General features: G+C 59.5%; 1 protein-coding gene and 1 non-coding gene across 2 annotated transcripts; one reads left to right on the top strand and one right to left on the bottom strand.

Moving 5' to 3' along the window:
- Positions 1-16,852: 16,852 nt before the first annotated feature.
- On the bottom strand, positions 16,853-66,675 carry MYOM2 (myomesin 2). The gene is made up of 37 exons (XM_053916787.1): positions 66,547-66,675; positions 61,546-61,664; positions 60,163-60,339; positions 59,320-59,458; positions 59,015-59,178; positions 58,113-58,205; positions 53,775-53,863; positions 53,641-53,691; positions 52,580-52,744; positions 49,507-49,668; positions 49,111-49,252; positions 47,179-47,378; positions 46,656-46,709; positions 43,646-43,773; positions 41,808-41,991; positions 40,869-41,043; positions 39,391-39,512; positions 37,466-37,653; positions 36,069-36,195; positions 35,383-35,561; positions 34,194-34,308; positions 33,072-33,228; positions 32,880-32,986; positions 31,026-31,070; positions 30,431-30,567; positions 28,705-28,849; positions 28,533-28,592; positions 26,810-26,877; positions 24,496-24,609; positions 24,168-24,255; positions 23,634-23,672; positions 21,852-21,957; positions 20,617-20,780; positions 20,375-20,411; positions 19,011-19,033; positions 18,341-18,396; positions 16,853-17,269 (listed from the first exon to the last, which is right to left on the bottom strand). Exons 2-37 carry the CDS (start codon positions 61,650-61,652, stop codon positions 16,946-16,948), a joined length of 4,431 nt encoding a protein of 1,476 aa, XP_053772762.1. The 5' UTR covers positions 61,653-61,664; positions 66,547-66,675; the 3' UTR covers positions 16,853-16,945.
- LOC112321318 (U11 spliceosomal RNA) lies at positions 52,811-52,943 on the top strand. The gene has a single exon (XR_002976526.1). It is a non-coding gene; the product is annotated as a U11 spliceosomal RNA (small nuclear RNA).
- Positions 66,676-69,648: the final 2,973 nt, after the last annotated feature.

The raw sequence follows: 69,648 nt of genomic DNA, 5'->3' as shown, positions 1-69,648 counted from the left end.
TAGTTGAGATCTCCCAGTAGTGTTTATGGAAAAATGAAGGAACTATCGTAGCTGAAACAAGTCTGAAAGGAATAATAAAATGGGAGAGGAATCCAGCTCACATGGTTCCGGCGATAAGATGCAGCCACGGTGATCGGACGGCGGTGTCGGCGAAGGAGCCGGCCCTCGGGTCCGTGGGACGGAACCGGGAACACGCAGACGCATTTGACAGATGTGCCCAACCGGTTGACCTCTAAAGTGACAAGTCAGTTCCGGGGAGGAAAGATGCCGCCTTCAATAAGTGACACTGGGACCATGGGACATCTCTCGGGCATACATGTAGATATCAGCCTCCCTCTTAAACCTCGTACAAAATTAAACCCAAGAGAATCAGAAATGTACATGTAAAATGTCACACTCTACAATTTTTTTTTTTTTTAAAAAAACACCTTCAGGATCTAGGATTAGGCAAAATGTTCTCAGGCTCGACACCAAATCTCAGTCAACAAACGGAAAAAGTGATAACGGAACTTTACCAAAATGAGAAGCATCTTTCTCGACGAAGGGGCCTGTCGGGAGGACGGAAGGACAAGTTGCAGTGGGAGAAACCGTGTGTAAACCACGAAGCTGGCCAAGAACGAGTCCACACACCGCAGACAAAACTTCCCAGCAGGCGAAACTACTGCCGTCGGCCCAGAAGGACGTCAGGGTGCAGCACTCACTTCACACCACGCGTGGAAAAATAAGAGGAAAACAGAGGAAAAGTCCACGGAACGGAGAGTTATAAACAGCCTGCTAACGACTGTGTTTTTAAAAACCCACCCTAGATTTGCGCTTCTCACTCTGTGGACTTCACACCTCATAAAACGCCGACCGAAAACCCGCTGCCTCATTTCACTCTGGAAAGTCTGTTAAAACTCGCCCTGGCAGCTCACGCGCGCACCCTTACGGGATCCCGTCACTGCGATGGGCGACCCCAAGGGCCCGGCGGGGAGAGGGTGAAACCCCACGCCCGCAGCTCCAGGGGACGCCGATTCCGTGCAAAGGAGAAACGCATCTTCCGACCAGAGCGAGGAGAGTATTCCCTTCGTGGGAGGCGTGAGACGGCCTGTCTCAGAACCACGTAATACTCTCGCACTCGAGTTTTCCCTGAGGGCACACGCAAATAAATTGCTTGAGGACATTTCATTCGGAACATGCTCCCATCACATCATACGCTGTGCTGGAACAGGGGAAATAACTAAGGGACCTTCCTGGAAGGAAGGGTGTGGCCTTCCTGAGGCAGGAGCCTGTGTGTGCAGGGGTGGGGGTGGGGGGCCCCCAGAGCCACCCGCCCATCAGAGCAGACCAGCGGGCTCATCCCCTTCGTCCGTGTTGGGCTCGGTCCAGCCCACGCTGACCCCCACAGCCCCTGGGTGCCAGGCACCACGAAGATGCGGCTCCCTCAGCTGGGGGTGCTCGCCCCCCCCCCCCGCCACCCACTTGGCTGTCCGCTAACCTGTCATGGCTTTGTCACCGTGCACCACAGTACATCTTAAATTCACAGGGAGCATTACATTCAACAAACTGACAATGAAAGGTTGTAAGTTTTGTTTCATCGAGATAACATTGAACATCACCAAACTCGACGTAAAAGCCTCAAAAGAGACGTTACCTTGGGTGGGAGGGGGGACATTGTCCACGGGCCTTTGAAGACCCTGGGCTTTGGAACCTGCAGGAGCACTTGGTCGGGCGAAGCCTAGCTACACTGATGCGGTTACCCTTCAGCAAGACCACCTCTGAACTAACGTCGAGAGCTAGGTGTCTGCGGTGGGCAAGCCCGCTTGAGGGGGCCGCGTCAGGCGTTCATAACATGGGCCTGGTTTTCCGGGTGGTGCTTGGGAGAGAAGGCGGCACCGGTCTTGTCTACAGCCCTGCAGGAAGCACCTGGGATGGGGGGCTTGTAGGAGCCAGAGCCGAGCCTGTCAGGGACCCTCGGGTTTGCTGGACAATGGCCAGCGCTGGTCCCACCAACACAGGTTAACGAAAGGCCATGTCCCGATCGTGTCTGAGCTTGTGCTGTGTTTCGGCAACATCGTGAAAGCAAACTGTGTGGCCCATCACGTCTTTCAAAATGAGTGTTTTTTTAAATTACAGTTTTTAAAGTCATTCTTCATAAAATGTTCTTGTTAAAAAGTCCGTAGTTAAAAATTGAATCTTTTTCCCTTTAGTGGGTTTTTTTTTTGTTCTATGCCATTTTTAATTATTTCAAGTTCTGTTTTTAAAAGTGTTTCTCGTTAAATGAAGGGACAGCGCCTTTAATCTGTCTACCTCTAGTTTAATAAGCAGCCCACAAGGGCACAGGGTTTGGTTTTTTTTTTTCCCTGGGTTTTGAGGGTTGAGGACCCCATTCATGAAATATGCATGGTGGAGAGGTTTCAAAGCAGGTCCCGATCTGCATGCAAACTCCCATGCCGGAAATCTTAACTGTCTGAATCCGATACAAAGTAACTCAGAAAAAAAAAAATAGGACATTGAAAACCGCAGAGACCTTTCCCAGGTAGCCTTCTGGGGCCCATAAATCCATTCTAAAAATGAGCTTTCGGCTACAGCGAGGCACTCGGGGCGGAAGCCAGAGCATTCTTTCTTCCAAATGTGAAAAAGTACAACCCAGTTTTAAGTTAGAAGAAGGAAGAAAAAGAACTTATTGCCTTGAAATGCTTTTTGGTTCAGTTATAATTCAAAACCAGCCTCAACCGTCACATGTTTTTGTTGGTATAGCTTGTAGCTCCATCTTCAAATCCTCATTTTTTGGTACAAAAGTCAGGAAAGTGGCCATAACTTATCGCAAACTTGTGTCCCCGTGGATGCCGTCTGCCTGGCTTTCAAACCAAACCCTGTAGCAAATCCCCTCTCGTTAAGGTTAATGATTACCGGCTTTCTGGGCTGCAAAAGAAAAACGTTTTCCTGACCCGGTTAAAGCGAGGCCACCGCCACCCCAACCCCAACAAACTCCAGCACCACCCACGGTGGCTCCACGGCGGTTCCACGGCGGCTCCACGGGACCAATGGGAGCCAGGTTTCTGTGTGCAGTTTGAATGAAAGCAGAAGACAGATGCGTGGTTTGCTGAGAGATGGAAAGCCAGTGCATACATTACGCTGTAATAATACAGGGGAACTTCGCACTCACTCGTGTGTTGAAACCCTTCGGAAGTTCTGGCTCTTTTGTGTTGGTTGGCTGGTCGGTTGGTTGGTTGGGAAGAGCCTGCCCAGGGGCCTTCCCACACCCCAACCTTCTCTCCGGTGACCACACATACCCCCTGCCCACACTGAGCCCTCACCTCTTCCTCCCGGCTCTTCCCACACAAGCTGCACCCGCCTGTGCCGACCTCCATCGCAGCGGTAGGCTCCGCCCCCCCAGGGCACCACACACCCACCTGCCCTCTCTCCTCCCTTCCCAGTAGGTCAAGTCCAGCCCCTCTGCCAGGGCTTTTTGAGGGCTGTGTCCCCCCCGTCTCCGAGCTGTCCCAGCACTGGGTCCCCTGCCCCTCTGGCCACAAGCCTGGTCCCCAATGCTGTGACAGATAACAGAGAGATTCAACTCACTCTCCTTTTCCAAGTGCATTTCCACAGGTGCGGCTGGGCAGGCCCAGCCCGTATGACTTTCCCTCCCAGGGGGACGGACGGACAGAGGGAGAGACGCACAGCAAAGACGCACACAAACCGCCCGCTAGAGCAGCACTTGCTCAGCATTGCACCTGAGCGCAGGGCGCTTCCGGCGACAGAGACGAGATGCACCACCTCAGAATGAGCCCCTTTGACACCAAGTTTATTCTAAGCCACAGGTGCTTTACACAAGACCAGGTGCAGGAAAGGTGCCCTGACGATGTCCCGACTATTCCACACGGAAAGGGACACTTGTCCTCGCGGGCAGGAGGTCAGGACCCCGGGAATTCTGTGCAAACAGACCTGTCTTCCCCCAGCGTCCCTGCCGGGTTCGGCCCCGTCCCCACCACCACCTGCCCTGTTCAGTGTAACGTGGCAGCACCTAGGCTCTGCCACGTCGCGGGGTCCGGCGCTCTCCGTGTCACGTGAAACCATCCAGACCACAGAGAACTAGACTGAGGGCAGAGGGGGGGCCGGCCCCCACGGCAGGGCCGCAGAGGTTGCTTGAGGAAAGAAAATGAGAGGTTTGGGGACAATGGAAAGAAGGTCATTGTCAGCGACGTAGCGTGTGCTGGTGGTCAGGTGGCCCTGAAAGGCTGTGCAGGGCCCAAGGCTGCCTGACTGTGGCCCACGCATGTCCCAGGGGTCTCTGTGCTATCCTGGGCGATGTTCCCCTCGCTCCATCTCAGCGATCGGAGCCAGACATGTGGACCAAAACTCACCCCTGACAAGGCACCATACATTGCATGCTGGGGGCTCTTTTCTTTGTTATACTCAATAGCTTATGGGTCGATAGTCTACTTTCCTCGACACAAATTTAGCAGCCGGTTCTGCCCAGCTTGGGCGGAAGCCTGGCTCCCTCGGGCGCACGTCGGGTAGAGAAGAAGGTGTGAGAGCACGAGAGGGGGCTCATCGTGGGCAAAGCGGTACAGAGCCTTTCTCGTCAGGGACGAAAATCGTCCAAGTCACGATCAGACTGACTCTCAATTAATGTAATTCTTCTAGGAAAGCAGGCTTTCGCTGCATAATGAATCATGTGAACACATTCCTCCTACCCTAAATGAACCGCCCACAATGCAGTCACAGCTAAGGACAGTCAGATGATGTGCCTGGTTGCCCTAATACTCACGTCCGTTTCACACACCCTGTGCAGTGGGACATTCTTACTTCACTTACCCCGAGAACTTGTCTGAGCCCCCCAGGTGGGAGCCCCGGAGCCCCGTTTCCAGGGAAGGAAATCATCAGTCTGCTGTGCTAATGTACAATGGAGACACCTTAAGGCTACCTGCCGAGCTCCGCCTTCCCCACGTTCCCGCTTTCCGTGGATTCAGTTACCCATGTTCAACCGTGGTCTGAAAATATTTAGGTGGAAAATCCCAGAATTAAACCACTCGTAGGTGTTAAATGGCACTGCCTACCTAAGAGAAGGGAATGCTTTGCCCCATGTCCCCAAGGACAGCATGGTGTCCGGCACCCAGTGGAGTCCGTCACCCAGAGATCCGGGTGCTGGTCCCCTGCGGCCCACAGGGGAGGTGGGAGGGGGACAGAGCAGGCACTCTGGCTCCCGGGACCCTGACCTGCAGGCTGCGGGCAGAGACAGCGACCCACCACCCTCAAGAGGCAGGTGTGGGGTCGCCACTGATGCTGCTCTCCGCCGTGACGATGCTGATCCCAGAATGCCTGGCTTATCTCGCACCCACCTTTGAGGCCACCTGACCGCAGCCCTGGAGAGCTTCTCTCCCCTCCTGTGGTGCTGCTGTCTGCGCTCACTTCCCCACGCGAGGGACACTGTCCTGCACGGCTGCACGCTGTGTCTAGCAGACCATGGGCACGTGCTGGGCGTCCCCGACAAGGCTGTGTCTGCCAGCTCCCGCCCTGTACCCAGCCCAAGGCCAGGCCCCCGTGGGCACTCCACAAATCCTCGCTGTCACCGTTTCCCCTGCAAGGGACGGATCCCATGTTGAGACACCGCAGACTTGGCTACATTGGCAGATCTCCCCCGAGCCCTCTGTTGCTGGAACGAGGAAGGGATGTGGAGCTGGCACCCCGGAGCCCATTCCTCATGCTCGGTCCGGCCATTGTTACAGTTCCGCCTCTGTGCCAAGGAAAACGCACTGGGCCCCGGTTTCCGGCAGGCTCTCCGCTGTTCTCTTCTCTGCAGACACAGATGAAATGCATCCCCTGCCAGCGGCTGGCTGGCTCTGCCGCCTGGACCATCTTTTAAATAACAAAGGCGATGCCGTGGGAGCCTTCTTCACAGGGAGGACCCTCACTCTGTCACAGAAACAAGACTCCACTGCAGGGATGGGGGCCAGGCCAGCAGCGCCCCCCTGCTTGCTGCTCATTGTCACTCTGAATTCTTCCAGCAGCTGCGAGCTGGCCTTTGACCCCAGCACCCACTTGGCACAGGCTGTCAGCGGGAAGGGGCCGTTCTCTCCCCCCTTCTGGATCAGGGAGGGCAGGGGACACGGCGCGCCCCGTTGACGGATGTCCGAGTGTCGGAACTAACGGCTGGGGATGCCCTGCAGGGAAGTCCCCCCCACACACACACCGTTCCCAGATCCTGTACATCATCCCTGGACATCGCCGGCCAGCAGAGTGGCGTCTCCCCAACCCCAGGGCCTCAGACCCAGCCAGGGGCAGGCCATGTTGAAGGGCAGTGACTTATTCTGAGGCCGTATTTTAGGGTCCGGCTCGAGAAGCACTGACCTAAGAAACTAAAAATATACACAAAGGACCAAAGGGCATTTGCATTGCAATGGATGCCTCCAAAGCCCTTAGCCTGCAGCTGGAGAAAGAAGCTCTGAGACCACGGCAGAAGTGTGAACCCAACACGTCAGAGCTTTCCCGTCTGAGAACCTCGGTCTCAGGGACGTTCTTACAAGACGTGAGGCAGCCGGACCCCAAGGGCCATCACGCTGGGAGAGAAAGGTTCGCTCAGAACACAGGGGTTCGGGAAGGGAAGGGGGAATTCAGGACATGGCAGCTTCCTCATGCGGGTGACTCACAGTCGGTTCCGTGGAGAAGCGTCTGCCCCCCAGAGAGGTGAGCAAAAATAAAGGGGCGGGACCACCTGGTTCCTAATAAGGGTGCATACCAGGAACAAAAGCCCAGCAGTGGGGACAGAGGTTTTCCCCGGTGGCATGCCACTAGCAGCAGAATGCAGCCACCACAGAGGCATGGGGACCGTGGACCCGGAGAAAGCCACACACCCTGGCCTCACCAGGCTGCATCCAGGCCTTTATACGCCTGAATCCGGAGTTGCCTCCTAGGGGGCGTGTCCCAAGTGTGCAGGAGGTATTGTGGGGGGAGGGGAGATTCCTCGACCCTCTCAGGGTCCCAGGCCGGTCTGGGAGGTAAAGTGACAGAGAGGGTCCCACGGGAGAGACACACACCGTTGTCACTGAGCTGTGACTGCCTGGGCAGGGGCTTCAGGAGAGGGCGGGGCTTCAGGAGAGGGCGGGGCCTGGGCAGCAGACAGAGCAGAAAGTGCTGCCGCTTCCAGACGAAGGGCCCGGGTTTGAGACGCTAACCAGGCAGAGGGGGCCGAGGACCTCTCTCGCCGGGACATTTGTGGCCCGTCCAGGAGAAGAAGGGCAAGTTGGGGGGAGTCGGAATAGCCTTCCTGCTCCTGCCCTTTTCTCTGACTCCTTCAGCCCAAGACATTCGACAGGCCACTGTGCCGGGTCCGGGCCGGCGTGTCCTGAGCCCCAGCAAATACGTGCTAACAACCTGTTCCTTTTTCTCTTGCATTGTAGCCTGTCCTGGCCCAGAGCTCCCAAGGGTGGCAGGAAGAGCACCTTCCTCCTGATCCGGGAGGAGTGGTCAGCAGAGGCTGCTCGCTGGAGTCCCCGGCACTGCCGCCAACCTTCCCAACAATGCCCTGGGAAGGGAAGGGAAGGGAAAGGAAGGGAAGGGGAGGGGAGGGGAGGGGAGGGGTCTTCCTGCCACAAACGGGAGAACTGAGGTTGGCGGGTGTTGAAGACGCTGCTCACAGGACAGTTCGTAGCCGAGTCGGCAGCCAAGGCCCCGGCCTGTCCCTCTCTGACACTGTCCTGTGCTTCAGACCAGGGCCCCCTGGGACCAGCAGGGCACCAGGCCTCCCACCCCCTGCCCGCACCCCACCTGAGCCCCAGCCTGGCCGGTGGCCACAGCCGCCCTCTCCGAGCAAGACTTCCTTCCCCAGCTGAATGCCCTTCGGGTGACTGTGGCCACTCACAGCTCCTCCCGTGATATCTGAGAAACAGGACGTTTCACCAACCCCAGCGATGGGTCTGAAAACAGGACACACCACCCAAGTGGAAACCAAGGGTGTGAAGACTGAGGGGTGGAGCTCTGGCTGCTTGTGCCTGGTGATGGGGCTGCACCCTGAGCTGCTCCGAGAGCAGAGAGCGGGGGTCTCGGGGGTCCCCTCTGACCAGTCCCACCCCCCAGGTTTGGACAATGACGCCCAGTGCCTGGCCTGTGGGAGACAGAGACGACAAGGCCCAACAGCTTGGACGGAAGTGTTCCTTTCCTGTGGCTTCTGTGGTGGCTGTCCCCCGAGACCCTGTGGCGGGGGAGGCGGATACAGGCAGGTGTTGCCAAGCCTCCGGGCTGCTGGCCCCCTGGGGAGGCGTGTCCTGTTCTGAGATGACGTGTCCTGTGCACTGCACCAGCTGCCTTCCCCCTGGGGGAACCAGCTTCCTGCGTCTAAAATTGTCCAGGGGAAGAGAACTTCTGATGATGATTTGGACAATACTGATTAATAGGGGTATGTAAATATAGTTTATAACATCGCCCCACTGTCCTTGGCTTTTAATGCTATCTATCTATCCATCGATTTATTTTTATGTGAGACCAAATGTTACTTCACGCCACTGGGAAACAAGGTCACCAACCAGAATTTAGGAGAGGTGAGCTCCCGTCCCCTTCTGCTCGGCAACTAGCTGAGTGCTCTCAGGTGGAACTGTTTCCTATTTTTAAAACAATAGGTCGGACCGAAGCCTTCGTTAGTCCCAGAATCCAATCCTGAAGTCGCTCGGATACCCGGGTGCAGAGTGGGGGAGGAGGCAGGGCCAGAAAGGGTGGTGTGCTCTTCACTCATGGCCTTTGAATGAACGATGCATTGAAAATGTCTTCAAACAAGAGAGCCGATGATTCCATGGTAGTTCTCTGCGAACGTGTTACATCTGCCAGAATTCGTTTGCATGTGTTTCGTCTCCACGGTTTTAGACAGAGAGGCCTAGCGTGCCCACCGCTAACACCCAAACCAAGCTTGAGGGTCCGAGCCTTCCAAACATGCCCGGGCTCTGTTCCCCGCAGAGCGGATACTCACCTAGCCAGGGGTGTTCACGGGTGGCTTAAAGAAACACGGCAAACGCTGGTTTCTTGGAAATAGTGTGAGCTTCCCCCACCCCCATGACTGGACATCTGACGCCGGTCGGGGGCAACCAGAGGAGGAACAGGCCGTCACTTGCTCCCGACCGGGAGGCTGCTGGGGAGAAGCACGGCCCCTAGGGATGTACCAAATGTCAAAGTTTCTCAGGGGCCAGAAGGAGCTGAGGATCCTTCCCAGCCAGGGGTGGGGGGCGGGGCATGGGCAGCGCAGATGTCGCTCAGAGAAGAGCCCTGTTGTGTCCACACCCTGGTGGCAGGTGACACAGCACCATAGCTGCCGCCAGTCACCTGGTGGGGAACCCACGACCCCGGGGTCTGGGCGGACCTCAGCAGGAGGGAGGATCAAGCTTCCTGCGCAACACGGGGTCCCACGGACAGCCGGTCCACCCGGGCAGAGCCCAGCACGGCCGCCACCTGAGAGGAGAGCCGAGTCCGGGTGCACACTCGCAGGCCGGCGCTGGAGGGGACCGGGGACCACGTCCCAGGGCGCAGGGTTCCGGCCCACAGGGCGCTTGGTGACCAGGTGGTTCTCTGACTATCCGACGCTGACCCAGACTGTGTTTCTTTGAGGAGCCTGGCTGCTCAGAACACATCCTAGGAGCAACGAGGCCAAGCCACCACGGCCCCGTCCCATTTCGTCTGCGGACGATTCTGGGGAAGGTCCCCCGCGCGGAAGGCCGCGTGGTCAGTCTTGCTTTCGTTTTCACAGAAGGGAAAGAAAGAGCAGGCGTGGTGAGCACAGCCTGTTTGGACTGGGGACTTGTTAGCCACAGAATAGAGCCCCTGCCTTTCCCCACATCCTGACCACTGATCCCATAAAACACCACCGGGAGGCGCTGCGCTCCTTCAAGCCCAGCTCGGAAATCTCTCTTAAGCATCATTGCCCCTCAATCCCTTGGCATCCTCAACTTTGCTTAAACTTCATCAGAGAGCAAGTTCTCTCTCCGAAACTAGTTTAATAAATAAAGGAGAGAACGTTGTTATTCTTTAACAGGCAGAAAGTGAAAATTGACTGTGTGGGTCTCCTGCCCAAACACACGAGTGTGCTGCCACCCAGAACGAGGTAAGCATCTCACTGGCAGCCCCGGGAGGGAGGCGCACGGGGTACCATAAGGCGCAGGACTCCAGCAAGAGGCTCAAAGGACGGGAAGTCTCGGTCAAGCACAGAGTCCCCAACAGCCCCAGGCTGCTTGGCCTGAAACGTGGGCCCACAGCGCCATCTAGTGGCGATACTAGTTGTTGCCGCTGCTGCTGCTGAGCACGTTCTCCGTGCAGCGGGCAAGAGGTCTGCGCACCTGGAGCAAAGGACAGCCGGCGCAGTCCTTGGCGCTACAGAAGACCATCCATGCCAACGTGTCCCCCTGCGGTTACGTCTATTGCCTATTGCCTATTACTTATTTGTGAGTCCAAACAGCACGTCACAGATCGCAAAATCCTGCAGCTAGCAGGTCGAACGATAAAATGTTACAGAAGTAGGTGAAGGCACCGTCTGAGAATGTGAAAAGGGGGGTTTGTCTCATCTTAAAAACAAAGTGGAGAAATGCCAGCCTGAGGTTGCTCTGTAGACTGGGGGTGAAGCAGGGACCCGGGGCTGTTGGACACAGCGCTGCCCCCACACAGAGCTGTCCCATCTGCACATCCCACGGTGGGCCCTCCGTCTGCCCGTTTACTGAACGGCGATGACTCGCCCACTGTCTCCCCACTCGGCAGGCTGCGAGCGTCAGATGAGGGGCGTACAGCACGATCGCTGCTGTGACCCCCACGTGCAAACACTCGCCTGTGCTTCTCTGGACATTAGTAGCCACACTGCCCCACTCCCCCCCCTCCCTGGCCTGGGACCGAAGCCCACATTTCCAGGGGGCATCACCAGAGGTGCCTCCCCCAGAGGACAGAGAGTCACACTTGTCCAGCCAGGGACACCAGCAGTTTTTGGGCGCCGCACAGACGACAAGGGGACACACCGAGTACAGGAAGCACCTCGATCCCAGCGTGATGGGGATGCAGAGATGCGACCCAGCTGTGTCCTGTGCGTCTAACGAGTGTCTGACGTCGCGGGTTCTTTCAACGCTGAGTTACATTTTCCTGGACGGTAGCACCACCCTCCACTCGGGAAGGCTCTCGCACAAGCACTGCTGGTTACTGGTGAGGAAATGCACCCAACACCCACTTCCGGCCGTCTGACGCCCTGTTACTGGTTGGTTGGAATTATTAAAATATTTCCTACCGAGCCAACCTTTTAAATTCACGAGGGGAGTAAGGGCCTCAATGCGCGTTTATCTGGAGAACTTTCCATTTCAACGTGTGATGCTAGTTGCTAATGAGCACAATAAAACCATAAGCTACACAGGCGCACAAATGTTCAGAATCAGAGCCGCAAGCTGTGTTTCATGGTGTTTTTGCATTTCCCTTGTCTACCAAAACACCAACGGTGTATCTCACAGAACTGCAACAAATAATCCGAACCTTTACGCGAATCCACAGTAGACCCTGAATGGCCACAGGATCTTGAGAAAAAAGAACAAAGTTGGAGGCATCACAATACCTGGTATCAAACTATACTCCAAGGCCTCAGTAACCCAACAGCACGGTCCTGGCATAAAAACAGACACGTACGTCAATGGAACAGAATCAGCAGCCCGGAAATAAACCCATGTCTGTGTGGTCAATTAGTATTTGACAGCAGAGGCAAGAACAGACAGTGGGGCAAAGACAGTCTATTGAATGAAGGTGTTGGGAAAACCGAGAAGATGCATGCAAAAAACTGAAACTAGACTGCCTTCTTGTAAGAATACACTCAGTAAATTAGAGACGTAAGTGTAAGATTCAAGGTCACGTACCTCCTAGATGAAAACGTAGGCAACAAAAGCTGACATTTCTCTCAGCACCGTTTGTTCTGATACATCTCCTCAGGCAAGGGGAACAAAAGAAAAAATTAACAAATGGGACTGTATCAGACTAAAAACTTTTTACACAGCACAGGAATCCATCAACAAAATGAAAAGACAACCCACTGAGTGGGAGAACATATTTTCCAATGATACATCTGATAAGGGGTTAATTTCCAAAATATGTAGAGAACTCATACAACTCAACACCAAGAAGACAAAAAACCCAATTAAAAAATGGACAAAAGACCTGAATTAATACTTCTCCAAAGAGGACATACATACAGATGGCCAAAGTGCATATAAAAATGCTCGGTATCACTAATCATCAGAGATTCAAATCAAACCCACAGTGAGATACCACTTCGCAGCTGGCTGTCATCAGTAGTTCAACAAACAACAGGTGCTGGAGAGGCTGTGGAGAAAGGGGAGCCCTCCCGCACTGTTGGTGGGAACGCAGGCTGGTGCAGCCCCGTGGAAAGCAGGGCGGAGACACCTCAGAAAGTTAAAAATGGATCTGCCTTTGACCCAGCGGTTCCACTTCTGAGAATACATCCGAAGGACCCGAAACAGTAGTTCGAAAGAACATAAGCACCCCTATGTTCATTGCAGCGCTATTTGCCATCCCCAAGGCACGGAAGCGGCCCAGCCCATCGGGGGAGGAGCGGATGAAAACCTGAGGTGCACGGACGCAGAGGAATTCCACTTGGGTTTAAAGAAGAAGAAAACCTCGCCTGCTGTGACAGCACGGATGGGCCCGGGGGCACCACGCTGAGTGAAATAAGTCAGACACAGACAAGTACCGTGTGGTCTCGCTCACGCGAGCAAGCAGATCCGAAACACACTCGTAGACACCACATGACCGGACAGACTGGGGGCGGCCAGAGGGGAGGGGGTGGGGGCCGGGTGGAAAGGGGCCCAGACTAGAAGCACAGATCGGCAGTCCCAGCACAGTCTCGGGGACATGAAGAGCGGCACAGGGAACAGAGTCGGTGACATTGTGGTAGCTGCCGCCAGGTGGGTGCTGGACACGCCAGGGGGACCACTTTGTAAAGTATCGGTTGCCTGACCACTGGCTGCACATTTGAAACTAATACCAAATAATACTGAATGGAAACGATAATTTAAAAATATACTTTTTAAAAACAGAGGCACTCAGGAGGACCGCCGCCCCGGGTCGCGCAGGCTGCAGAGGCCTGGAGGACTCACCAGGGCCCCTCCGGTGAGGGCCGCTGCACACACCATGTGGACTGGGCACCGACTGGGAGGCAGCCCGCCGCTCGGCCCCTCAGCCCACCCAGGGGCAGCGCCGGCCTGGTCTGTGCGTCTCCAAACTCGCGCTAGCTGCCCCCTGGAGACACTTGGGGCCTGTAGTCAGGAAAGCGTGAGAGGGGCACCAGGCTGCGCGTATCCCAGGCCTAAATGAAAAGGCCCTTACTCAGCAGGTGCTGGCAAGCCCAGGTGAGCTGGGCAGGGGCCAGGCGAAGGATCCTGAGCGGGAGGGCGCTGGTCTTCCGTGCTCAGAGGACCCAGCTCCTAACCTCCGCCCACAGCCACAGGGCCCGGGGCAGCCAGGAGGCACGGGGAGGAGAGGCGGCCCCCCGGCTCTGGGCCGTGCCCCCAGGGAGCTCCCCTTGGGTTTTCTGAGCAACCCCCGTGGCCCTTCTCCCCTGTGATACCTTCGCTCGGGCCTGTCCCTTCCCCTGGGCTGCTCAAACAGATACAGATTTATTTGGTGCTTAGCAGGTGCCACATACCCCAGCCCCGTGGCTTCACCGCAGAAATAGCACCCGTTGCCCTTTTTACTAACAGACAAAATACCGTGTCCAGGGCCCAGAGACACGAGCAGCCCACAGGCAGCACAGAGAGGGTGGCAGCCCCACACGCCCGGCCCAGGGCCAGGCCAGGGCAGGCAGCGGTTCGTGAGCCCCGCGGCCTCCAAATGGAGGATTCTGGTGGAGAAGCGAGAGGTGGCAGCGACTGCAGTCTCTGTGGAGGGGTCCCCCTGCTCTCTGTTGCCACGAGGTCAGGGGGTCAAGATGCGTGGGAGCCGCTGACACAGGCGTGGTGACGGGCAGCATCGAAGAGACGAGGCGGGAAGGGATGGGATGGGATGGATTGGCTTAGCGTTTCCTGTGCCGTCCGTCCGCATGGGGACCGGCCTGCTTTCTGGGTCTGAGCAGACGAGCAAGTGTCTACAGCCGCCCTGTGTCCGGCCCCAGGGCCCCACCGTTGAACCAAGAGGACGGTGAGCATGTCCTGTGGCCCATGGCCTGAGTCTCTGCACAGACTCCATCCATTTCTGCTTAATTGGATTCGGAGGAAAAAAAATGATCATTTTCTCCATCAACCTCGCTTCCCAGCACGCTGCGTCAACCTCTCGGGGGCAAAAATAGCCCATAAATACGAAGACCAGTGGTACTTTGGAGAATGCTAAAAAGAATGTTGGGGGATAATTCACGGATGTTTCTGTAAATAACAGATGTGACGCTGTTCGAATTTGGCTGAAATTAACGGCTCCCGGATCAGGGCTGTGATTTGTGCGGCTGTAATGCCTCCCGCCTGTGAGTCCCATCCCCAAGCTTCCCCTCAGGGGCCGCTGCCATGCCTGAATCTCCGCGGGGCAGCTCCTCGTCATCCCCGAGGGTGGCCGAGGGGAGCAGTGCGTATTCACGGGAGAAGTCCACGCTGGAAGGGGGGAGGTGGATGAAAGGCACGACATGGTGATCGCTGAGCCTGCATCGAGGTGCCGGGAGCTGGTGGCGCGGAGCTGCTCCCGAAACGCTGTTCGGTTTCTTCCCGGCTCCTTCTCTGCCTTGTCCTCTGAGTCACCGCAGTGCTGAGCCGTTCCTGGAGGGAGGGCCAGGATGCGGAATCGCAACTACTGACCCTCGCGACCACTAACAGCATCTTCCCGGGTGGAGGCAGGCAGATGGGATCTCTTCCTTTGTTTATTCTCAACAGCAGCCCGTCAGGTGAGATGCGGCGTTTACCAAGTTGGCTTTCACTCCAACATTGTATCGCGGACAATCCCATCTTTTTATCCCCAGAACCCCCGTGCACACCCACAACTTTGTATCGATGGGTTCATACTGCACGGGCCGCGTTTTTCCTACATTTTTCACTCTCCTCCTTTCCCCCCTCGGGCCCCACGTCCACTGCACTCACAGCCCCCCCATCGCCACGAACACACACCCAGCTCGGCCAGTAAACGCGTAGCGACCTGGTAGGTGTTCACTCATCCGTGATGTTCTCCACCCTCCCAGGGTTGCGTCCAATCATATTTCCACCTGTCACGCAATGCTTCTGCGTAACCCTCGTTTAAAGCATTTTTGGTCTCTATTCTCTTTACAAAAACGGGATTTTCCTGCCCACATGTACCCTCACCCTACCACGCAATCGTATCTGTGGCTCCCCCGCTAAACCCACTGGCAGAGGTCGAGGGCGCATGTGACGGCTGTGTGACTTCACAAGGTGTGTCCGCCCTTCCCACGTCACCGGTCAAGGCCACAATGTCCTGCTGGGGACAGGGGCGCCCCTGTGCCCGACACGCCCCGTTGAAACGGGGGTATTGAGAGCTCACACCCGAATGCCGTGTCTCGGTAGACGGCCTGTTTTTGTAGCTTTGCTGACCTAGTAGCATCCTTGTCGAGTATCACCAGGTCGCTCCCTCCTTCTCCGGGGTGTCACTAAGGCCAGCGCGACGCCCCCGGTCACCTTCCACTCGCTAAGTCAGTGGTGACACTGGTCCCGTCTGGTGGGGGTGGGGTGGGGGTCGGCATGCGGGAGGGAACTCTTCTCCGTACTGTCCCCCAGTTCCGCTGTGAGCCTGAACCCGCGGGAAAAAATGCGATGCACTACAAAAATCGCGTGACTTGAATAACCGCAGAGCCATTTACCTCTTTCCCACGAGCCGCCGCTGCCGCTCAAAGTGACTGTCTGAACGGGAAAGGGAGTGAGCGCTGCGCAGCTGGCCAAGGGGCAGATGGTGGAAACCCGTCCAGACGCCCTGAGCCGCCTCACGGAGACAGACTCGGCTCGCCTTCGCCTGCGCAGCAGACGAGGTGGCGTCACCTTAGGGTCCTCGCCACTGCCCCCCACCCGACAGCAGAGCCTGCTCGGTGGGCTGCGTGACTGGGGCGTGTCTGAGTTCTGGGGTCTCTTTATTGCCACAGGGATTGTGAGCCATCTCCGATCGAAAGACACACAGAGGCCACAAGTAAAGGGATGGAATACTAGAGGGTCTTCCCCAAGAAGAAGGAGGAAAAAGATCAAAATAGGAACAGTAAAATGGCAACAAATACGTATCAACAAATGAATCTAAAAACAAACAAAGAGGCAGACTCACAGACACGAGAAAGGCTGAGGGTGGCCGGGGGGCGGGGCTGGGGGCTGGTAACAAAGGGGAGGGGCCTGAGCCGTCCGGACAGACGGGCAGTCACCGCACGGTGGCGGTAGTCACCCCGGCCAGAGGGAACAGAGTCAGCGTTGTTGGAAGAACTCTGTGGCGTCAGGCGGGACGAGACTTCTGGGGACGACACTTCTGGGGACAACCGCGCAGCAAGCTGCACAGTGTCTGATCTCGGACGTGCCCCTAGGCTAGTGCACTGAGTGTGTTGCCCGCGACTGAGAACACAAACGGCTGTGAAGGGAATGCGGCCAGCGGTGTGCTTCGCTTTCCTCCAGAGACTGGGGGTCCGCAATATGACAACCGCTCGGTGCTTCTCAGTCTGCACATGTGTCCAGCTTCCTGGGGACGGTCATTCTGTGGGTGCCTCTCGGGCCAGGTTCCGTCACCCTGTCACCAAGCCCTGAGGGGTCAAGGTCAGGAGGGACCTGTCCAGAGGGCAGGTGTCCCCCGAGGGTCCCCCCACTGTGACCCTGCGCGACAACCGTAATTAAACAGGCGAGAACGGGGGTGTAGGTCAAACGACTCGGCACAGGAGAAACACGACAAGCTGCCTCTTAAAGGTTTATTAGTCGGAAGCAAGAGAACACAGTGACCGGGTCACACCGGCCCAGGAGGCTGCAGCCAGGACCTTGCCGGCCCGGGAGGCTCACGGCTCCCCGGGGGTGGCGGCGGCCGCCGGGGGGAGGCGCTGGGGCGCGGCCTGCTGGGGCGGCTGCATGTCCGGGACCTTCTCGCCGTGCTTGTACACGCTGACCGTCACGTCGATCTTCTCGCCCCCGTACTTGTTCTTGACGTTGATGCTGTACTTGCCCGAGTCCTCGGCCGTCACGCCCTTGATGGTCATGCTGACGTACTTGGCCTGCTCCACCTTCACGGAGAAGTGCTCGTTCAGCTCGATGTCCTTGTCGTTCTTGAACCACAGCACCTCGGGGTCGGGGTTTCCGAACACCGTGCAGGTCAGATTCAAGGTCTGCAGGAGGGCGGAGAGGGGCGGGCAGGGAAGACCAAGGTCAGGTCCCCGCAGGGCACAGGCCCTCCGTCACACTCGGGGGTCCCTGCCAGCCCTTCGCGTCGTTCGAGAGTCGAGGGCCCTTTACGTGCGGAAGCACCGGGCCAGGTGCCGGGGCCCCCGGGGGAGCAGGGCGCAAGCCGGGGCAAAACCGGCGGCGACTTTTCCGTGCGCCCTCAGCTGTGACCCACAGCCACAGCCAGCCAGAGACCTTGGAGGGAGTTAACCCTTCTACGTCTCACAGCAGACGCTTTCAGCCTGTTTCTCATTCTTCTATGTCGGACTCAGGGCGCCTCCTGGGGACACTGAGTCCGACCCGCTTCGTGCCTGTGGCCCAGTCAGGCCACTGTGGGTTTCTCAGTGACGACTCGGCCACAGGCCTGTGACCAATCGGCCTCGGCCCTGGGCTCTCTCCAGCTGCTAAAGGAAAGGTCTACAGACTTCTGTGTTTCGGCTGCTAAAACTGCCTCAGCTGTTGTCCCGCTATGTCGAGCTAGAGCCCGACGCACCGAGGGACGTGGGCACTCGCGTCAGCAACCCCCTGATGGGGGACAAGTGAAAACTCCAGGAAATAGCTCCCGGCACCTACTCCAAAGCGGCCTTGAATCATGGAGAGAGGTGTCTTCTCCCTCTCGCGCTGGAAGAGGCCACTTGTCCTGGGGTGTGTCCCCCGGCCTCGGTCAGTTATTCCCCTGACCAGCCCCGGTGCTGGGGACAACAGACCCCGGTGGACGCCCCGGGAAGGGACCAGCAGCCGCCACAGTGCAGCTGCGCGGTGCCGGAGTCACACAGCGTGTCTCCAGGGGCGGAAAGGTTGTTGTGGATTCCGAATATTAAACACAAGGGTTACCGGAGGCAGCGGGACAAGCAGGATGTGGCTGGGGCACCCCAGTCCCCCTGCCGACGAGGTTGCAGCTGAGTGACTCGCCCCCACTCCCAGGTCCCCACGCAGCTCTTCCCCGGGGGCAGCGTGCCCTGCAGAACCCCCCCCCCCCCGCCCTCCGTCCCCAGCCTGGGTCCTGCCATCCTCACCTTGCCTTCCATTATGGTCACCACGTCAGGTAAGCCGCCAATCACCTTCCCGCGATCTGCAATGTGGAAGCGAGTCAGGTGAGAAGAGCCTCCAGGAGAAAACGCCCCCTACAGGCCCCCGCTGAGCCCCACGGTGGACAGTGGACCCGGTGGGCCCGGCACCTGGCACGGGAGGGAGGGCAGGTCTGCAACAGGGAGGGGGGTGAGCAGTGCTATGCAGACAGGAAGGCGCACCCCTGGCCCACGAGCGGAAACCGGCACTGCGATGCGGTCGGGAAGTGAGGAGGGGTGTGGTGCGGACAGTGGGTGGGCGAGAGGTGGCGTAGTGTGCGGACAGTTTTTATCTGCTGCCCCTTCTGACGTCTGACAGGCGGAGCTCCCCTGCTGGAGAGAGTCGGCCTTCTGTCTCCGGAGCCCCCTCCCCACCCTGGTGCCTCCCAGCACCGCCCAGCGCACCTCAGGACCAGCAGGTGTCGGAGACGCCCAGGTCTCGCCTGTCCCGTGTCTCCACCTGTGGCCGCACCTGACTGGCCATCTCGTCCACCAACACAGAGCAGGTGGGCGAGGGCAGGAGGGACAGAGGTGGCCGACGGGGGCGGGACCCTCCGCTGTTGGCACCCCCCCACACTTAACCCTCCGAATCGCCCCTCCCCACACAACGAGCACTTACTCTTCTCTGCAAACGCAGCTGCCCTGGAAGCGCGAGGTGCAGACGGGAGAGAACGGGAAGAGTTGTGAGAAAACGCACGGGCTTACTGCACCCTGCACCCCGCACCCCGCACCCCCCGAGAGGGGGAAGAGGGAAGGGAGCCCCTGCTTTGTCCCTGGAGGACACGCTGGCCGGCTGGGCCCTGGCTCCCGGGATGACCTGCATTTCCCCCAAGTCCCCACTGCCCGATTTGAGAGGGGACGCCCTGTCTCTCAGCCGCTGAAACGCACAGAGGAGCTGGCGTTCAGACTCAGAGGCCGGAGCGAATTTCTTCCTCACTGAATTCACCGACTGCTCTGGAGAGCTTTAGATTCTTCTGGAAATGCTGGTTTCTGCTCGTCGTGGTCACCGTTCCTTCACTTAACAGTTACTGAGTGACGCCGTGCCGGCCCACGGTTGTCCAGCTTCGGGTGCTCTCAAGTTCAGACACACGCTCAAAAATCCCAAGTTATTTTTTTAAAGCTGCTCTGAACGATGGAATGTTACTCAGCACTAACAACAGATGAGCTCTGGAGCCGTGAAGAGACGTGGAGGAACCTGACATGCGTGTGACTGAGGGAAGGAGCCAGTGTGCAAAGGCCACACGCTGTGTGAGTCCAGCCCTGTGACATCCAGGAGAAGGCGAGACGGGGGACAGGGACAGATCGGGGTTGTCATGGGTGGGGGGACGGATGGACAGGGGAGCCCGGAGGGTTGGGGGCAGTGAGTCTGCTGTGTGAGATGCTGTCATGAGGGACACCCGTCACTGTGCATTTGTCCAAACCCACAGGATGCACAGCACCCAGAGGGACCCTGCCATCCCCTGTGGGCTCTGGGGGATGCTGACATGTCGGTGCAGGTTCGTCAGGTGTGACAACTGTCCCGTCTGGTGGGGGTGCTGACGGAGAGGAGGCTGTGCATGGAGGAGGGTGGGGGGTCAAGGGGTTTGTGGGAAATCTCTGTACCTTCCTCTCGGCTTCGCTCTGAAACTAAAAATGCTCTTAAAAAATAAAGTCTTACATCGAACCTAAATATGAACTTTTTAAAAAACTGCTCTTTATGATGTGTTGCTGTAATTGTAACTTTCTCAGAAGTTCGTCGTTTTAACCACCTAACCGTCCCCCGCCCCAGGGTTATCAGGACTCTGGAAAGTTAACTAGCAGACACATCCACGGTTGACAGGAAAGGCCGCCCCCCTGCCTGACGGGCTGCTTCAGTCGCCACTTTTGTCCCCGGAAAGGACACGCCCTGTCCACCTAGGCGCCCTGAGAAGCCCCATGCTCAGCCTAAAGGACCTGAGGTGACAGAAGCCCTCGCTCGGGGACGACCACCCAGCCCGCACTCACTTGAGCTGCTGGAATTCCGCAAAGGCGTCGTCAAAGGCTGCAAGGAGACAGGTCTGCGTCACGGGTGTGGCGGCCGCGCGGTGCTCACCCCCCCCCTCAGGGGCCCCGCTCGTGGGTCTGCCTCACGTAGCCTGACGCCCAGTGAACTGACGGTCTGCAAGCCGCCTCTCCAAGGGAAGCCACAGCGCTATTGGTGGCCCCCCAGAGGCCCCACACCGGCACACCGGGGACACAGCCCTCACCTTGACCAGACAGGTCCAGGGAGCGCTGGTGGTTGTCCTTGCCGTCGAAGATCTCGAAGGTGTACTTCCCCTTGTCCTTCTCTGAGGGCTCGCAGATCTGCAGCCAGGCCATCTCCTCGCTGCCGCCGATCCGCATGTGCTCGCTGGACGCGATCTTGGCATCTCTGGGGAAGCGGAAAAGCAGCAGGACGTGTGGGGACCCAGAGCCTGAGCTGGGCGCGAGATCCGCTGGCGACACGCTGGGCTCTGGGCTCTGGGGTCTGGGGTCCAGGGCCTCGGCTGGCCTCACGCAGGCGTCCCCGGAGGTCAGTGGCCCGTTGCCACCGCGGGACCTCAGACCGGAAACTCCTCACACCCGACACGATACTCGGTTTCTAAAGACACGCCTCGGCCACAGCCCGACGGGTTTTAAAATGCTCTGTGAAGTATGGCATTGGTTTCCTCAAACATAACTTTTCAATTGTATGTGATCTAGCAGTGGCAGTCCCGGCTGTAAGCCGGAAAGAACTGGAAGCAGGGACTCACCCAGACACACGGGCCCCTGCAGGCAGCCGCGCTACCCACAGCAGCCAGCAGGGGGAAGCATCGCCCACACCCCCGGACGGATGGATACACAAATGGGGCCCATCCGGTCGCTCAGCCTTAAAAGGGGGCCCAGCAAGGACGCTCACAGTAGCCTGTGGACAGCAAGGCCATCCCCCCACCTCCCTCAGTGATCCCCCTGGAGCCCGTCCTGCAAATGTGACCCACTAAGGACACAAGCACTGGGGGGGAAGGGGACATGGGCAGGCGACTGCAGCACCGGCCACCCTACTCAGCTCCTCGCTGAGACCCCAGGGGACCGCCGCGGGGTGAGAACGCCCCACCGGGTGGGGAGCAAGGCAGCGAGCGGGAAACAGAGAACCCTCTGTGTGCACAGACCTCCCCGGCTGGCTGCCTTCCTCCGCGTGAGCCCTGGGCTAACTGTGGTCCTTTTCTCGTTAACCCAGTCTACGGGGAAACCGCAGCCTGGACGTTTGGAGCGTGGCCTCTAAAGCCTGTGTTTCCGGGACTGTCTGTCCGCTGAGTTCCAGATACAGGGTGCTATCACTGGGGAACCGCCCTTGTCCCCAACGAGACACTGGGGAAGTCAGTCCCTGTCCCCTCTGCCCCGCCCTCAGAGCACCGGTTTTCAGAAGGACGGAGCCTGGAGGGCCTGGCTGTGGCACGCGGGCCGCCCGGGCTGCGGTGCTCACTTGTGATACCAGTTCACGCGCATCTCCTCGGTGAAGTACTTCAGGAAACACTGCAGTCTGATCCCCTCAGGTGTGCAGAGCACCTTCAGTGGAGAGGCCGACGCACCTGCAGGGAACGGGACGCGCTCAGCTGTAGGGCAGCCACCCCGCTCGCCAGACAACGGGGTGCCCGGCAGGCTCCCCGGCCACAAACGCGCCCCGCACCCATGGGTTCCCGTGTCTGTCGGCCACAGGCCCTTCATGTTCGTCGTCCCATGTCACATCCGCTCACTCAACAAGCATGGCCCCCGGAGTTATCTGGAAAACCCTGCCGAGTGCTGTCAGGAACACACCACTTCAGAAAAAGCAGTGTCACTTTCGAGGAGGCGGGGACAGTATACGGGGAGCGCTGTGACCCAGTGAGCGCTGTGGTGACTGACCCCAAACCCAAGACTGAAATTCGGCAAAAGGGAGGCGACAGAGGAGCAGAAATGACCCGGGAAGGGGGTCAAGGAGACGCAGGACAACGCCATGAAAACTGGGCGGGAGGAAAGAAGGCAGAAGAAACCACAGGCACAAAGAAAACCCAACCAGCTGAGAACTCAGTGGGTGGGCGTGGGGTGAGGGATCAGACAGAGCTGTCTGGGGCACTTGGTTTCGGGGGTGGGAGGTCAGGAGACAAGACCATTGACAAGTAGCCCGTGATTACGGCAACGCTCTGGACTTGCACCAGAGAGCGTAGGGATGTGAAGCCCCACGGAGGGATGCAGACTCAGGTGTTTGCTCATGTAGAAGGTGATGATGTGCACAGAACCAGCCCAGAGGAAGGGACCTGAGACCATGACCAGCGTGGACGAGGGTGTGACGGAGGAGGGCTCTTGGGAGCGCCGCTCCCTGACTGCCAGCGCCTGCCAAGGGCGTGTCGGGCATGGCTCCCCAGCCCTCGTGGGGGTGCAGGCTTCGCACTTGTGGGGGCACGGCCAGAGGAGACTCCCCAGTACTGGAAAAGCCCGTCTGTGCCCACAGCTGTGCACTGTGTGGCTTCTGGTGACACTGCATGTGCTTTGTGCCCCACAGGGCACAGTTTCACACCATGGGGCCAGGGCCCCAGGCCCAGGGCTGCAGCCACCGTGGGCCACCTGGCTTCCTGTCCTCCACTCTGTTTGTCCTGCTCACAGGGGCTGCAGAGACGGGCAGAGGAGGAACATTCAAGGTGGACAAGGGAAGCGTGAGTGATAATGGCTTAGAAACATGTGTTGTGTGGCTGGGAGACAATCCCTGAGTCTGTTAGAGGGATCGCAAGACTCCCAGGACCCAGGAGGGGCCCTCGACCTGCTGGGAATTCACTGAGTGACCGAGGACACACTGCGCCACCCTCGGTGACACGCCTTGTCCTCAGGACACTCAGTGGGGTCTCCTCTAAGGTTCTGCAGAAACCGGCACCTCCCCCGCCCCGTACTCCTCGTCAGCTCTGGCTCAGGGGACTCCACACACACCTCGGCTCCTGGAGCCCACTTCTCCCTCGCACATCAGCATGGTGAGTACAGAAATGTACACGGCACATTCACGCCCCTGAACATGTGACATGTGAGCACGGCTCGTGGACACGTGCTAACATAACACTGAAAAGCCCTTTTAAAACCACCACTTAGGCCCATAGGTAACTGCTCAGCCACGTCATTGGGGCCCTTGGGGGGCAGCACCTCGAGCCCAGTGACCCCCTGCTGCGGCCGACGCCCACCCATCCCGGGAATCGGGGAAGTTAGCCTCCGAAGGGACTTGAAAATTAGGGGCGTTACTCACCACAGACTCTGCTCATTGCCAGAATCATGTCTTCGTACACTAGGGGGGAAGCAGACGCAATGTCACTGCACCTATCACCCCGGCAAGCGGCCCTGTCACGCCAGACTAGATTGATGCAGGACGGCGTGGTGTTCGTTTGAAAGATGAAACGTTAAAATAACGGGCTGACGCGTGCAGTAAACCCTGCCCGCCCGCCCGCGTTGTCAACGAGGAACAAGCGTGTTTCACTGGACAGAAACCCAGCCGTGTGACCGAGTCCCTCCGGCACAGCCTCGTCAGCTGCATTTGAAATGGGACAGAATGTGGCTTGTGATGTTGGACTGAAGTGACGTCTCACGGACACCCAAACTGATGGCTTGCGTTTTTCTGGAACGCTGAAACAGCTCTGAATGTGCCTAGCGTACACATCTCCTACTTTCGCTGCTGACAAGCCAGGCACGCTACAGCCAAGGATGGGCGGGGAGGTGCCGCAAAGCACACCCGCCCCGTCAACCAAACGCCGCTTCTCAGCAGCGCAGGGAAAGTTTCGATTACCTTTGCCGGCTATTTCAAGGACAGACACATCTTGACCTCTGTCGTCTTTCAAGGTGGCCTTGTACTCGCCGTGGTCCTTCTTGGACAGCTACAAAGGAAGGGCATCCGTGTATGGGTAAAATCAGCGTGACCGTATGAGATGTGATACGAGCTAACACGTCCTCTTTGCAGACCGCGGAAATTCGGGGTGCCAACGGGGAGAGGACGCAGGCCTGACACGCCCTGTGCGCGCCCACCGGGTCGGGCCCTGGGTCGGGCCCTGGGTCGGGCCCTGGGTCGGGTGCGTGGCGTGGCGTGGTGTGGCGTGGCGTGGCGTGGCGTGGCGTACCTTGGGGATGAGCAGCTCACAGGTGCCCCTCTCCAGGTCAGGCAAGGTCTCGGTCTCATACAGAGCATCGTCCTTGAGCCACTTGAAAACTGTCTCTTTCTTGGTGTTTGCGACCTGGGAGACAGAAACCTTACGTTTGGTATGAAAATCACCCTGGTGCGTAAGGAAAAAAGCCTCTTCTGGTGTTAAAATCACAGCCCTTGAAAAGAACCAACTTTTATTACAGACACACTCGGACAGAGGCTCCCGGAAAAGCTGTCGGTTGTAAGGATGGCAAATAGTTTTCTAAGTTCTGGAGTCTAAAATAACTCAGCTCTTTCGTTCTCAGAAGGAAGGACTCCGCTCTGCTCCAGCCCATGGAATCGGGCAGGTCATTTGGTTCACGTGGAATGTAATAAAAACAAGTTGTGAGCAATGTTATTTAAAATTTAAGCAATATAATATATTCTTAGGGGCCTGTAACAGGGTTAGTGGCTGCTTTTCGGGCGCTGTGACATTTCAGACACGTCTACATGGAAGGAAAGACACCTTCACCCAAGATACGCCCAGTGGGGCTGAGGGCTTCCCTTTGACTGGAATCTCTGACATCAGCTTGAACTTGAACTGAGCTTCTCAGAACTCCAAAGGCAGGTGGCATCTTGGGTCCCGCACCCCGAGGCTCATGCCCAGCGGAAGAGAGGAAATTCTGGTTCCGTATGAGCGGACGGTACTGGCCACACTGGACCCTGCAGTCCCACCCACGTGGACTCAACGCAGTGAGGGCAAAAGCTCAAGGCAAACATCGGGCAGGTTTCCGTGTGGCTCCGCCGTGCACGCAGTCAGGGACGGCAGGGGCACGGGGCCCCCAGACAGGTGTGATTCTGTGCGTCTTACACTCCTGTCCCGGGTATGGCCACATGCCGGGGGCGGGGAAGTGAAGCCCACAGTGCGTGGGAATCCATGCAGGGAGCGTCCCCACCGGCTGGGAGTCGGATCTTCCTCCAAATGTCGGAACCGGAGTTGGTAATCATTTGGTAACAAACAGTAGAATGGGCTGTCGCCAGACAGTTCCAGCCAGCGAGGCCTTGAGCCCAACATTTCAAAATCCTCCCCGTGTCCATTTTACAGCAACCCAACCACCCCCTGCCCTGTTCCTGACCCTAACTCGGCACCTCGTGCTCCCAGGTGCCAGGAAAACACCTTTCCAGCGACCTTCACTTCCGTTCTCTGAAACAGGTGTCCTCAGTCAACGTATCTGTCCTGTAGCTGGGGTCCTTGTGCCCCTGAACAAGGCACTTGTCCCTTCTGTGACTCTCCGCGATTCACCCTTCGCCTGCAGGCCCCTGGCACGGACATCGGAGTGCAGGGAAGGAGAAACAAGCTCGCTGCTGAGACTGTGTGGCACACGCCTGACCGGAACATCCCAAAGTCACAGTCCCCAATCCCCCACGCGCTGAGTGGGGAACTTCCACCAGACTCCCTTCACTTGACGACTGAGGTCCCTACCCTGCACTGTGCCTTTGAAATGGTTTTCTGTGCAGTCACAAGAACATCTCCTCACATAAATTCTTCTCCGTGGGTTTTGCATACATAACTCAAAAAATGGCCATCTGCCAGAGTATTGCGAGGTGAAAACTAGGCAGAAAGAGGGTTTATGGAATCCCGGGACAGGCAGGAGCACATGTACCAACTGCATTCCACTGCAAAGTACTCAAATCGCAAGTCATGTTTCCCCGGTTCCTCCAACGTCTGTGTTGAAAGAGTGAGAAGTCGCTATGGTGAGGGAAGGCACAAGGCTGGCGGACATCCCTGGGAGGGCGCCCCAGTCCCGTCCACTGGACGTGGACCGTGTGTTGTCGGGCTGTCCCGCCTTCTACGGCACGGCCCCACGGCAGGTGCCCGCCGGACCACAGCTTCGCCCCAGTGCAGACCGTTAGAGGCGGTGGTCAGCAGGCCCCTGTCTTACCGCATCATTTAAACTAAACTGCAGAAGCGTCTTCTTCCCCAAACACACTTTTACCTCCTGCTGGAACCGTAGGAGCGGCCTGGAAATGGCCACGTTTCCTCACAGCACACTCTCATAAGTTTGCTCACTGAAATCTTAAATATTTTTATAAACCGCCCACCTGTGTCTGCTTCTGCACGCCACCATCGCCTGTCCTGGAGAACCAAGACAAGACTGGAAGTCTGGGAAGGAACACGTGCCCAAGACCCGGAGTCCCTTAGTCCGCCTGCACCCAGCACCACGCCTCGCCCCCCAGGCTCCCTGCAGGCCTCTGAGGGAGCACGGAGTGAGGGTCCGCCACTCTCTGCTCTCGCTGGACCCACCCCTCACCTTGCACACCAGTCGGACTTCGCACTCTTCTGTGACGTCCCAGTGCAGGTACTCGGCAAAGTGAGGGCCTGGGGGGAGGGGGCGTGGGCGGGAGTGAAGAAGAGGGAAGGAAGAGTATGTGTTAGACATATGAACGCATGTGTGTATATTACATGTGTGAGTATATACACGTGGGTGGTGTATGCATGTGTGGGGTGTGCATCTGTGTGCACATGTATGTGTACACATAAGCACGTGTATGGACTTGTGCGTGTTTCAGGCAAACGGAAACACCCGCGTCCCCAGTGGGTCCCACTGGCTGGCCCGCCTCCTGCCGCATCCCGCCTCTGGGCCCTTCAGGAGGAGGGGCCGTGCTTCTCCCCTCCGGCTCGGCCGGCACGGACTGCAGACGGGACCAGCGACGGGGCGAAGGGCAGGCCACGCGGCCTGGCAGTTGCGTAAACATGTGATATTTTGAAATCAAATGCAGTTTTATATGTTCTTTAAAATACCAGCAAATGCAGAGGTAAATCATGTACTAGTGACAATGTCACGAGCTCATTCAACACAAAAATGCACGGCGGATTTTAAAGTACTCACTGACTTCTCTCACATACAGTTAAGAGGTTCATAATGTAGGAATGAGTGAAATAAAATATCTTTGACTACTAAAAATAAAAGTAACTAAGAACAACAAAAGTAGGAAGAATGTCTTGAGGTTATATGTTATAATCCCCATTCTAATTATTTCAAAGGTATAGAAATCCCATGTTTAAAAAATCTCATAGAAAAATAAGCCCTTGGGCTACTTTTGCAGGCTCAAGAATTGATCCATTTTTCTTCGCATCTTGTGAGCGTGCGTTTTAAAACGCACAATGTACTTAAAATGCATTGTTTGCAGTCGAACAGCTAAGACATTCAGAAGTTACCACATTCCCAGGAGTGTGAGTAAAACAGCAAGTTCCTGGTGATCGGAATAGCTTCCGCGGTCCTGTCCCCATTTCAAAGCCTGTCAGTGACCCCAGCCGCCCCCGGTGTCCTTTCCCCTTTGTTGTCAAAGTGCTGAACCTGCCTGACGGGCCCCACCCTCCTCCCTACCCTGTTGTAAAGCGGGCTCCTCTCAAGTTCACGGGCAAGAGCTGAACTCCGCCTACAAGAGGTGTTTTATAGATGCTGCAAAAGGTCACTCTTGGTCAAGAGTGACCTTGCTGCACTCTTTGACCTTGCTGCACCAGGCACTCAAGGTCAAAACGGGTGCAAGGCGAGCGAGAGGAGCCGGGGGCATGGTGGCCGCAGGATCACCCACTCTGAGCTGCAGAGGGAAGCGGGGGCAGCTCCTCCAGAACTGGACGGCCAGGCGTGAGGGAGACAGGAGAGTCTCGCTCATCTAACAGACGCACAGATACTAATGCGTCCTGCACACAGGACAGCCGACCAGAAGCGAGTGCTGGGGAATTTTGTCTCCCCGACGTGGATGAGAGACCAGTCAGTCAGTCCGTCAGCGAGTCAGCCACCGAGTCCGGTTACGCCGCTCGGTTCCTTGGCTGGGGCAGGCTGGGCAAACGGGACGCTCAGCACTGGATTCTGGGGCTTTCGGGGTGGAGGCAGGAAGTGGTCGGACCGCTGGCCGGTTTACGTGGCACTCGGGCCCTGGCACCCCACGGGGCTCACTTTAAACACATGTGCAAGTCCCCAGTCTCGGCCCCCTGCGTGCGTCTGGTGGGTGGGCACGTCACACGCCTACCTTGCTTCCTGAGAAATTCTTTTCGTTGAAATTCGGCCTCTTCTAGGACAGCCTTGAAAGCTAAATTCAACATGTAAGGAGAAAAAAGGACACGACACACATTTGTGTCTCTCTGGTCAGCAGAACCCGCTGGAGCTTCCCCCTCCGAGGGAGGGCGCCCGGGCTCGCCTACCGTCCCCGATGAGCACCAGCGAGGACTGGTTCTTGGCCTTGCCGTCCTGGATCTGCACGGTGTAGGTGCCCTCATCGTCGACAGTGAACTTGTCCATCACCATCTCGACGACGCCGGTGGACTTGTCACACTTCATCCTGTGTGCCTGGGAGCCGGGAGGGGGACAGCCCCACGGTGAGGCCCCTTCTCCCAGCTCACCTCACACGGAGCCTCTGTGTCGCCTCAGGTCTCACGGGGTTGTGCACATGCGGACCCAGGTGCAGCTCCACCCTCTAACCCCCCCACTGGGCCAAATACCCAATAGGGGGCACCAGTGTGCACACGCAGACAAGCCCCAGTCGGTGTTTGCCAGCAGTGGGGGGGCTATGGCACCGGGGCTCCAGCAGAGAGAGACTCACACCCCAGACACACACCTAACCTAAGACAGCAAAACCGTGTGCACCCACAGCCACACCGCGGTGACCCTCACAGCAACGCTGTCCTCAGCTCCCGAGGCCTCACAGCACCAGGGCCTTGCCAAGCGCTGCCACCGACCGGGTGCAGAGGCCCCATGTAAGGGAGCAGAGATTTTTCTAGAAGAGGCTGGAGGAGGGCTTGAGCGTTTCCACACTGAGTGCTTCCCGTGCCCCTGAGCCCCAGCACATGGTCCCCCCACCTGGCACCTGTCGCCCAGTGGCTTCAGCGGAACACCAGCCCTGTGCCTCCAGGGTGAGCTCGAGGGGACTCTCCTGGACTTGTCCTTGGATCTCGGTCGGGCACACACACCCCGGGCTCCCTGCAGCCCTCGCCTCCCCCTCACAGGACACCGGGTCTAGTCGTCCTCTTGCCTCCTGCCTGTCTCGCTGGAGGACGCATCCCCGGGAACTGGGACTGTCACTCACCCAAACCCCGTGCAGCTCTGCTCACCGGCTGTCTAGGGCGCCGGGTTGGCTGGGTCTCCGGAGGCTATCGAGTGAGGCCGGGCCAGTTCTCACCCCTCCTTCCCACCGCCCCTTCCCAGGAATGAACGCCGTGCCGGCCTTTGCACTCACTCAACCTGCAGCAGCCACCAGCTCCTATGGCATCCAAGGCCAGTGACTGGCCGCCAGCTCTGGGCTGGTGCAGACAGCAGGGTGCCTGTGCCCCGCCCTGCCCCTCCTCGGACACGCTCCAGGAGCCACCTCCCTTGAAATCCCTCCTAACGACGCCGGCGTCTCCAAATCTCAGCTCCCTCTGGATTCACACAGCGCGCCCCGCCCTGATTCAAGGCTGTCTTCATTCCACATTTTCCCATATCGTTCCCTAACTGAACCTGTGTTCCTTCAACCCAAAGATAACGTCCACGAGGGTACGTGTATGTCTCCCTTCTCCGTCGACGGACAATCAAAACTGATCTGCAGGATAAAGGCTGACACCCCCAGGAAAGGAAGACAGGGCTCCGAGTTCCCGGGGACCAACTGGGAGCCCCAGGTTCTGTTTAATCAAAGCGACTTTCAGGATTTCAGTGAGTGAAGCCCCACCCCCGCCCCAGGCCTTGACCTCCAGCAAACACAGAAACGTCACCAGTTAGAAATGCCAGTGTCATTCTGCACGTGCCCAGTGCCTCTCATTCGTTCGCCTCGTCGACCTTCCACAGGTCAGACAGGGACGAACACACAGTGTTGAGTGTGAGTGAGCGGCTGCCGAAGCAAAGCCAAGGCCACGCTCCTCGGAGCCGGGCACCGAGGCCCCACACCCAGGAACTCACCTCACTGTCAGAGACCTCCTTGTCGTTGATGACGAACCGGTAGCTGGCGTCCGGGGACAAGTGCTCCGCCTGCAGCCAGAAGCGAACCTGGCCGTGATCAAACACCTCGTACGCTAACTCCGACTTCAGGGGGATGGCTGCAGGGAGGGGAGGGGCACAGGTCAGCAGGTGGGAGCCCCGAGGGAAAGGACAGGGGTGCCGTGGGAAACATCCATGCTGGCTATTAAATTTTTCGAGAAGGTGGACCCCCAGAGTGCTGAATTATGAACCCCCCCCAAAAAGATAAAGCCCAGCGGCCTGTCAAGTCTGCAGCCTGCACTGGGGGAGCTGGGTGTGTGGCACCCAGCTTTCTCCGGGGGTTCAGTGTGATTCCGCTACGGGGGTCCCATTTGATGGGCAGCCACACTGAACCCCAAATTCAGAACACTGTCCAGGCAATGAAACTGTCTGCAAGCACTTGTTTTACGTGGACGGGGGCAGGCCTGGGGGCTGGAGCGGAAACAGGGCCCCTCCCCCTGATGTGCAGCCCAGCGAGCTCGGCACACAGTCGGCCCCCCGCCCGGTGCCCTCGGGAGGCCAGGCCCGGCCCACTTACTGGGATTTTTGATCTCGTTGCTCAGCGCCATCAGACGCTCAAACTCTGAAAGGAAGAAAACCGGTCCACTGAGTGTCCCGGGCACGCTCAGCAGCTCGCAAACAATTCCGAGGCCCGCGGCAGAGGCTCCCGTCACCAGACTGAACTTGGCTTCCAGATTTCCAAACGCCATGGGGACTCTTTCCTCCAGTGGCCTGGCTGAGGACATGCTGGTGGCCTGGGGCTGCCGCCCCTTTCGGTCAGAACGCCCTTCTTCCACATCTCTGTCGCCTGCCCCCACCTGCCCCAGCGTGTCCCCGTGGCGGATTAGCACGAGGGAAAACCCACCCCACAGCAGGACTCATTGCTCCTGAGACATCCCAGGAGCAACCCAACGAAAGTTGAAGGTTCTAAGCCTTTTCTTCATTTCTTCCCTTTTCTTCCTTCTTTCCTTCCTTCCTCCCTAACATTAGAATCTAGAATTCAGATAGTGGCCACACAGCCACGTGCGAACATGTTTGTTTGAACTGAGAAATGAAGCCAGGCTTTTCCCGACAGAAAATGACCTCCTTCCGGGTGACAGCCGGGCGGCGGGCACGGACCCTCCCTCAGGCCTGACGGTCGGAACCTCCGTAAACCCAGTGAGCTACTGCTGAGGCTGCAAAGGGGCGTCTAAAATACATTTAACGTCCTTCACGCCCATGCTCAACATAAAATGTGCTGGATGTGAACGACTTCAACGCAAAATGTCACCTGCAACCTTTACAATTCAGCGACAGCCCCAGTTTTAAGAATTATTTAAGGTTGTTTGAGGGTAAGAAACTACATGAAGGCCAGACGGCAGGGTCAGAAGAGGCAGCCTGGAGAGCGGGATTCCGGGCCGGCCCACAGGGACCCCAGGAAGGAGAGAGGACGGACCCGCTCTCACCCTGCTGAGTCTCGTTACACTCGCACCAGGCGGCCGACCTCACCCAGAGTCTGAGGCAGACCGGCCGGTGCCTGCGGTCATCTGGATGCTGCCTCCCCACCTCCCCGGACGTCCGCCTGTCCCCTCCCGCTGGCACCCACCCTGGGTCAGCTTCCTGGGACCGCGCTCCTAGCACGCCGCTCACCCAGGTGCCCACTGACAAGGAGGGTTTGTGTCTTCAACTAAGGTGTCCAAGAGGCCAGGCATCGCAGCCCAGGGCTCGGAGACGCGACTGCTTTTAAAGACCCCAAAATGAGGACGTTTGCGGATTCTGTCCTGCGCTGCACAGTCTGCCATACCTCACCGCCCGTCCGTGTAAAGAAGGGGGAAGGCAGCCCCACCTGCAGAAGGGGGCGGGGCACACGCAGGAGTCCGGGCAGCAAACAGCCACCTCCCAGTCCTGTGAACAGACCCTCGGGGAGCCACTGCTGTCTCCTGGGCCACACCGAGGACTTGCTCGCCTCCCCCTGCTGCCTGCTCTCCGTGAGGGAGGGCGAGGTTTTGAGGACGGCAGTTGGATGCCACTTCACACACACGACTAGAGGTAGACATCTGTGTTCGCCATCACCCCGACTACCCAACGTTGGGAGGAAAGATGGGCGTCTCTTTCTCTCCCACGTCCGTCCCATTAACTTCACGGGCTTATCTGCTAACACGCCACGTCCCGCTCGCCAGACTGCTGGCACGCAGCGCGGCTCAGTGACGGTAAAAACTGTGCGTGAGCCCTACGTCCCGGGAAAGAGGGCAGATGCCAGGGTCCGCGTGATCTCCGTGGCGGTCTTCGGTATGCACGCATCTCCCCTGCCTCCCACAAACTTGCGCCCCTTCTCTGGGCAGGTAAGCCTTCAGTGCCAACCTCAGAAAGCGCTGCGAACCCCGGAAGTCCTGTCTGAGCCACACAACGTTACCTTCCTCATCCAGGACGAAGCTGGAGGACACGCCATCCGTGTCACTGACCGACACCGAGTACGTCCCCACATCCCCTTTGTCCGGATTCTTAAAGTACAGCTTTGAGCTGGAGGGAGGAAGACGGGGCGTTAACGGTTCGTGTCTGTCTGCGTTTCTCAGAGGCCACACCTGCCCGCTGCCCGGCGACTTACTGCTCCCCGACAGTCTGGACCTCAAACCGCGGGTCGCCCGCGATGTCCTCGTAGGCCTTGCACCACGTGAACTGTGAGGCCTCGGTCGTGTCCGGGCAGTCGAAACCCAGGTAGATGTTGCCCTGCTCGTCCACGCCGGCGCTGACCTCCTTCGTGCCTGCGGAGCCCGAACAGGAGTGAGCCCGCCAGACGGAGGGCGTGCTGCCCTGGACGCTCTTCTCCCGGGGGCGGGGGCGGGGCCGCGGGGGCGCGGGCCACGGGTGGCACCCGAATCCCCAGCTTCCCCTGCCGACCCTCAGATGTTGGGACTCGAGGGGGAGCCGACCACCCCCCGGCAGCCCACTAGGGGCTCGGGTTTGGTTTGGTTTAGGTCATCATGCGTTTCGGTCCCACGTCTTTCTCTGCATCCAGGACAACTGGAGAACACCTTTGGGGCTTGCCCGCCCTGGCCCTAAAGTCCCTTTTCTCTGGGAGACCAAGCCCCTCACTGCTCCTGGGGGCCAGGCCGCCACCATCACCCCCGTGGACTTCACCCACTCACCGCCTCCTCTGCGCCCTTTTTGGGGGGGAAAGGGGAGGGAGGGTTTTCTGTTACTTTTTGACCAAGGTGGATCCACTCGCAGGAATTAGGGGTTGGAGGCAACCCCTCAGTCTCCCCACGGGGTGCGACCCCGGCCGGCACCTCCAGACACTTGCGGCCGCCGTGGAGATGCCGGCACAGAACAAACGCAGCAAAGGCCCAGCGGGAGGGAAAAGCACGGTCTTGCAGTCGGGGAGCCATTGCTTCCTGCAGCTCAGACGCCGCCTGCCCCACCGGTCTGTCCTGAGAGCACCCCCCACAAAGACACCCCTGCCAACCACAGCAACACCCAGGGCTTTGACACTTCCTGCTCCAAACCCGGCCGGGCGCCAAAAGGCCACCAGCACTGCGCTCGCCGCTCCTCGGCCCCCCGCGAAGACCCCACAGCCTGCACACAGGGACCCGCCCCGCCCTCTCCTGCCCTCTCCTGTCGGGGGCGCGAGCGACAGCCCCAAGCCCGTGAGGACCTGCCACAGCTGACCCAGCTGCTCTGAGAACCCAGGCCGTTCACACCCACTGCACCACGTCCGCCCCCCACTCACCGGGCCTGGTCTCCAGGAGCACCGGCTCGGACGAGTCCGACGGTCTCCCCACGCCGCTGGCGTTCACAGCCCGCACTCGGAAGACGTAGCTCTGCCCCTGGTGCAGGTCACACACCTGGAAACGGGGGAGGAAGGGTCACGTGAGTACACGCATGGGGATGCCTTGTTGTTGTTCACGTTTTATAGCGAACACGCTTCCTTCCTTCAAAATACACGTTTCCCTCCAGTTGGAATTGTGTGCGCACTTTGCTGGAACAGGTGCACACTCGGGACCCGACTCGGCAGGAGTAAACAGATTCACGGTAATTTTGATATATTCTCTTTCTTTTTTTCTTTCCATATCTGAAAGCAAAACTAAAATCGTATCATCTCGTTCCTAATCTGGTGTCTAGAAGTATTGGACATGCTTCTATGGAGCTAAACACAGTAATTTCAAAAGTGAGTTTGAACTGTGCAAAACGGCCCGTCGTTTGGACACATCGAAATTCGATCGAGGTCCTCTTGTGCCTAAACTGATAGTGGTGTTGTAATCTGCATTGACAACCATAAATAAAACATATATTCGATACACTCCTAACGTGTTTGTTTAGCTAGCTTCTCAGCAGCAGACTTATTCATTCAGAGGAAACTGGTCTTGCGTCTTGGGAGGTGGCTGCCCACTCACTCCCCGCCCGGGCAGCCGGGGGCCCAACGAGACACGGCCTGGCTCTGCACAGGGTGGGCGCTGGTCCCCTCGGTCACAGCCCAGAGGAGAAGGTCTCCGCAGGGCCACGAGCCAGGGAGCGCGGCTCAGGACGGCTGGGGCAGCTGGCCCCAGGGACTGGTAAACTTCAGGACAAAGCCGGAAATATTTGGAGAGAGGACAGAGCAACTTCCCTTTACAGTTCTGTCAATGGCAGTAACACCAGATGTGCATGTGTGTGAATGCGTGCTGTCGGGCAGGGACCCCGAGAACTAAGTGACCGCAGTGTGGGGCCTGCACCAGGAAGGCACGTGGACACGCACCACCTGCAGAGGGCGCACACACGGGCCTGCGTCTGCCCAGCCAGCTCAGTGCGGTCCAGGACGGCTGACCGCGTGCTGGGAAGAAACCAGGCATGTCGACGTAGCTCCCGGCCGCAGCTTCGTGAGGGCCCCCCACCTGGCACCCAAGTTCCCCAGCAGGTCTGCGGTGGGGATCAGCACTCACCTTTAAGTAACGATTCGCAGTGGCCACCTCGTTGGCGGTGATCCACTCCTCGGAACCCTCCTCCTTGTAGTCCACAAAATACCCGGACACGGGGCTGCTGCCCGAGTATACCGGGGCCTTCCAGAGTAGGACCAGCGACGTGTCCCTGACCTCACAGAAGGTCAGGTCGTAGGAGGGACCTGAAACGGGGCTCCCATCAGTGCCGTGCGCACAGGGGCCGCGGCAGGGAAGCTGCACCTGGGGGCGCCACCTTGGCCGAGGACGCCTCTGGCCATGGCCACCTCTCTCCAGGAGGGGCCACTGGGCACAGCGCTGGGGATGGGGCACAGTCCGGCCTTATATCCTGCAGCCCCTTCAACAGGCAGCCCAGCGACCGTGGGGCTCCTCGGAGCAGCTCCCAAGTCCACACCACTCAGCTGGACCAGCAGGTGCGCGTCGTGGAGAGAGAAGGTACACAGCGACGGCAGGCTCTCTGTCCCCCACCCCTGGCTGGGCCACCCATCAGTCCCTGCCAGCTAGCTGCCCCCCCCCCCGTCCGCTCCCGTGGCACCCTGAGCTCTGCCCCAAGCCTGGCTCAGTGGGTGATGCCCGACACGGGACGGACGACCCGCTGCCAACTCTGCAGGCTGCGCCCACAGGGGCACAGCGCGGGCACTGGGTACGGGCCCCAAAGCGCGGTCCCTCACCTGGTTCTGGCGCCGTCCAGGCCTCGCACTTGAAGAGCTCGCTGGGGTCCGAGGGCTGCCCGATGCCCACCAGGTTGGTGGCGGCAATTTTGAATTCGTACGCCGAGCCTTCGGTCAGGCCGTCCACCTGTGGGATTGTTTGAGCTAACACAAACCCGGCAGAGAGGGACCCTGAGCCTCCGAGATACACGCCCCATCGGACACCTGCACCTTGGATGTCGTGGGAGGGGACACAGGACACCTGCTCGCTGGGCTCCCTGTCACCTGCTCCCAGCACACGGACTACAGGTCCCTTAGGGGACGAGGCTGCTCAGGAGCCACCACAGGGCCCGCTCTGCATGCTCAGCCCCACGGAAGACAAGGGGGTACTTCACCAGAACCCCAGCCCGGCCTCCCAGCAGGTGGCGAGTCTGGGAGCCAGAGGGCCCCGCCCACCCGCACGGGGACCCACCCTCCCCGGACAGGCTGCCTGCAGGAGGCAACAAGTCACTTTTCTCGCGACCGCGGGCCTGGGAGGGGACAGCAGACACGGCCGAGTGTCAGAGGTCAACAGAGGACAACCACCCATGCCCCACTCAGCCTGAGTTTTGGCCACACGTCACACACGTGTGAAATATATGACTGACACAGATATTACTTCCAAATACAAGAGGCAGAACCTTCTGCCAGACGGAGATGAGACCTTCTCAGCGTCTGCCCCCAAACAAAAGCCCCTGTTCACAGTGGGAGTGGGAAGCGTGTGAGCCCAGGGCTGCCCGCACTGCTTCCTCCTCTGTTTCTACCAGAGAAATGGGGGCGGGGGGGGAACCTCTGGGGACAGATGTCCCTCCTCCCCCACTGCTCACAGGGTATGAATGTTCTGGAAGGCTCGGAGAGCCGGGAGGGGAAGCCCTCTGGCTGCTCAGGGTTTGCGTCTGGACTTGGTTCCAGTTCTTCTTACCCCAAACCGAAGTTCGTTCTACTCTCTCCACCTGGGCATATTTTCACAGGTGACTCACCCACCGCCTTGAACAAGCGTCTCCCAGGAAGGTGGTGGCCACCAAGCAGCAGCCACACCTTTGTCACAAGACGCCAGCTGAGCACAGGGGCTGGGGGCGGGAAGGCCCTGCCTGCCCGGGGCCCACAGCTGCGTCTGGGTGCGGGCACAGCAGCACCACGCCCACCAGCCACACACTCACCCACACCCCCTCCTCTTTCCTGCTTCTCAGGAAAAAAACGCTTGCTCCCCGAGACCCATCCAGTCCTACGGCCCTGTGACCTCACGAGGCTGTGAATTCCTTAAATCCATTTTTGTTTCTGGACTGAATTATCTAATGTCACCCAGCCCTGGGACACCAAAGGCAGGACCCCGCCCACCGTGTGGGGTCACCCAGGCTCGGCGGACCCCCGAAACCCACCGTCAGGAGCCGCTCTCTGACCGGCGCGGCGTTGACCTCACGCCAGCTCCTGTGCTGGGCCTCGCGCTGGTCCACGAAGTAGCCGAGGATGGGCGAGCCCCCGCTGAACCGCGGCACCTTCCAGCCCAGGGTCATGGACTGGCCGTCGCAGTTCAGGAGCGTGATGCCGTAGGGGTAGGACGGGACGGCTGCGAGGGGACACGCACGTCTGTCTCGGCCCCGCCCCGTGGCCCCCCCCCGTGCCCCCCCCATGGCCCTCGGTTCCTTCCTCCCTTCTGACTATCTGTGTTTTTATCTCCTTTTTCAAGAAAGTTTAGAAATTTGTATGTATTTATGGCTGCTTGTAAGTACCGCATTATGTGATGTACAATGCACTCCCGTGTATAATACGCATCCACGGTTTGGGCCCAAACTTTCAGGAAAAAAATCTTTCAGTTTTTAATTCAATGATTTACTTATTTATATTTTGATACTTGTTTTTTGTGTGATAAGAGAACTTTACCACTTTTCTGGATTATGAAAGCGTACGCATAAATAAGAGAATTAAAAGCATTTGTGTGGGTACAGAAGTGGCACCACTCACATATAATGCGCACCCTTATCTCTCCCTCAGAAACCTGGGCCAAAATGCGCGTGGTACCCGGCGCCCTACGGTGCCTCTCCCATGGCTTCAGTCACGCCAGAGCGACGGGTTATTTGAAAGCGGCCTGGACCCCTGCGACACCAGGCCCTCCCCTGCTCCGAGGAAAACCTGGCGGGGGGGAGTCTCCTGGTGCCCACGGTGAATGGTGACCATCGCTCCACGGCCCCGACGCTGCCCAGGCCGATCCATCCCCTTCCCATGGGGCTGAGGCCACTTCAGGTTAATTCGGTGAGGATGAAGCCTCCAGACCAGGAGCTGGGGCCACCGTTCCCTAACGGGCCCCCCCTCATGCCGACTCTGAGTGACCTGCAGCCGGGCGTCCTCCTTCCCTGAGGTACAGGCCCGCTGGGACTGAGCTCTTCCCGGCACAAAATGAAAAACTGAATAATCGGCTTCCATGTCAAAGGAGCGACTTTAACAAGTGAACGGGACTGTTTAAAAGTCCCTCCCGGGAAGACGGGGGTGACGATAGTGCCCTCGAAACAAAGGGGTGGTTGGTTCGCTTCGCTGTCTTGGCCCACCTAAGTCTCATCGAACTGACACTCCTCAGAAATTCGAGATACATCATCACTAGGAGAAACACCTCAATTGCTGAGAACGTTAAATGGAGTTGGAGACAAAAATAATTGAGGAGCAAAACATGCTTTTCAGAAGCAAAAAGATCATCCTATGACCCTAAGCATGTCCCGTGTGATGTCCCATTTCAGAACGTCCTGTCTGTGGGGACACGTGCGGGAGCTCGATGTGAAACCGTCACCAGTGTGGCGGTTGAGGGGCCACCAGGCACGCAGCCGCAGCACCAGGGCTGTCCTGCGAGTAGGGGCCCGGATTGCTCAGTTCCGCAAAGTCACAGTGTTTTAGGATGACTCCGGTCCAAGCCACGAGGTCACGTGAGCCTGTGGAACTCCCTGGGATCATTCATTACGGCTCCTTGAACCAAGTGCAGCTCAAGCGCCCAAGGCTGCTTGGGAAAGAGCAACCAGGGGCCACAAGCGCACCTGTCAACTCAGGGCCCTGAGCTGGGAGACACAGCTGCCCTCCAGCAGCGTCTCCCGAGTTGGCGGGCATGCGGTCGGCACGTGGGCGCCCCCCACCCCCGGCCCACGGTGGCATGTCCAGGACAAGGAGCAATGGATAAGAAGCTTCCACAGAACCGCACGCTCTCTGTGGGCCGGCTTACCCCGCCCCTCCTCTGATATCCCCAGCGGCGCCCTGAGTGTGTGTTGGTGCAGAGGGCACACGCCCGGGCCCAGGGCCGGCGCCGGGCGGGGGCGGCACTTACTGAGCGGGGCCTGGACCTTGATGACGTCGGACTCCTGCGAGTTCTCGCTGGTCCCCACAGCGTTCACGGCTTTCACTCGGAAGATGTACTGCTCGCCGGGCGTCAGGCCGTGCACAACGAACCTGGGGAACACAGGCGCCTGGCTACCAGGGTGGCCTCCCCCTGCACCCCGCACACAGCACAGCCCCAGGGGCGGCTGTCCCCACCCCCCAGCACAGCTATCCCTTCAAACAGTCCCTAAAACTCGTTGCCGGGACTGGAAGGGACTTGACTTTTTGGAGTTCCTCATGCACTCATCACGGACATCCATTCCCTGTTCCTAGCAGGTTCACTGGAAGAAACACGCCGGGCCTGAAAGCAGGAGGCCGAGCCCCGGCCACGCCAAGGGCCCTTGCTCGGGCTCAGAGTCATTTGCCCTGCGCTCCCCCTGCCTTCCCGAGTTTCCGGCATTTGGACCAAAGGTCTGTCAGAAACGTGGCTGCACTCCTCACCAAAACGACCCCACGCGTGGCAAACTCAGAGAAGTCCTCACACGGTGGGGACCGCGGGCTAAGACGGTGAAGTCAGACCGGGCTCAGGCCTTGACGGCCGGCACTGTGCCCGTCACCGACGTCACCTCCGTAAAAGACTGTGCCCCACCTGGGATGGGGCTGCAGGGCCACCGTCCCGCACGCGCCCTGCCCCACTCAGAGCGAGGCCGAAGTGCTCGGCACGTGGTGGGTGCTCGGTGCCGGTGTAACGCATCACTTGAGTGGCAATTTAAAAGGTATCGTGTGTGACAGCCACATCTGCAGCAGTGGGCTAAGTGTCCCGTCCTGAGCGGCCCTCCTGCGTGCTGGCCGGCGCCCGAGTCACACCCGACCCTCACTTTCCTCTACCACTTCGCATCTTCCCCAAGCACTTCTCCTAAAAGAAACGGGTGTGGAAAGGAACAACGGCTGAGGCGCGATGGACAACCCGTCCCCGGTGGGCGGCCCGGCAGCCGCCTCCCTGTCCCCGAGCAGCCTGTCCCAGGGAAGCCTCGCTCGCAGCCACGAGCTCCGCTGGAAGCAGGAGAAAACTGATGCCGGGCGGGGACGGCCCGCTCGGGGCGGGGGTGGGGGACACTGTGGCTGGGTGAACCAGGCAGCTGGAGAAGTTCAGAAAACCAGTGCGCAACAGCACACACCCTGCAGAGCACGCCGCTGCTCTGGCTGTGCATTCGGAGGTCAGTCCGAAACCCTAACTAGGCCAGAGAGCCGAGCCCTGGACCACGTAGTCCGCAGAAAACCACTGCAGCCAAGCGCCGAGTCGGAAACCCCACATCCCGGGGTGTGGTGTGAGCAAGGAAACGCGCTCGTGTGCACACTGCTCGGGTGTGCGTCCACGCCCCACATTGCCCCTCGGCGCTGCCACGTGGCCCCCACGTCAGTTCTGCTCCCGTGCTTTGCTCCCGGCCCTGATCTGGGGCCTGGGGGAGGCGGGGAGGCGGGCCGCACCTGTTGTAGCCAATGGGCTTGTGGTTGCAGGGCTCCCAGAGGCTGGACCCGGCCACGCAGCAGTCCACGTAGTAGCCCAGCAGGTCCTCCTCCTTCTTCGGCCTGTCCCACTCCACCACGACGGACGTCTTCGTGTTCCGAGACACGAGCACCCGGCCCGGCGCAGAAGGAGCGACTTTGCGGGGGACACAATTGCGCAAGGTCAGTGAGGTCAGAGTTTTAAAGACACTTGAAGATATTCAAGCCCCTTTCTCCGCAGGGAAGGGCCACCCGGGTTTGGGCCTTGAGTCAGGGTTTGGGCAAGGAGGATGGGAACGAGGGTGGGCGAACCGCCGCAGGGCCCAGGGGTGCTGGCCCTTCCTCTCTGTCCCCCCGAGGCCCCAGCGGACTGTGAACAGAGGGAAGAACAATCCAGAACCTGGCCCACCCTCACCAGGACCACTAAAAAGGGTCCCCCAGAGACATGCCTCCATGGCTGAGGGGTAGTAACTGTTTTGGAGCAGAAAATCACCGATTGTAAGAAAACCAACCACATTTCCCTCATACTTGTCAGAGTCTATGAGGGTTTCAAGTTCACCTCCTGGTTGGACCATGGATTTCCTCACCTAACCTTTGACACCTTCGGAGTGGGGACCTCGGGCAGCCAGGTGAGAATCTCTGGCACACCGAGCGGGGCGTCTTTTTAAAGCAACTGCTGGCTGAATATGTTTCTAACATGTGGCTCAGTCTCGGAAGACAGAGAGGAAACTCGGGAGGAATGCTGAGACCTGACCGGCTGGGCAGAGGGGTCGTCAGCTCCTCTTCAGTGACATTTTACGGCGCCCAGCATTTTAGCTCCTGTGCAACATCAGTGTCTCGAGCAACCAAGGCACGGGCTACCCAGCGCCACCTCGTCCGGGCGCCCGGCCTGAATTCCGGCCACTGGCTGTGACAGCTCACCCAGGGTGTCCTGCGCCTGAACGGGGGAGGTGATTTCCGACGGGTCGCTCAGGCCGTGCTTATTTGCAGACAGAACTCGGAACACGTACGATTTCCCCTCCGCGAGGTCAAAGACGGCGTAGCGAGGGGACCTCACGGCGGTCTGGGCGTTCACCCGCTGCCAGCTGCCGCTCCCGACCACGGACTGCGGAGAGAAACGGGACCTGAGAGCCGGTTCCCACCGCGAGCTGGTCGGAAGAGCCCGTGTGAGCCGATCAAATCACACTTCGGGGGTCCATCCGGCACCCCGAATACTGTGCCATCCATGAGTCTGTTCCAAAGTTCATGAACGGGGAAGCCAATTGGGAGAAAAAGATAAGAAATTATTTAAAGTTGAAAACACTTACCAATAAAATTTTCTCTTGAAAGGGAGTAATTAAACCACACAAACCTTAAAGGAATCAATACACAGGTTGTAGTTTTAGTACAAAACGGTGAACTGGAAATAGTTGGAAGACGGTTTAGGAGAATATTCATAAAATGCCATCATAACTCAACCACTCCCATCTGGGTTTCCAGTTGTTACTATTTTGCAGCTATAACAGGGTAAGATGCGTTGCAACAGTCGTGCATTTAAAAATGTAGCCGTTTAAGTTATTATGTAAAGATCTTTAATAGGATGACAATTGCAACATTTTGTTAAATGTAACAAAGGATGCAGATTGTATCCATGATATATCAAGAATATAAAACCCTACAGAGGCAAAGACTATAAATATATACCATTTCTTCTTCATAGTGACTATTTTATATGATGGGATGTTGGTAGATTTAATTGTATTCTATATGTGTCTGTATTTTTCAAATGTTCTATACTGCATGATTAATTTCTGCATTGATAATTACTTTTAAAGTTTCAGTTACATGTTTCTTTTCTCCCTGCAGGAAAAAATCGCTTTTGAAAGGAATCCGGAGCAGTCAAAGTTGGGTGCCTGCCGCCTGCTGAGAAGCCCTGTGGACGCGTCTCCAATAACCATCCAGGCTTCTGGGGTCCGACTCATGTTTGAAGGGGGTTTTCTCTCATTCAGCAGAAGCCCTCTCTTGGAGCTGGCAGGAGGCCCCGAGGGCCCCAGTGTGTTCTGCGCCTGGGGAGGGAGGTGACAGCTGGCTGGGGGGTCAGAGGACAGGACCCTCTGTTAGAGGAAGGAGGACAGAGAGGGAGTAGGAGAAAAAACTGCAAGGACTTAGTGCAAAGCTCCCCGAAGCCCAAGGAAGGCTGGAACACAACTACATCCCTAGCGATTGTCACCCACGCAGGGGCTGGAGGAGAGTGAGCCCAGAGCATGGGACATCAGGACATCTGGGTGGGCGAAACTGGGCTGTGTGTCCAGGGCTACAACACACCAGGTGTTTCTTCAGTGTCCAGAACTAAGACAGTCCCACCCTCGGCCACCTGCAGCGAGAGCCCCTCTACGGGGCCACCACCCAGTAGCCACTCAGCTTGGGAACTGAAGGACGTCAGCGTCACCCCATCCCCCACATCCCACAGCCCTCAGACCCGAAGCCCAGAGTGCCTCAGCGGGAAGGGTTAGCGTGACGCCCTCCATGAAGTGGGGGACTCAGAGCCTGGAGACGGGGCATGGGCCCGCTCACATGGGGAGGGGGCCGGCAGAGCCAGAGCCAGCACTGGGCCCGGACGCCGACGTTCACCAGGCAGCCGGCACCTGCAGCTTCCTTCCTATAACCTCGGTGACGCTTCATCCAGGATGGAGGCTAGGGATTCGCTCATTGGCAAGGGACACCCCAGGCACAGAGGGGACGAGGGTGGAGCCGAGGTCTCGGGGCCACAAGCACTGTACCTTCTCGATGAAGTAGGACAGGGGCTCCTTGCCACGCGGGGAGGGGGGGTCCCAGCTGAGGACCACGTAGGTCCTGCTGAGCTCGGAGACGTGCACGTTGGTGGGAGGTCCCGGGATCTGCACGTCGCCTGCGGGAGGAACGAGCCATGTGAGGCTGGGTGATGCCAGGCCGGCCCTCGGCTCCGCCTGTCCTGGAGCCCGGCACCGGGCTCGAGGCTGCACAGAGGCCCGGCCACGGCCACTAAGGGAGAGGCAGCACGCAGCCTGGCCAAAGATCACCCCGAGTTCCTGAGTGTGACATGAGCCGCTTCCCAGGGAAGGGGTCACGCCCGACAACTGCCAGCTTCTGCTTGGGGTGGGCAGAGGGTCGGCCAGGAGAACAGAGCCCCCACCCACGTGCAGCCCCGGCTTCCCCGGGCACTTGTCTCGATGCCCTGCGGTGTGGACGCCCCGCGGAACGTGACCCACTCTGTCTGAGGGCCGCCCCCTGTGCTCTCCGTCCTGTGCGTCCGCAGAGCCGATACCGCACATCCTCCTCCAAGCTCGCTGTCCCAGCCCAGCCCGACCGCAAACCACCGCCAGCGCTGTGGCTCCGCCACGCGTGTGACAGCCCGCAGGGCCAGCGCCGAGCCCTTGCTGACGACCACGGAGGAACGCTCACAGTCATGCGTCGGCTGCTCCCCTCGTCTGACACAGGGCTGTTCTCACCTCCCGTCAGGTGTCTGGGGATATGAGTGCCCTCCCTACAGGACAAGTTTCCCAGACCCACGGCCCCACCACTGTGGCAGAAACGATGATGCACATCCCTGAGCCTAGCACACGAGTAAAAGGTTGGCAATGTCCCAGGACCCCCCTGAGCCCCTCTTGAAACCCCACTGCCGTGGGGAGCGGCAGCTCAGGCTGCAGGACAGCGCCGCGTGTCACCTCGCAGGTGCAAGTGACGAACCTGGCAGGCGAGCGCCAGGGCTGCCGGGACACGGGGTCACACAGCCTCGCCTTCCCCGCCCGAGCCTGCCGTCCCGCGGGGACAGAGCACCCATTTCCCAGTGGAGCAGCTCGGGGATGATAGATGCTGGGTAGGTCACGAGAACAGACATCGGTTACCAGGTCTGAAGGCAGACGCCATGCAAATTAAAGCAATGAGAAAAATCAGCAAAAATCCTGAAACAGCAGAGGAGTCATTTTTTAACTGACACAAGTAACGTGTTTGGAGTTTTTTCCACTAAAATAAATGGTGTTTCCCATGGTTTCCTGGTGAGAAGAGACAGGCAGCTCAGCCGAAGGGGTGCGTGGGAGGGTACGCACTCGCTGACCAGGAGCCTGGCCACGGGGCGCCCCAAGGCGCCGAGCGACCTGCAGGGACTGTCCCGCCAAGAGGGATCCGTCACTGAAAGCGAGAGAGCAGACGAGCTTCCCAAAGCCCCATCCTGCACAGGGACTTAACGGCTCCCCTCCCTCCTTCTAGACCGTGGGCATGCCCTGGGCTACTGGCAGAGCCTCGCTTGGGGCAGCCGCTCCTGTGCCATCTCCCCACCCTGGTCAAATGGGCTCCTTCCATCGGAGCGTTTCCATCCCCGCCTGCCACGACCAGCCACAGAAACCGCCCCTCGGAACCTTCCCTAGAGGCAGAATGAAACACAGCCCCACTCAGGAAGGCAGCGAACCCAGCGAGGGCCCAGGCCCAGCAGCCAGAGGAGGTGGCTGCCCGCAGGAAAGCACACGGGCGCGTGGAAGATGCAGCTGCGACCCGGCGGCAGCTGGTGACGGACTGGCTGCGTCTGCAAACCCAACTCCCGCGTCCCGGCTGGAAGACCAAGCCGTCGTTCTGTGTCTGGGACTCCGTGGATAGCCGGCTGTTCACGCAGCCGGGTCTGTACATGAAAAGACAGCTTTCTCCCCGAACTGGCAGCGCCCCTGCCTCCGACGGGTGACGCGGTTATCCTTCACCCACCGCGGACTTCATCACGGAACACCACGATTATGCACAAGGGACGCCTTCCCGTCCCAGGCGCTGTTTCCCGGATTCCCTTCCACACCCGCCCACTGACCCCAGCCCAACAGAACCTTTCCTCCACCATGTCAAAAGCGCCTTTTCCCTAGAGGCGGGTGCGCTGCGAGAACTGCTCCTCAGAGGTAAGTGGGAGCCTGCGCACCCGGTCGGACTGTGCTTCCGTCGGCTATGTAGGAACCCACCCTCCCTCGGCTGTCGTCCTGGTTTCCAAGTTCTCCTGGGTTAAACCAGAACCCTTAAAGGGCGTTCCCAGGGGAGTCACATGTACTTTCCTAGACACGTGAGAAAAACCTTTATGGAGACAGAACGTACAATTCTGGGGGCCATTTGGGGGCCAACATGGAAACCAGCCAGCAAGTTTCTCCCGCGTGTGTGACTTACGGGGGAAAATTGTTGGGACTGATAAGTTTGAAGAGGCGCTCAGAGTACCTTTCCTTAGGCGGTGACCCCAAGCTAATTAATTCTTTGTATTTTTTAATTTTCACTCACCCCCCTCGGTAAACTCTAATCCTAAATTCTAACTCTAATCCAATAAAAATCTTCGGATTTCTGACTAATAATGCTGGGTTCTCCTTCTTAATAAGTCCCTCTTTCTAGGGATCTCTGGCAGGAATATTAAAAAGTATTCATGAAATTCATTAGGGACGTTATGTGACCGGTGAGACTCAATCCATTTAGTTAAACTATTAGAAATAAAAATTTTGCTTAAACAAATACCAAATCCTGCCCTAGGGGCGGAATTCGTGAGAAAGACGCCTGACACCAGCCGGTCACCAAGTCCTGGACTTAGCTTGGTTTTTTCTCTCCTGTCCCAAAAGGGACGCCTGAGTGGACCCCCAGTGAAAACAGCAATGCCCACGGCATGGCCGCGCTGGGATTCTTGCTTCCATCCCTCCTTCTGTCCTGCTTTTCTTCCCCTTAACTTCGAGAGAGCCCCCTGCTCTCGCCGTCCCGCCCCCCCCATCTCCCAAACGCCTTGGCGGGGGGAGGGTGACTCACCTTCCAGGTCCTCCTCGTGGATCACGATCTCTTTACCTCCCTCCAAGCGCACAGCTGCAGAGAGAAAGGTCATGCTGCACGTGACCCCCGGTTTCCTGAGACCAGCCCCCTCCCCTCACTCGGCGAGAGAGCACGCAGGGAAGGAAAACGGAGTGTCCCGCCGAAGACCACGACCAACGGCCCGGTCCCCCTACTGGGCCTGCGTGATGTGAAGCGAACACTCCCACGCTGAGTGGCTGGTCTCGGCGCCTTCTAGTTCCCATTAGGTGCTGAACTTACGTCACCCGTGGACTAAGAAAAGTCTAATCCTGCACCAGTTTAACTGGGTTTCAGCAAAGAGCTGCAGGAAGGTGTCAGTCTCAGCCTGGCCCACCCCTCGAGGGACGCTGATGGGGGGCCAGGAAACACGCCGCCCGCACCCCAGGATGTCCGGGTACCGTCGGGGGTAAAGGGGAAGGAGCACACCCCACAGCAGACCCCCATGTCCCGGCCGCAGCTGGAATGGAACGTGTCGGCGACCCACCTTGTAACCTCCTGAGGTCAACAGGGTCGAGGGCGGCCACGGCCTCCGAGGCGCGGGACGGCCGGCTGACGCCGGCGTTGTTGACGGCCCGCACGCGGAACTCGTAGGAGCGGCCCTCGAACAGCCCGGTCACGGGGTACGTGCAGGTTTTCACGGGCGCGTCGTTGCACTGCTCCCAGTTGTCCGTCCCCACCTCGCACCTTCAGGTGAGAGCGGCAGCAGCGTCAGCCCAGTGCGTGCAGTGGGTACACACGGGTTTGTACACGTGTACACACACGCACGCGGTGTATAACAGTTACACCCGGAAGGGGTCTCGCGCTGGTGAGACCGGTGCCGTCAAAACACTGACTGACACAAACCGTAAGAATAAACGGGAAGAGACGGCTATTCAGGAAACACGAATTCCTGAGCCTTTGCCACTTATAGGCTAAGATTAATTCCTGATTTCAGACACATTAGGGGAAAAGTCTCCTGCAAAAGCCATTTCAGGGCCACCTTTGGTCGTTCTTTCACAAGTCACATCGCAACACCTCAGGCCCCGCAGCCGCCCGGCCCATCAGCCTCCCCAGCTGGGAAGAGGAACTGCTCTCGGCTCCGAGCCCAGGAATGCACCCTGGGGTGCTGGCTCGCCGTCTACACCCATAACAGCCCAACGTTTCTTTCAGCATGGTTCCCGTGTGCAATCTGGGAGTCTCTGGAAATACGAAGTCCCGACCAGGACTCTGGAAATGCACACAAGTTTAACCTCCAATGTTCAGAGGCTGAGATATTTAAAAACCACACTTCCTGTCGAATTCCCAGGAGAAAAGAGCAAAGGGAGCAGCGAAACAACCTTTCAGAGAAATCCACAGTCATCTCAAAAAGAATCAACTCTCTTTTCTCCTAATTACTCAGAATTGTTCATGGAAGTCTGTCCCACACCTGTTAACCTGCTCCAGCGGAGTTCTGTGTTTTTATCTTTCCAAGGAGGGGAGAAGGTGCCTGAAACCATTTGGCCAGACAGCTGGAAAAATCACCCAGTGCCGCAGGGGAATACAAATCAGCTTCTGTTTTTTGCTTTTTAATCCCAGCCAAACCCGGAAGGACCCTGAGCGCTCTGCAGTCTGACTCGAGCCTATTGAAATACAGCCCGGACGTGAATATTTCAGCTCAACAAGTAGCTGTGTTGGGGTAAAAAGAAATTAACCACCAAAATGCAGGAAAAAAAAAGCTGATCTGTGCTTCATACACATAAAATCTGCAGTTCCCCACCCACTTGGGGCCTAGGAGCTGTCTCACCCTCCTGTCTCACTCGTGAATTCATCCCCTGTGACGGTCATTTCTGCAGGGACGGCAGGCCCATCCCAGGCACCAAGCGCAGGCCCAGGAACCCCCGGCCACGCCCCGTGTCCTGTCTGGGCTGTGAGCCCCGCGCCAAGGGAGGGACAGGAAGACACACACGTGCCCAGGTTTAATGATCTATGTTTCCATTTTCATCTCAAAGAAAATTCCCACATTGTGTCGGTATTTCCACCTGGAGACCAGAAGAAACCCTCATCTAACAGAGAATCAGCAGGGCGCCGGGAACTGTAAGCCCGCGCTTCACCCTGCCCAGCGTATCGTCCTCCGCAGGGAGGGGCAGGCTGACCGGGACTCTACCTGGCCAGCCAGTCCCCAGCCCAGGCTGCACCCCCGCCGGACAGGGCGGGACACCAGGAGCTGGACAGGGGCTGCAGCTCCAAGGGCAGCGCGGACGCCTAGGAGACTGCAGGGCCTGCCTGTTCGGTGACTCTGGCCGACCATCAGGAGTGTCACCAAAGGAACAGGGAGGACCTGGAGCCCATCGGGAAGGGAGTCATGAACCTGAGCCTGGGGAAGCACCCAAGCACATTGGCCACAGCGATGTCCATCCCAGGAACGTGTCCAAGCCCGTGAGGCCATGCGGGCACTCACCGGTCGACGAAGTAGCCGATGACGGGGCTCTCGGTGGTGGTGTTGGGCGGCTTCCACGTGACGATGACGTAGTCCCGGTTCGCATCGTGGCACTGCACGTCCATGGGCGCGCCGGGGGCCCCTGCGACCAGCGGGTCAGCATCTGATGGGGGAGGGGACACCAGCAGGTGAGAGCCCCTGGAGTGGAGACACCTCGCTCCCCCTCGGCCTCCCCGCCGCCCTCGGAACCCCGTCTGCTCCTCACGTCCGAGGACACGACTGTCCTCGGACTGCGATGCATCGGTGGAAGAAACGAACACACACATGAATTTCTTCACCTCGAAACCTCCCACCCTCTGCGACATGCTCCCTTGTCTCCCCGGAACTGCACGGCCCTGCACCCAGCGCCCCACGAACCTCTGACGAAGAGGAAGGCGCTGTGCTCGCTGACGCCCCCTCTGGACACGATCCTCAAGGTGTAGAGCCCCTCGTCGTCCTTGCTCAGGCGGCTGAAGGACAGGGAGGCCTGGCCCTCCCCGAAGAACATCCTCGCCCACTTGGACTCCTTCAGCAGCACGTCTGGGAGGGAGCGGCAGGCGACTCAGGCGCTGTCGAGCGCGCGGGCCCAGCATACACGCCCGTGCAGGCGCAGGACCGGTCAGCTCCACTCCTGGAGTCCGACAGCCGGTTCCCACCGAGCCAGAGCATCGCCAGGGTTGACGTGGCTGCCCCATGGGCAGAGGTTTGTGCAGGAAAGCAAGCCACATGCCACCCTGGCCTCCCAGGGATAGCCGCGTCAGGTCTAGAGCCAGCGTGCGTCCCTTCGTTACAACACTCCACGGCCAAGGAAGGCTTTGCTTGCGGATAACCTGGGCTGACCACAGCTCACGGCTTCCTAGTGCACCCCACCCACCCGCTCCCCACCCCACTGTGTCCACTGGCATCGGCCGGGGGCTCCCAGCTCACAGTCAGTAAACAGCAAGAACAACCTCCTTGCGTTTAACATGTAAAAATAAGCTGCAGAGAATGGCCTCCCTTGGGTCCCACCAGAGAAGCAGAGCTGGCAGAGACCCCATCGGGGCTGCTGGTGCACAGCTGTCTGCCCCGCTGAATCCCCAGCGAGCGCGACAGGCGTGGGGTTTGAACAGGTGCCGACCGGTACATCCCATTCCAGGGGTCCAAGTGGGTAACACTGACACATCCCCGGAATGACAGGCACTGAAACTGACAGCACTTTGGGGGGACATTAGGACTCAAATCAGTGTCTTTTGTCTCCGGAAGGGGTCACTCAGGGCCTCAGAACTTAAGTCAGATTTTAGATCTTAAATTAGAACGGGCTCTCCCCTGGCACCGGTCTCTCTGTCTCGCCCTTTCTGCCCCCGGAGAGCAAAGAGCAGGTTAGTTACGACTGCCACCAATGCCCCTCATCCACAGGGACACGTTCCAGGGCCCCCGGGGAATTTCTGAAACCATGGAATGTACCGAACCCTGAATATAATATGTTTTTCCTGGGCATAGAGGAGGGGGGACCCAAAAATAATGCAGAATTATCTTCTGGAGGATCGATAAGCCTGTCCTTGAAGGACAGACTTCTCCCGCTAGGGGAGTGTTCTAGGAACCCATCTGCATCAGTGGACCAGCTGGCGTTGTTGTGAGAGGCTGCGTTCAGCTTCAGTGATTTTTTTCACGAAGACTCTTTCAACCCATTCGCCCCTTTCGTGACAGGTGATTTACGAGCGCACCTGCCCACTCCATGCTGGGCGTTCTGCAGTTTTTGACTAAAAACCACATGACCCCCATGCCTCCCCCTCCCTATTCACCCCGTCTCTCCCCAGGCAACTTTTTTTGTTTCCCTGGATGAAAAAAGTCCTCAGAGGGAAACACTTTTCCCGTACGGAAGAAAAGCGATACAAAACAACAGCAGAAGCACCAAAAAGCGTCAAAATCGATGAATTCAAAACCGGTTTTGAGCAGCGGAGAAAAGTCTCCGTGGGTGGACTGCATGGGAAGGAGAGTCCTCGAAGGCGACTGGAGTTTAAACGTGGAAGAACAAATGCACAATTTTTATAAATACATTCTGGGGTGTCGGGGTCTCCCCTCACATACCTACAATAAAGTTTAACTTACAGCAATAAGGTCGGCACCGTAAGAGATCACCAATAACTAACAACACAGTCGGAACAATGCACTATAATAAAATCACGGGGGTGGGGTCTCTCTCTCTCTCTAAAAATATCTCGTTGTCCTGCACCCACCCTTCCCCTTGGAGAAAGCACTTCCAGGCCTCCCGTTGGCCCGTCCGAGTTGCCAGCCCCCTGCTCTCGGGCTCTGGGGACGTCACTCAGGGAACTACGGGTGACCTAGCACCAGCCCTGAGGCACTGTGCCAGTTGCCCTGAGCCCCCAGCCGGCTGCACAGTGACTCAGAGGGGGGACTGCAGGCAAAGGGATCGGTCACATCCCAGGCAGGAAGCTCAGCACAGAGAGCGATTTAAAACTTAGGAATTGCTTATTTCTGGAATTTTCCACTTACTGGTTTTGGACCGCGGTTCAGTGAAACTTTGGAAAGGGAAACGGCAGGCGAGAGAGGACTACCGTGTTCTCGCCCAACAGGAGACTGTGGATCTTGGGGCCCCTGCCACCCACCATCCCCTCCTGAGCAGCCGCCTCTCCCTCCAAAGTCCCCCTGAACCGCGCAGTCCCTGGGCCGGCCATGTTCTGCGCCCTGCCCCTGCTGAGCATGCAGGACGCTCGTGCCCCACGGCTGACAGCCCTCCCGTCCACAGACCTTTGCCCCGGGCTGACCCCAGACAGGCGCGCCTGGCAGCGCCTGAGTTTGGCAAAGCACTGTAACTGGTCCCAGACGGCTTTGAGCAGACGCCGGCTGCACCTTCTTCCGACCGAGACCAGGAAAGTCGCGGCCGCGGGAAGGGCACCTGCCGCTTTGTCACGTTCGCACTGTGCGGGGTCCGGACCCCAGAACAACAGCCGCCTTTGCAGGCAGAGCCCAGCAGCGGGGGGGCATGTCTCCCCACCCAGGCTGCACACAAAACGGTCTGTGCTGATGGTGGTGGGGAGCATGAGCCTGAGCCGGACCACCCCGCCCTGGGCAGGTGCCCCCTCAGCCCCCACCTGTGCCGAAGGGTTACTACACTCAGAACCAGCCCAGCCCAGCACAGGCTCTAACAGCGTTAGCTCACTGTTCTGTGTTGCTTTTCCCACATGGGGACCCTCTTTACGGGGCTACAGAAATCGCTGGTGACTCATTAAGTTCTCCCCTGTTAACCTCCCCACACTCCTGGGGCAAAGTTCAAGGACATAAGCAGGCCCCACATTCTCTCCTGGCTTTGCCCCCTGCGGCCCCCTCAGCAGAAAGAGAAAAGCCAAGTTAACACGTTTACAACTATTTTGCCCCAAGCGGCCAAGCTCACAGCGTGCAGGGGGAGGTGTCCCGGGCGGGGGGCGTGGGGGACCACAGCCCCTTCACTCACCGTCCCGGTACCACTCCGCCCGCGGCTGCACTCGCTTCAGGTCCGGTGTCACCAGCAGTGTGCACTTGAGCGTGACCGTCTCTCCCTCTCTTCTGAAGGTGACCCCGAACTTCTCCAAAAACTGGACATCGAAGTGCATGTACGGGACGACAGAGGGCAGGGGCACTGCGCAGAGAGAGTGGGGCGGTCACAGGCCGGCTTCCTGGGCCGCCGGGTCAGAAACTGCCCGGGACAAAGGGCGTCTGTTTTGAGCGGCACACGCAGGGCAGCCTGGCTGTTCTACGTGAGGAATCGGCATCAGGAGATTTCGGAAGCCTGACTTTTTGTATCTGGGCAGCTGGTGATCGTTGGTCCCGGTGCCCACAGGAAAATAAATAAATAAACCACCCTGGGACTGAAAGGGACACCGGACTCGCTGCCCACAGGCCACTGCGGGGCACAGGGGAAACTGGGGAGCACATGGCGACATGGGCGCTTCAGCCGGTGGAGGGGCCAGTGGAGGGGTGAGGAGAGGAAGGGGAACAACGTAGTGGGGAGCGACGGTGGGAGGCAGAGGCACAGGTGTGCCCACGAGGCAGGGCACAGCCCATGGCCACCTCGCAGGCCTGGCTGGCCGTCCACTGTGGGTCTGGGAGGCTGCTCCTTGCGAGTGAGCAGGCAGCCTCGGGAAAGCAGGAGGCCTGTCCTTGAGCATAAAACACAGCGACGGTCCGCATTCCGGTCAAGGGCTTGGGCTCATGGTTTTTGCCCCGGTTGAAAATGGAAAGTGTCACCAGTGTCGGAGACCACCCCCTCGCCGGCCCTGGCCAGGCAGCTCAGCTGGTTAGAGCGTCGTCCCGACACACCGAGGTTGCAGGTAAAGAGGAAAAATGTTCAAATGCCACCTCGCCGCATAATTACATCAGGATAAAGTGTCAGCAGACGGACACTGGCCAGAGAGAACCAGGAGAGCCCTTTGGGCTTTCAGAAAAAAAGGATTTGACCTCAAAAAAGTAATTTTCATAATTACATGCTACGTCACAATACATCTCCCTCCCCAAAAAGGAAAAGAGTCGACTCACGTCCAATCGGGAGTCCCACGGAATGCAGCGGCTCCTCCTCCCCTCGAAACCCTGCGAGAGAGCAGGGTGAGCGCAGCCGGGAGAGACCGGGGCCCATGCACCACCCCCAACCCCACCCCGGGGTGTGGACTCACTTCTCACCACCACCGCCGCGTTGGTGGACACCTGCCCGTGTGCGTTCGTGGCCACCGCAGAGTAGGTGGCGGTGTCGTCGAAGTCCGCCCTTGGGGAGAGAAAGCAGACGAAGGTCCTGAGCCGTTGCCGGGCTGCTCTGTGAGAACCCGTGACCCGCACTTGGACACGAGCGTTCCTGACGGCGGCCCCCGTGACCATGCTCACAAGAGGTGAGTCTGAGAGCAGCGCCAGGTCTCTGCCGGGTCTCTTCCTGGCTGTGACTCCTTTTTAAACTTCCTTTAAAGATTTTACTTATTCATTATTAGAGAGAGGAAGGGGGGAGAGAGAGAGGGAGAGACACATCCATGTGTGGTTGCCTCTCACGCGCCCCCTTGTGGGGACCTGGCCCGCAACCCAGGCCTGTGCCCTGACGGGGAATCGAACTGGCGACCCTTTGGTTCACAAGCTGGTGCTCAGTCCACTGAACCACACTAGCTGGGGCCTGGCTGTGACTTACAGTAGGTAAGCAGCCTACCCTTGAAGCTGCTCAGCTGCACTCACGGAGCACCTGTGCTTGCCTCTGGGGCCCTGTGATTAGATGAAAATGCTCCCTGACTTCACAGCACCGTGTGAGGCTTGCACCTTGTTCATTACAACACACCCGCCGAACTCCTGGACCAAAGCCCCCTCCCCCTGCACCGCCTTCACACCCCAGCAGAGCCGTGCGCGCCGCGCTTCCCAGGGAGAGCTGCGGGGACTGCCGTCCTGGCTCCCGAGTGGGCAGGGGACAGTGGGCGAGGGGACAGTCACAGCGAGGACAGTGAGGCGAGCGGGAGGAGCAGGGCGGCCTGCTGTCCACCCTCCCAAGGCCCGGGGACAGCTCCTCCCAGGGGATTTTAACCTTGCTTTTCACTTGACTCGCAAATTAGATCTCGTTAACGTTGGGCAGAGCAGCTTCACACTTCAGCGCTGGCCGGCTCACCAATTAGCACTTGGGGCTGTGCGGGCCAGAAGGCTGGAGCCGGACGGCAGGGAGAAGGGCCTGCCCGTCCCCTGGGCTGGGCATGTCTGGGTGCCCAGGAGGGCTGGCGTCTGCTCCCCGCAGCCTTGGGAACGAGGCCGCGGCCCCCAGATCTGCAGACCTGCCCGCCGACGGCAGCCACTCCCGTCCCATGGCAGTGCCGGGTGTGAGGGGAAGCTCGGCCTCCTGGGGACGGTCCCTCTCGGCTCACTCTGCCTGCGTTTCCCTTCCATGACTGTCCCACACGGAGTGAAGTGTACTGGCTAGGGGCACACTCACAGATGGCGACAGACCCGCCTGCATGCACGAGGGCCCACACGCCTCGCCGAGTCCCTGCACGGCCTCAGGAGCCTCTCCCCCCGGCCAGCACTTGACGAGGGGAAGCGGGTCTCCCTTCCTGTCCCGACGGGGCCCCAGAACAGGGAAGTGGCTGTCCACAAACACCCCAGGGGCGCCCTCCCGTCCCAGAGTCTCCCTGTGAAGAGCCCAGATCAGCTCCAGGGGGCAAACCACTGCCATTCTGCCCCTGTCCGAGGCGGGCAGGCCCGTTCTGTGGCTCCCGCCTCTCTCCCGGGGAGTCAGGCCCTGTGTCCTCAGGCTGGATGCTGACACTGGATTTAAAATTTCACTCTAGTTAGAATTCGAGTTCCCCAGTCTAAAAATAAAGTTCGAGAAGAGGGTTAGGCTGACAGTCCTTCGGCGAGGGTGGGGGCGGGTGAGCAATAAAACACAGGGCCGCCGTCCTCCGCTCTCTCGGGAGCACTGGCGCGCCGCATCAACGTTCCTGGGAGAAACGGGATGCCCACCGGGAGTCCCCCGAGGGCGGCTATGAGCGCAAAGAGCGGCACGCACTTCAGCCAGAATTCGCGCGGCCCGGAGGGCCGGGTCCCACGCTGCTCTCAGCACTTCAAGAATCCGGCGACCGGGCCAGGGAACATTCCTAGGGACGCACGTCACCCCAGTAACAGGAGGCTCATTCCTGAGCAGCACTCTCCGCCCCACGGGAGCCGCGGGGATCCGATGACAGGGACTCAGCACATTGGGACCAACAGCTGAGAGCAGCCGGCGTGGACTCCCCGGCTGTTCCCCGAAGGGTGTCCTGTGCCTTCTGCTCAAAGCATCCCGGCTCAGCTAGGACAGTTGTGTGGAGAGCCACGTCTGCCTCGGGAGTTCCTTTGCCCGAGTCCCCGGAACATTTGGCTATGGCGCAGACCCCAGTGCCTGAGGCAGACCCCAGCTCCGACCCCACGCCCGCGGCCCCGGGCTCATCTCGTTCCATGGGCCCACCCTGGCCCGCAGGCTGCACTTCCCACACTTGAGGAAGGGAACCAGCTGTTCTTTGTAAAAGGATTGTTAAAATAGAGCTTGGGAACAGGTCACTTGCTGGCTGGAGGTGACCCACCCAACCCCGATGGTCCCAGGCAGCCCAGGTTAGAGAACGGACTCTCCAAAATGGAGGCGAGTGCTCCCCTCCCGGGCAGCGTGGCTGTGAAAGCATCCACACCCGTGGAAGTCAGAGGACAGAGACTCACGCTGGAAAACGCCGCGAGGGGCCGCAGGGCGAGAAGAGACCCTCCAAGCTGGCGCCAGCCTCCAGCTGCTCTTGGCTCCTCCTGTCACTCACAGCCCGTGTCCAGCCCACAGGCCGATCCCTTCAGCTGTGCTCTCGGGTCGGTGTAGAGCCAACCTCTTGGGAGCCCCCACCCCCAGCTGTCCCTTGCCCGGCTGCCTGGCCGCGGTGGCCCTTCTGAACCTAAGTCAGGCCTTTCACGCCCCTGCTCTGGAGTCTCCCCTTCACCCCCGAGCAGAAGCCAGCGTCCATGCACAGCCCCAGGGCATCCACGGTCACCACGGGCCTGACCCATGCCTCCGGCCTCCTGCCCTGTGACCCCCACCAAACTCTGCAGCCCAAGGCCTGGGGCAGCTTCTGGGAGCCTCTGCACACAGCTACCGCGCCTGGCCCTCCTGCAGGCCCTGCTCACAACCAGGCCGACCAACCGACGGCTCCCTTTGACACCGCGACCCGCTCCCCACTTCCGCACCCAGCCTCTGGCTCACTGGATAGTTCACTTTGTGGGGGCTCGTGGTTCACCTCCGCCCTACGTCAGACTCAAGACCCCCGAGTCGGGGTCTCAGTCTGGGCCTGGGTCCCCACGGCCGGCACTTGGTAGGTTCTGTGCAGATGGCACCGGTCGGGCCGCCAGGCCGGGGCCCCGGCTCCTCTGAAGAGGCTCGAGTTGCCCTGGGGAGCCCAGTGCAACCTGTCAGCGGCCCTCACGCCTGTGCTGACTGGCCTGCAGGTGGGGTTCTGGTTCTGGCAGGACCCCGGCGAGGCCCCCGGGAGGCTGCGTCTAGGGCTGGGGGGAGGTGAGGACCATGCAGCCGGCAGAGGAGCACCGCTGAGGAGCAACAGCGCCCCTCGGGGACGAGGTCTGGGCTGTGGGCGAGGGGTGGGGGGCAGCCGGAGGGCTGGGCTTCCCCCCGGGCGTGCAAACGGATCCCAACAGTGACACGGTCACTGCCACACACACCAGTGACTGTAAAATCCGGAACCGCGTGTGGTCCAGTGTCTTCCTGCCTCGCTCGCCCTGGTGCCCTCGTCACTTCCCGAGAGGACCGGCTACGACTCGCCCTGCACACAACTGCCCTGCGTGCGCATGAGGCGCATCAAAGTGCACGTTCTCACTTCCCTCACAGTAGCCCGGCCGGAAACGGGCGGGGGCGTTCTGACTGCCTGACACTCGACCGATACTTTCAGACCGAAGGACGGCAGTTCACGGGAGCCCGTGACCCAGGGCCGCAGGTCAAGCGTGGACTGGGGACCCTCCGCAGGCCGCTGTCTCCTACACTGTGGGTTTCAACGGCTGTACGTGAGGGAGCCAGGTGTGGAGAGCGGGGACGTGCTCCTAACACAAAGATGGACTGCGTGATTCGTGAGCTCTTAGGGGAAATAAAAAACTGTGTATACGAAGGAACAGAAAGGAACAGGAGAACCTCACTTCAGTAAAAGAAATCAAAGCTCGTGGGTGTGTTCACACGTGCGCGCTGCGCTGGGCCAGCAGAGCCGCCGTGCACCCCAAGGCTGACTGTGGGTCCCGGGGGCCTGGGCCGCTTTCCCTCCTCTCACTCCCCCGTCCGTTCCTCCTACGTTTTCCAGGTGGGCGTGGGAAACAAATTGAGGTTACGTTTCTCTGAAGAGTTTGAGCTTATGACCAATGCTCTGCCTGTACGAGACGCAGCCGGCTGCTGGCCAGGTGCGAGCCGCCCTTCCACGTTTCCCTGCAGCCCGCACACGGCCCTCACCTGGAGATCCCCAGCGTACACGCGTGGCCCTCACCTGTTGATCTCCAGCGTGTGCACGCCATACATGCTCTCGATCCTGTACTTGCCGGGATCCGCCGCCTGGCAGATCAGGCTGCCGTCTTTGTACCTGGAGGAGGAGGCACCGGGGTCCATGGGGGAAAGGCAGGGATGGTGGCCCAGCCACCGCTCCGCACCCAAGAGGCCACCACCCTGCCCCTGCACGCGCCTTCTGTGTCTCAGACGGTGGGCGAGGGGCAGCAGGGACCCCAGCCCCACAGTCATCGGCCTGTGAGGAGAGGGCTGCTCTTGCTAAGCCCCAACCATCAGGAGCTCCCGGACCCAGGACAGTGAGCTCAGGACCTGCCCCCTCAACAGGAAACTCGATGGAACCGAGGTCGGCTGGTCCCTGCCCGCCCTCCCCTGGCCCAGCACTGCAGGGATGCGCAGGGGGAACTCACAGGTCCAGCCGCCCTGATCCTGGCTGGGGGCAGCTGGCCGCCCCGCCTGCCCACCCAGGACAGCAGGCCGTGTCCCAGGACCACGCCGGGGCCTCTGAGACATGACCCAGCACCATCCGGGGGCTTGGCGATGACACACCGTGGTCCCAGGACTGGCAGTGCAGGCCCACCCAGGAGTCTCTGTGGGTCAGGAGCACGGGTCACTCAGAGTGAAAGTCCTCTGGCCACCCGGCCAGCCCCACTCGCCGAGGTGGAGGGCCTGGGTGTGGTCACATTGGACCCTGTACGTTTTATTTATTTTTTCTTTTTTCTTTATTTTTTTCCTCTGAGTTTTATAAACATGTGACCCACGTGGTTGGAGCTCGGCCGAGGGAGGAGTGGCTGTGAGAAGCACATTCCCTCTGCACCCGGACGCTGGAGCCCAGCTGGTCCCTAAGCAACGCAGGGCAGCCGCACTCGGCCCCGGGGGCCCACTCACCACTGCACCACGGGCGTGGGGAAGCCCTGCACGGTGAAGCAGAGCTTCACGGTCATCCTCTCCCAGACGGTGTGGGAGCGCAGCCGCACCAGGATCTCGGGGGCCCTCCTCGTCCGCTCCGCGAAGGTGTCCTGCTCCTTCACCCAGGCCAGCTTGTCCTCCACCTGCCCCGGAAACAAGGATGGTCCACAAACTGGCAGAGAGACACGCTCTGTGGGCAAGCAGGCCTCTGCTGTCGGGCCACGGGGACGTCGCGCGGACACACCACAGCCCGGCCCCCCACGGGCCCCGCGAGCCCCACCTACCATCTGCTGGATGGAGAACTTGTCCAGCGTGTCCCGGGCCTGGGTGCGCGCCAGGTGCACCTCTTCCTCCAGGTCAGCCAGCTCGCCCAGGAAGCGCCGCCGCTTGGTGTCCGCGTACGAGGCCAGCAGGGACCGGTACCTGCGGGGACGAAGAGGGGACACTGCGGCTGCGGCCCCAGGACAGGATGCGGTCGCTGGGGCCGGAACCCTCTTTGCCTCTGTCTCTCTTTGGAGGGCGCGCCGCCCCCGAGGTGCTGAGAAGGGCGGGGACACGGCCCACAAAGGACGCTCCGGGCCTCCTGGGGCAGTCACAGTCACCGGCCCTGCGCTGGCTGTGAGCGGCCACCTGGGCCTCCGCCCCACGCCCAGGGTGTTCGTGCAGGACGTGCCCTCTACCCGGGGGTCTCGGCGACAGCCAGGCCCCGGCCTCACTCAGAAGAGGGGCTCCCTAAACCCAGGACTGGTCCCTCCTCTCGTTCACCAGGCCACACACATGCGGCCGCAAGCCTGTCACGCAGCCTGGCTGCCGGGCGCAGTCGCCCGCTGACTGCAGGGTGCGGTGGAGGCTGCCTCGCGCCTGAGACGCAGCGGTCGGGCCCCGGGCTAGGGCTCCTGTCGGTCAGTTCCAACGGGACAGTTCAGGACAGGCCGAGCCCTGAGCCTCTCAGTGAGCCCGAGACTGAATTAAAGCCTTTCGATCCAACAGAGACAGAGAGAAGTCAGTCTGTACTCCAGAAAGACGAACAGGTGCCTGCACTGCCCTCCTGACCTGACCCCCGCGGGATGCACTGTGACACTCTGACCCCTGACCCCCCGGCGGGAGGAAGGCAGGCAGCCGCGTACCTGCTCTCATTCTCCTGCTCGCTCTCCTCCTGTGCGGAGCTCACCCTCTTGGCGCAGAGCCTGCAGACGGTCCCCTGCGAGGACAGAGAGGACAGCGAGGACGTCTGGCTGGCAGCTCTCTGGGACGATGACGCCTGCGTCAGAGACCGCTGGGAAGAGGCCTGGGTGGCGGAGCGCCTGAGGGACATTCAGAACATGAGGCGCATCAGAGACCGCGGGGACGCATCACAGCAGACGCCATCGCTGCCTCTGTGCACGCCGCACCCACCCTTGTGACACACACACACACACACGTGTGTGCAGATCCGTGTACACAGCGCACTCGAGTGCAGCTCACGTGTGTGCACGCTCACCTGTACTGTGTGTTTGTGTGTGGAACCACAGACATGTTCACACGTGTGCATGCTCACCTGTGTACGTGTGCGAACTCATGTGAGCACACACACACAGGTGTGCACGGGCACACACGCAAACCCACGTCCCTCCGCACCCCAGAGCCCCCTCTGTACTAGCCAGTCTGCAGGGGCCGCCTCCCCCCCCACCCCACCCCCACCCCCGGCAGCCTGCCCCGTCCAACGCTCTGGCCGGACGCCACGGTATATATATCTCAAGGGCTGCGAAGTGCCCGAGGCTGCCGGGAGGGGCCGCGAATGTTTGGCTTTGTTTGTTACGGGGGTGGCAACAGAACTCGAGGACCACAGGCACCTCTAAATATAGAGACGCCGTGTCACCAGCTCCAAAGGCCGAGCTCTCCACCCAGCAGTGTCTCCACCCAGCATTCTGATCGGCCCCCAAAACTGCGGATCTGCTGCCCCCGGGGCATGAGCCGCAGGCCCCTGCGGAGAAACTGCAGCACCAGCTCGGGAGGAAGTCCCAGAAGAAGGTGGGGCTGGGCCGCAGGCTGAGACCCAGACACTGGGCTCGCGTCTCGCTACATTTCTCGCTACATTTCTTATTAACGTAGCAAAGTCGTCACTGAACAGCTCCCACCGACCTTTCTTTGCCATCCCGTAATTCCCGTCCCCCTGACACCATTCCTTTCCTTCCCGTCCCGTCTCCCTGGCTCCGTGGTGACTTTTCAAACTCCCGCTCTGGGGGACGTGTGAGGGACAGTCAGGTGCATGGGCACTGACCAAAAGGCCCCCACCCTCCTCTGCTCCAGCCCAGGGCTCAGAGGCCGTCTACCCGTCCTACCAGGGCCCCCCAGGTGCAGCAGGGTGCTGCCCAGCAGGGCGGCCACAGGCCCCTCTGGCACGGAAGATGGCATCAGGGAGCAGAGCCTTCCTGGACCCCCCAAAGAGGTCTCTCCAGGTTTCGGGGACCGTAAATGCGGGACACCCACAGTCGGAGCTCTGGGAGTGCAGCCAGCGAAGGCCAACTCACTTTCTCGCCGCATACTCCCTCAGCAGGTACCGCGTCTGCGTGTTCCGGTAGGACTGGTCGAAGTGCTTGTGTCGCTTCTGGTAGAAGGGCAGGGCGACGAGCGACATCGCGGGGCACGCCTGCGGGTGGGGGGGGACGGGCCGCGCTGAGGTCCTTTTGGGACGCAGCCTGCGATTTCTGCCCAACACGGCGCATCGTTGCGGAGGGGAGACCGGCTCCAATCAGCAAGCGCCAAGGGCAGTGAGTGACGGACCACAGACGTGCCAGTCATCCCAGACTAGGAGTCCAGGGCCCGGCTGGGCTCCCCGGGGCCCGGTTCCATTTTTTATTTGCTTCCACACAGTTAGACGACCGGGCTACGTGTTTCGTGTAACCGTGAGCTCAACACATATTTATAGAACGCCTAGCATGTCCAAGGCAATGTCAGGGATGAGGATAAAAATAATCAAAACACAGAGGAGAGGCATGAACATGTACTTAGACCACAAGAGCGGAGAGGCAGGAGCACTCTGGGGAGAGAGGAGGAGCGCGTGCCTCGGGGCAGGGCTCAGCCAGGTCCCCTGCGGACAGGTGGAGGAGGGGGTGTGAGGCAGGGCACCCCCAAACACACGCAGAAGGCAGGGGCTCGAAGGGTTGAGGAGAGATCCGTCTGGACAGACGGACCACGTGTGGTGACTTTCCGCGTCTGCCCTGAGAGCTCGGGGGCGCCCCCCACAGAGGGGGCTTGAGGCAAGGGGCCAGCCACCTGCAGCCCCACTCGGTTGGGACAGGCGGGGAGCGGGAGATGGGGGTGGGGGGAGTGAGCACATTTTGGTTAAATTCTCCCACACAAGAGAGAGTTGGGCCCATCTGGGACGGGGCCGTGGAGCTGAACATGGCGCAGGAGTTGGACTTAAGGCATTTGCCGCGTTTGCTCGCCCGTAGTAAGTGAAATGCCCGCTCGCTGGGTTGCTGGCCATCTCTAAAACGGGTGCATTCCTACACCCCTGTGAGTGTGAGTTTCTCACATAAAAAGCGGAAGAACTCCTCCAAATCTGAGCTCCATCCTTGTCATCTGTGTTTAGATTACAGTGACCTGCCCTGAGGTACGGCCGGACCTCTCGGGCAGGCCCATATGGCACAGCCCAGGGGACAGAATCCACCCCCAGGACGGGGTGGAGATGAGCAGCTGGCACTGCTCTGGGAGGGGCTGTCTCCCGCCTCCCACCCCCCAGGGCACAGAACTCAGGGTGTGTTAGAGAACCTCCCGAGACACGCCGTGGGCTCCCAGCCGGCTCCTCGGGGTCAGTCTCCTCTGGGCCGCGAGGCCCCAGAGTCCCAGGGTGGCAGAGCTCAGTCAGGCCACGGGGAGGGTCCGTGCCCCCGTGCTCCAGGGCAGGGGCGGGGGCGCGATGGCTGGAGAGGGGGGCAATTTCCCCAAAGACACAGGGGAGGGCTGGGCCCTAGACACCATCGGGCCTCTATTTCCAGGCCTTCCAACCTGCCCTAGGCTAGCTCATCTTGGTATTTCCTCCCAACAACCAACTTGCCAGCCAGCCACCGCCCCCACGGAGGGGCTGGGTGTGTTCTGCGTGGTGCTGGCACTGAGTTGATTATAAATATAGCATGGAATACACGCAATGGAACAGCCTATGCCAAGGTCAAGGTCAAGAGCACAGGCTCTGACATCTGATGGACCAGGACCAGCTGGCTCCGGCACTTCTCATCTGCCCCCCTCTGACGCTCATGGAATCGGCACGTGCTTGGCGGTGCCCGTGGCCGAGGCGGCCTGTCCTCGTTGTGCTGGGGTGGACTCTCTAAGCATCTGAACTAGCGCCTCTACCGCTTTTTAGGGTCCCACTGGCCTGGAAGGGGGATTCCAGGGCCTTCCTCAGGGGTCGCAGGCACACCATCCACGTGGGGCCAGCGAAGCTCACGGACCTGAGTCAGACCTCTGCTGGGGGACACGTCTCACCCCTCTGGGCCAGTTTCCTCTCCGGGCTTTCCCGATCGCACCTGCGCTCACCGGGAAGGTGCTGCCACCACAGAACCACCCCCAACCCATCAGTGGTCGGTCTCCCTCACCAGGTTCACGGAACCCTCAAATCTGTTTGCATTTCTTGGCAAAAGGAAGGGTCCAAAACTGGCTGAGGGGACAGGAGAGGATGCCCAACTGAGCAGTCTGGCTGGGGTGCAGCCCCCAGAGAGGGCGGTCTGCACCTGCTGGGGCCCGGGCTGCAGCTCTGGGGGCGGGGCCGGCACTGCTCAGAGCCTGCGGCTCAGAGTCCCGTCCAGTGCCCTGGACACCCTCACGCTGCACCCAGGACGGGCTGAGCCTGGAGCATGGCTGTGTGGCCAGGACGTCCGGCACGGCCATGAGGAGGGGTCCCTGCAGCACTCGGGGCCTGGAGCAGGACTCGGGGGCCATGGTATCCCTGCAGGGCCTCAGGGCTGTGTCCCCCACAACACGGTCCTCCTCACCTCCCACCCTCAGCTCACTGAAGAAACATCGTGCCGAGGGCCACGCAAACCAGGGGTTCCGGGACTCGACTGCACCCATCTGTCACTCCACAGACATGTGGGGCATGTGCCATGTGCCAGCCCGGCCTGGGCCCCAGAACCACGGCACCCGGAGGAGGGGACCCCTCAGAGTGCCATTGCCCAGGACGGCAGCGGCTCGCGTGTCCCCGTGCCCATGTGTCCACAACACCACCGGCCGGCACCAACTTTGACCAACCTCACGCCCGGACCAGTCACCGCGGCAGGATGGGGCAGCAATGCGCCCGCTCCTAGGCCCCCACTCCTCAGAGGACCACACACGTGGGGGCTGCTGGCTGGCCCCAAGCACCCAGAAGAGTTGACGGACAAGCTCTCTGGGAAGCCCTGGGGTCAGAGGCCCCCAGGAGAGGCCACGGGGAGAGTGTGACACCAGAAAGAAGGGGAGCAACGGGCCGAGCAGCAGTGGGATCCCCTGATGTCCCCCGGGGAAAGTCGCCCTCTGACACGTGTCCTCCCCGCACACACGCAGCAGCACGAGGGGAGCAGCCTTCCCGCACCCACAGTGCTGGGCACGAGTGCCCCTGAGAATGGGCCGGGAGGCTCGAGTGCGGCAGCCGCCAGGTGGCTGCCCACCCAGCCCCCCTCCCCCGGGCTCCCAGCACGTCCGCTCTCCAGGTGTGTGGGTCCGACAGCCTGCAGGAGACTTCAGAGGCTATACCCCACTGCCACAGCGACTTGCTCCGCCCCGGGGGGTGGGGGCCGGGGGCAGGGGCCGGGGGCAGGCTGCACACACAGGCTTCAGGGTGTTTTTGTTTGTTTTCAGCAAACTGTAACCGAATCTACACAATTTGACAGTGAACAAGCTCATTCTGTGCCCTTCAAATCTGGGCCTTAGCTGTGAGGAGCACAACCTGCCCAGGTCGCTGCCTTGCCCCGGGCACTGGCTCTGCCCGTCTGCCCCCCACCACCCCCACCCTGCTCCTGACACATCTGGGGTTTAGGGCAGCGGAGTGAAACGTGAGCCCGTCCTCTCGTCCCCAGCACGGCACAGAGTGTTTGCAACAGGCTCAGGCCTCATCCCTTCCTGCGAAGGATACTGGAGCCCATTTTTCATGTCACCAGCAAGGACTCCGATGCCTGAAAGCCTTTCAGCCACCAGGCACTCACTTCTACGTAACGAAGAAACTGGTACACGTGCGGCTGGAGGTGTCCACACGCCCGCCGAACCAAAGCCTTTCCAGGGGAACAGAAGGGTGAGCAGGCGGGCCAGCAGGGGGCCCGACCCCAGGAAGCAGGCCCTGGTCCCGGGACAGGGCTCCCTGGAGCTCGTTCATGTTGGGAACTGCTCGCCCCAAAGGTTTCTCCAAGCCACTCAGCACCGAAAGACAAGACCACAGAGCACAAGGTAAGACTTAAAAACCGTCACCAGTGCCAAGTCCGGGAGAGTCTGCGGTCCGCTTTCTGGCAGCTCACTCGCAAACCCTCCCCCAAGTCACCCTCAGAGCCAGGCCGGCAACGACCCAGGCTGTCTGGGCACCGGCTCTGCCGGGCCATAGAACCGCCTGGCTCCCGAGGGCCCAACTCACTCCGAGGCTTAACAAGATCAACTCAGATGAGGAAGGGAGGGAGCACGAGGCCTCCCAGATGGAGAACCTTCCAGCAGCAGGCTTCCCACACTGACGGAATTAAAACCAGATCAACAGTTATAACTGCGGTTCCTTCCCTAAGTACCCCCCACGTTGTCTCCTTGTCTTTGTGAGAAGAGGCCCCGGGGGTGATGGCCCCCATTCGACCTCAGCTGCAGGGGAATTGTTACAAAGGCAGACCAGGCTCGGTGCCCTGAAGGCCTCTGAGCTGCCTCTGCTTCCTTGGTGTCCCCGACTCCTGCTCAGCCGGAAGGACCGTGAGACCAGGAGGAGGGAGAGATGTCAGCCCCGCCATCAGGCATGGGGGACCCCACCTCCGGGAGTGAGCTGGGCAAGCCGGCTCTCGGGAGCCTGACCGGACGTCTGCCGGGTCGGCAGAAACAGCCACAGGACTGACCTTCTGGGGGACCTGGACACTTGGACGAGCAGTGTCATCCCCTCTCCCGGCCCCTCGGCTCCAGGGCTACAACAAGTGACCTCAGGTCCTTGTTTTCTTAGGAAAACATCCGAACTCATTTCACCCCTTTGCACACCTGCACTCTCGTCCCAGACCCTACTGTCCTTCCAAGACTCACAGAACCTGCAGGTGCCCGACACAGAACAGGGGACCAGCAGGGAGCAACCACAATCGGGGCTCCCCTGCCGCACCGCGAGGGGTGCAGGGACAGACAGCACGACAGCGAAGACCCCCGGCGACGGGGAACAGACACCCAGACCTCAGGTCTGGCGAATGGGGGTTGGTCCTGCGCAGGTTAACCTCTTCACGCTGAAACGGGTGCACTTGGGAAAGAAACCTGGGTACAGCCGGCCTCTGCACAGGTACCATCCCTCCCGCCAAAGCCTCGAGTCAGCCGGGGACGGAGAGACGGCAACTCACCGACAGGACAGGCAGCAGTGAAGGGGAGGCAGTGCTGCCCGGCTCACCCGGCTCTGGGAGGAAGGCAGAGCCCAGCTCTCGGACAGAGCCCGTCCCGTCCCATTTATGGCCACGGAGCTGCTATATATAGACGTGTGGCTCTCGCCCAAACGGACACCCACGCCGCAAATCACAGCCTGTCTGGGGAGGAAACGGGTCCTGTTGCAGCCGGAGAAAGTCGCCCAGAAAAGGGAAAGTCACAGCGTGTTTTTCTCTTTCCCCAGGAGACAGGGACACCCCTGCGGTGACCCGGTGAGAGGGGGCAGCGTGCGGGCATTTTCACTCACGTGAACTCGTGAACGTGAATTCTCAGACCCACCTTCAACCCTCCCGAGCAGCAGGCTGCCGGGCACGTGCGGGGAAGCGTGCCGAGGGCCCTTCCGTAACGGCCAGCGTGGAGGAGGCGTGTCACTGGCTGGGCCGGGGCACGGGACGGGAAGGCTGGGGAAAGGGCAGGCGGCCTCTGGGGCTGGTTTACGTGTGTTCACTTTAATTTCAAAAATGACTCAGGCTCTCGCTCGGTGTCGCCCTGGGGTGAATTGAGCAGGATGTGCCTACCTGAAAGAGGCCCGAGCCCCGTCAAGCACATTTAGAGTCCCAGCCACAGATGGACGCTGTGTCTAACCCACCCCCCCCCCGGGGAACCCCAGGGAGTCCCTCTCTGCGCACGGCACACGTCCACATACGAGCGACGCAAGACTGGCGGGACCGCAGCGGAAGCTGGCACGTGCAGCCCAGCGGAGGGGCCGTGGGGTGGGCCCCCATCTCTAAAGGCTCCACACACAGCTCGCCCCCGGGAGGCCAGCGGGTCACCCTCCTTGGGGCTCTGTGTCCTCACCTGTAAAATCTGTGTAAAGCCCCACTCCTGTAAGTTTGCTGCAAACACTAGAGGGAGGATCCACAGGAAGTTCCTGAGAGCCTCAGACACAGCTCATCTCCCGTTTGCTGGAAGCACAGCCCAAGACCAGCAACGCAGGTCAGCAAACGAGTCCCTCGAACGCCTAGGACAAAGGCATCGACTTTCCTCCTCCGAGCAGCCCCCCATACTTCCCCAGGGGCAACAGATTTCTATCCAGCGACAGCTCCCCTGCGAACTCCGAGGGGCTGGCGTTTCACTTAGAAATGTCGCGTAGGTGGCAAATAAACAGCAGTGGCCATGTGGCTTCCGTTCACCCGCGTCCCCCCTTCGGGAGCCCAGCCCCTCTTCCGTGAGGCCCCACGATGCAGAAGGGACAGGGACAACGCCCGTCTGCTGCCCGATGGCATCTCCGTCGTCCAGGCCAGGCTTCTCTCATGAGGACATGATCTGCCTCCCGGGGAGGTCAGTCTCCTGAGGGGACCCAGAGGCCACCAGCTCCTGACCCTCATTTCGGTTCGGGCCCCGGACACAGGGGCCGTTTCCTAGAACGCTGGGAGGCTCTGGTACGTCACTCAGCTCACGCAGCCGGACCGAGCTGGCCCCTGGCAGGACCAGCGCCGTTGGGGTCCGGATTAGCAGGTGGACACGGCCCCGAGTTCTCTGAATGCAGTGAAGCCGATGGACCCGACACAGGAGCAGCTCGACCACCACGAAGCTCAGGCCTCGGTGACTGAAACCAAGTCTCGTCACAATCACTGCGAACCAGTGACTCGGAGGGAAGCTCTGAGGCAGGACGAGAAAGTCACATCGTGTCCAAAGGAACAAGGACAAGAATGGCAGCAGACGTTTTCATCAGACACGGAGCACAGGAGCCCTGGCCACTGTGGCTCGGTGGGTTGGAGCAGCGTCCTACAAGCCGAAAGGTCACTGGTTTGATTCCCAGTCAGGGCACATGCCTGGGCTGAGGGCTCAATCCCTGGCTGGGGTGCTTGTGGGAGGAAACCAGTAGATGTTTCTCTCTCACAGATATTTCTCTCCGTTCGCCCCCTCTCTTCCCCTCTCCCTAAAATCAATAAGCAGGTCCTTGGGTGAGAATTTAAAAATAAAAGAAAGCAAACCAGAAGACAGTATCCCTCCCCACCAAAAAACATCCAGAAATGAAGGTGACAACGTCCTCCCCAGCCAGGTGGTGTGACAGTGGATGCAGCAGTGCCCCTCCCCTGGCGCCCCCCCCACCAGCAGCCACGAGGTGCGGCCCAGAATGATGGGGACGACCCACGGAGGCTCGGTGCCACAGCGGAGTGCCACCAGGTCCAGGCGACCAGCCGACGCCACTCCTCCCCAGGCCCACACTGGACGAGGGGACCACTCCACGTCCCACACGTTCACTGCCGCCCGCCCTGCGGTCCGTGCACCCTTGTCGGTCCCATCAGGACACCCCTGACAGCCACAAGCCACCGCTCCCTGCTAAAGCTGTCACCAGGCCTTGTTCAAAGTCCTCTCCTCGTCTACATCCCCCCGGCCCCCCGACGATGTGGTCACCTCCCTCAGGCCCCAGAGACTTTGACCCTTTTTCCTCCCAGACCCCCTCAACCCTGCCTTTCTCTCTGCGACACCCAGTCCCAGCTGGGACTCACCTCTGTCCTGTCCCCGGCCATGTCTTCTCCAAATAAGTGTGAATCTGCTCGGTCACCTCCCACGCTCAAAGACACTTACATCGTAAAACGAAGACACACACACTGCATGTGGAAGCCCTTGTCCAGCCAGTCAGCATGCAGTCCTCCCAGGGAGTGTCCGGCCCACCTGTCTCGCCGACCAGACGGGGAGCCCGGCTGTCTGCTGCTCACGCAGCCCCAGCCCGAGCTGGACGCCCGCCCACGAGACGTTCTCAGCAGCGTGAGCTCAGGTGCACGCGGCCGATGGGTGAGCGAGTGAGCCTCCTGCAACGGCAGCTGGAAACTGGGCAGTGACCACGCTGCAGTCCTTCCCAGACGCCAAGGTAACCAGGTGACTCGGCGTGTCTGTAACGGAGCCCGGAGTTTTTCCATGTTTTGGAAATCCCAGCCTGTCCTGGGTGACCTGGCAGCCGGTGACCGCTCTGGGCCCTGCAGATGGCCTGTGTTTGGCGTGGCCTCTGAGGACTCACCACCGAGGTGGGGGCAGGGAGCGACGTCTCGGTGCCACGGGGACAGGAGCCTACTCAG

Source organism: Desmodus rotundus, chromosome 13, assembly GCF_022682495.2.
Source record: "Desmodus rotundus isolate HL8 chromosome 13, HLdesRot8A.1, whole genome shotgun sequence".
NCBI lineage: Eukaryota > Metazoa > Chordata > Mammalia > Chiroptera > Phyllostomidae > Desmodus > Desmodus rotundus.
The sequence above is the reverse complement of the archived record's forward strand: the minus strand, read 5'-3'. Positions and strand labels throughout refer to the sequence as shown.

Excerpts from the sequence above, each read along its gene's own strand:
- MYOM2 (XM_053916787.1), bottom strand. The coding sequence starts at position 61,652 with ATGTCGCTCGTCGCCCTGCCCTTCTACCAGAAGCGACACAAGCACTTC. Across the intron at positions 28,593-28,704 it reads GCTGGTGCTCATCGGGGACG|CTTTCAAGGCTGTCCTAGAA; the intron begins GTAGGCGAGCCC and ends TGTTGAATTTAG. Across the intron at positions 20,412-20,616 it reads CCTGGACCTGTCTGGTCAAG|CCTTTGACGACGCCTTTGCG; the intron begins GTGAGGGCTGTG and ends GTCTCCTTGCAG.